This window comes from Mustela lutreola, chromosome 4, assembly GCF_030435805.1.
Source record: "Mustela lutreola isolate mMusLut2 chromosome 4, mMusLut2.pri, whole genome shotgun sequence".
Taxonomy (NCBI): domain Eukaryota; kingdom Metazoa; phylum Chordata; class Mammalia; order Carnivora; family Mustelidae; genus Mustela; species Mustela lutreola.
The window spans coordinates 76,631,559-76,702,208 of NC_081293.1; the positions used below are offsets into that span (position 1 = coordinate 76,631,559).

A 70,650-nucleotide genomic window follows, 5' to 3' on the forward strand; every position below is an offset into this window, starting at 1 on the left:
AAATGAGTTAGTCCTAATTTGGCTATCTCTGGAAGTGGTTATTTTTGAGAGAAGAATTATGTTTTAATAACCCACCTTTGTGGGTGCTAAATCCTAAAGTTGATTGTTTTCAAATGGTTGTTTACCTAAACTAGACAGCCTAAGGTAAACTTCAGGGACGTTACACAGTAACTCGTATAAACGATCTTGCTTTTGCCAGTCAGCCCCAGATATAAGGAGGAAACTTCAGAAAATTGAAAGATTTGAAAGGAAGCATCTGACTGAATTAGTGGGAATAGTAGAAATAGCCGCTGAGGACTATGGGTCATGCTTGTGGGGAGACAAGAGCTCTCTTACAGACTCTGCAGGGAAAAGAGTATCCGATGTCAGCAATGAAAACACAGCTCTGAGGGAGCCATGCCACTTATTTAGGTTTTGATCTCCATGAGGGAGTTTCTTGGGACGGTGGGCTACTGCAGGCTGTGGATACCGCAGTTCGTGGAGATGGCATGACCTCTATACGAACTGGCTAAGGGAGGACTCACTATGGTAGAGTGGATGGCTAAGGCAAAAGGAGCATTTCGGGAATTACAAACAGCCTTACTGAGTGCCCCAGCACTGGCCATCCCAGATGTTACCAAGCCCATCCACTTGTATGTGGATGGGAAGACAGGGGTAACTGAAGGAGTTTTGACTCAGACTCTGGGGCCTCAGCAAAGGCCAATAGCTTATCTTTGCAAGAAGCCAGATGCAGCAGTGGCTGGGTTCCCCCTTACCTTCGCATAATTGCTGCCACAGCCCTCCTGGTCAAAGATGCAAATTAGACTATTGGGGGATTGGGCTAAGACTAGAACAGGAAAGTTAATTCTTCCTCGAAGACTAGGAAGAAAATTAGTAAGCCAAATACATCAGGGCACTCATTTGGGGATACACAAGCTTAAAGAGCTTATGGGCAAGCAGGTCCAGGTCTCTAAATTAGGGTGTATGGCTCATGATATGGTTGATAGATGTACTCAATGTCAGGTGATAAAGGCAGAAAGAACTAAAATGGAAAGAGGGAAAAGAGATAGAGGTTTGGGTTACCTGTGGCGGTCAGGTCAGACAATGACTCTGCCTTTGTGAGTTCAGTCTCACAGGTATTGGTCAAAGCTATAGGCACTAATTGGAAACTACATTGTGCCTACCTGCCCCGGAGCTCTGGGCAAATAAAAAGAATGAAACAGACTCTCAAAGAGACCTTGGCAGAGTTAATTTTGGAGACTGGCGGTGGATGGGTAGATTTCCTTCCCTTCACCGTCCTCAGGGCATGATGTACACCCTACTTAAATAAGGTGAATGTTCTGGAGACCCCCACCACTTTGCCCTCGACTACAAGAGGTTGGTGTAGCAGAAATGACTGATCAGTCTGTACTCCAGTCCCTGCGGGCATTCAGTCTGTCTTAAAAAAGCCGATGGCAGGGATCCGGACTGCCCATACTGGGACGGAGACGGAGGTGGAGCCACATCCTTACCAACCCGGAGATTTGATTTGGATACCAAGTGGGAATCCTGGAGTCCCGCTGGAAGGGACTGTTTACTGTCATCCTGACCACCCCCATGGCAATAAAAGTAGAAGGTGTCAGGACCTGGATTCACGCGGGTCATGTCAAATGAGCCGAGGATGAGAACGCCCCCCAGAGGTGGATGCCACTGCTGATGGACCCTGCTGATCCTGGACTGAAACTAAGACTCAAAAAACAGTTAAGTTCATTAAATTCATTGTTCCCCTGTTGTTAAGATATAGGCGGGAAGTATAAGCAAGTGCGAAATAACAAAGGGGGGGGGCTTAACATACTGTTTCTGGGTAAATCACACTGGAGTCATTAAAACAGCCTAGCAGCCATTAAAACAGGGTACAGAACTGGCTGAAGAGTCTAAGATTTGACTAATGCCCAAAGAAAAGGGGGGAATGTAAGGACCTATTTTACTGTCCCTGCCCCCCCCCCCAGGGGACTTAAAAACAAGTCCCAGAAACCAGCTCCAGGTGTTAAGGCCACGAAAAACAAGGCTGTACCCACCTGGAGTCTAGCCCTGACAAAAGTACAGCCATCTTGGCAAAGCAAAAGCTGGCACCTTGCACTGTAAGAGTGGGTTAGTATAAGAATGGCCATCTTGAAGCCTGGGAAGCCATTTTACTGAGCGTCCCTAACCAGCCCACAGGGCACACATAACTTGAGATAAGAGAAAGTAGCTAAAACCTGAAAAACCAATTTTATCCTATACCACCAGGGAGGTTAGGTGATGGTGCCATAGGGACCAAATGTTAAAGAAAATAGTTAACTTGCAGAGACCACAATCCTGCAAGACAGGAGTCTCCCTTGGATTGCAAATGGTCTGGTGATTTACAACAAAAAGGGCTATCTCTTCAATGGCCCAGTTTCCAGAGACAAAGGGCTCAGTTCCTCAAGGCCTAAAGTCGCACCATAAAACGGAAGGAGACTGAGGCAGAAGGAAATGTAAATAAAGTTAAATTTCCTCTAAACTTAAATCTCCCTTAACCACCAGATGTCTCCAGTGTGGCAAAAAGTTAAACAAAGTTAAACTGTCAAAGTGGGGTACGTGATATGTATGTAGCCTTGAAAATGCTACATAAACCCTTGGCTTTGAGTGTCTGGGGTCCTTGTTGAAACCCGCTGCGCCCAGCTAGCTGGAAATAAACCTCGCTGTGTGACTTGCATTATCGAGAGTGCTCTCTGTCTAATTGAGGGGTGGTTGACTCCGTACCCTAACAACACATGTGCCATCACCAATTTCTTCTTATTACGAAGAAGCTGCTATGGTCACTTGTGCACAAATACTCTTCATTTCTCTTGGGTAAGCACTCAGAAGTACAGTAGTTGGGTCAGACGGGAAGCCTGTGTAGAGCCTTCTAAGAAGGTGTCAAACGGCTTCTAAAGTTGTACCATTTTTCATTCCCACCAGCAACGTGAGAGATTTTACTACTTCTCCCCATCATCAACACTTATTAATTTTAGCCACTGCTGGGTAGAATAGTGGTTTCTCATTGTGGGTTTAGTTAGCATTTCCCCAATGACTAATGATGGTGAACTTATTTTCATTCGCCATCTACTTCCTTTTGCCCTTTTTTGACTGGGTTTTGAGTCTTGTTATTAAATTGTAAGGTGTATACTTATCACTTTCATGAGATCTAAACAAACAGCCCATTGAGGTATATAATTCACATTCCAAACGATTCATTCATTTGCTGCGTGCAATTAAATGTGTTTCATTTTATCCACAGAGTTGTGCAATGAATACCACAATTAATTTGTAACCCTTCCATCAGGGCGAAAAGTAACCCACAACCTTTAGTGGTCAACTTACATTGTCCCAACCCCACCTCACTCCCATCCACAGGAAACCACTAATCTACTTTCGGTCTGTATAGATTTGCATATTCTGGACGTTTCATGTCTGTGGAATTATTTCCCTTTATTTTTTTGTGACTGGCTTTTATCACTTAGCTTGTGTTTAAGGCTTGTTCATATTGTAGCACGCATCAGTCCTTCATTTGTCTTTAATTATGCAATAATATTCACAATACAGACATACTGCATTTTATTTATTCAATTCATCAGCTCACATTGAGCTGTCTCTGCTTTTCAGGTCTTACAAATAATAACCCTGTGAACATTTGTGTACGAGTTGTTTTATGTGAATGTGAATTTTCATTTCTCTCAGGTGTATACACAGCAGGGGAGGTGCTGGGCCATATGGCAACTGTATGTTTCACCTTTTGAAGAACGGCAGACTGTCATCTAAAGCAGCTGTATCATCTCACGTCCCCCTAACCCCCACCCCCACCCCCTGGCCCCTGGGTTCCCTTCATGTCCCAACATTCTCATCCACATGTGCTAATATCCACCTTTTTAAATTATCATCACCCTTGGGGATATGAAATGGAATCTCATTACGGTTATAAAGTGCCTTTTGAAGGACGAATTTTTTTATTATTATTATTTTGACGAAGTCCAGTTTGTTAATCATTTTTCCTCTCATGGGCTGCACTTTTTATGTTCTGTTTAAGAAATCCTTTTGGCAAATCCATTATTTGCTCTTATTTCCACCCCCCCCACCCCCAAGAAAGTCCTATAGTTTTAGCTTTCAGATGCATGTCTATCTATGGTCCATTTTGAGTTAATTTTTGCATAAGGTTGAAGTTTACCATTTTGCATTTAACTAGCCAATCGCTCCAGCTCTGTTTGTTAAAAAGATTATTCTTTCCCCAAGGCATTGTCTTATGAAAATCAACTGGCAGTCTATTTTCAAAGACTACTTTGAAGTAGTCTTACTCAGGGATAATTTTGCTTCATGCTAAGGCAATAATATCCTTGTAAGTCTTCTACCTTGTGCCTTTTCTCTAACAAGGTTTTTCCATTCTGGCCCGTGCCACCTGAACTATTCCCAATCCTGTGTAAACTTGGGAGATTTTCCCATTTGCTCCTTTCAGGTGTTTTTTCTCCTGGTCTAGTATAGTTTCATCATATGCGAACTCCAGTTACTTCTCCATGCCAGACTTGAGGGGAACCCTCGGCAGACCCCGAGAGCTCTTTCTCTCTGCAACTCTTAACACCTCACTCCTCTGCCCTGCAAACTTGATTGCCTTAGCCTTCATGAATTCTCATCTGAGTCCACGCAGAGAAACTGCCAGATTTTTTTAAAAAAGATTTTATTTATTCATTTGAGAAAGAGAATGCCTGAGCAGAGGGAAGGGACAGAGGAAGACACAAACTCCCAGCCGAGCTGGGAGCCTGGTGTGGGGCTGGATCCCAGGCCCCGGGGCTTTTGACCTGAGCTGAAGGCAGATGTCCAACTGACTGAGCCACCTAGGTGTCCCAAAACTGCTGATTTTTTTTTTTAACCTACGTTCCCCTCTCCCTGAACTGCAGCCTTGAAATTCTCTCCAGACTGTTATCTGGGGCAACTGCACGGCTCACTTTATTTAGTTTCCTCTGTGTGTGTTCTTTGTTTCTTATGTTTCTTTCCAGGAGACTTTACCCAGTCTTGGGGCTTTGAGCTCTATCTCTGTCTCCAGGCTGGGATTTGACTTTGAACACTAGCTGTGTATGTGCCAGCGCTGATCTTTGCCATTTTGTCTCTAGATCCATTCCCTACCCATCCTCTGCTCTGTGTCATTGAGGGTGTAGGGGTCTGGGCCCTGTCGCTTGCATTTCTTAGGCTCCTCTGTTAGCCAGAGTCAGGTTGTAATTGACCCAGAGGAGGTACTGGTGGGACACGGGAGGGCAGGAGGCAGGAAAGGCCACAACATGTCTAATCCTCCTTTCTTGAAGCGTCTCTGGAAGAGGCTGCTCAACACAACACAACCACCTCTGGTGTCTGGTGACCCTCTCTTCCCCTAACACCACCTCTGCCCTTCCTACTGTTGCTGGTCTCTTTGGGGTTTGCCTACATCCTATTTGGCTTCCCAACAATTCTGCCACCTGTGCAACCATTCCCTGTTTGGAATACAGTGGGTTCTGTCTGCTGACAGGGCCTTAGCTAGACAGCTCCCTAACGAGTATCTCAAAATAAACACATCTAAAACCAACTCCTGATTCCCCTCCCAAGCTGCTCTTCTTGATGCTTTCTTCATTTGAATTCGAGTATTTGTCTTCACCTCCACTACTCTCACTGCCCCATTCTAAGCCATCATTAACTCTCGCTTGGACTATTGCAGTAGACTTGCAACTTGTCTCCCTGCTTCCCTAGTTGATCCTAGCAGACAGAATGATCTTTCTAAACTGTAAACCAGAGAATGTTGTCTTTCTGTTGAAAACCTCTCACCGGCTTCTTGGTCAGAAGAAAAAGCAAAGTCTGTACAATTGCCCCTCCAAAGCACCCAAGTACCTCCAGGATTTCATGTTCTAGTACTCTCCACCATCACATTCTGTTCTAGTGACACCAACCTCACTGGTCTTCCTAAAACCTACCAGGACATTACTGCTTTGGGGCCTTTGCACATGCTACTTTCTCACCCCAGAATGGTCTTTCTCCAGTATCCACGTGGTTCTCAATCAGCTTCCTGTTTGTGTTCATCAGAGTCCTTTTCTGATTACCTCACTCATAACACAACACCCTCCTTCATTGTCCCTTTACTGTTTCATCGTACTTCACAGCACTTTCTACGACTTTATGTTATATATTTGTTCATGGTGTGCCTGTTCTCACTGGAATGTAAGCAGAACAGGGACATTGGTTGGCTGCTATAGCCCCAGTCTCTTAATACTGGGTATTTTAGAAATAAAAATAAAATGTATATCAAGATCGCTTTGCATCAGGCACAACGCTAAGCGCTTTATACGAACACAGAATTTCTTTTCACTTACAGAGCCCAGAGCTCTATGCCAGGTGCAGAGGATGCGGATCATGCGGGACCTCGAGCAGGTGCCCCTGGGGATCAGCTCTGCAGGGAGAGGGAGCCTCAGCCCCGCCGGGGCCCGCCCACGGCGCATGCTCCGTGGAGGCGCTGGGTAGGGCGGGGTCTCGGCGACACTTCCCGGTGGCCCGCAGTGCCGATTGGCGGCGGCGCGCGTAGCCTGAGCCGGGAGGGGCACCTGCCCCCGCGTCCGACGGTCCCCGCCCCTGCAGGTGTCCAGCTCAAATAGCGGGCACTGCGGCTCTGCACAGTGGCCCGGGAGGACCGGTGCGGGTGAGTGTCGCCGGACTGAGCCGCTGGGTGCGGGTGCAACAGCTCGGCCCTCCGCGCCCCCCCCCCAGCCCCCCACGCCCGAGCCTCTGCGTCCGGGCGGGACCCCCTGCGCTCGGCTGCGCTCGGTTCCTGACGGAACCCGCCTGGAGCACCTGCGGGCGCCTCTCCTGCGGGCCGCGTGGTCCAGGTTTCGCGGGGCTCCCCGAAGTTGCCCTTCCTTCTGTGAGAGCTCTCTGATTTCCTGGACGGGAGCGGTCGCCGATCCGCGAAGCCGCCCAGAGCCCTTGGATCGCGGTGACCTCCGAGATTCCTAATTCCCAGCCACCTTCTTCCCCTGGTTAAGCTCCCCCTTACCAGTTGGCTTCCCGTGCTCGACCTGGGTGAGCTCAGCTTCGCGGAACAAGGCTTTAACGGTATTGCACCGGTATGCCACGGGAGTTAACATAGGTCGGAAGTGCTGCCGGGTGTCTGGAGCGTAGGAGAGTTTCCTGGGAGCCCCAATTATTGTTGGTGGTGTTGACACTCATTACTAGGAAGCAAAATGGGAGACTGCTTTGGGGCTTTGCTTTTCTTCAACCACCCAACTTTTGGACCGACTCCTGTCTCATTTTTCAAAATCTGTCCCGTGCATCTCCTAGGTGAGGGCTCCTCTAGAGATCCTTAAGGATGCAAAGCTGAGTCAGACTCCTGCTCTGCCCTCAGGCTGGGGCGAAAGGAGAGCCAGCGCAGCACCTTCTTGCATTGTTACACTGTAGGGAGAACTGAGCTAGAAGTGGCTAAGAGAGCCCAGAAAACCAGACTCCAGCCCGGAACGGGGCTTTTTCTCCGTGTACACTTCTCAGTCATCATCCTTCCGAGAATCACTTGACTAGTTGGTTGGAAGGAAACATGAACAGGGTGACATATGTGGGTAAGGATCTTCTGCTACTAGTCTCTTGGAGCTTCTCTGCAGACAGCTGGTCCAGGTGCTGTGGGATCCGTACCCAGTGGGAAGCATCTGCTGCCGGAAGATTCTTTGTTTTAAATTTGGGCACCACCTTTCTTTTTCCCTTGTCAATCCACTCCCTAGTAAAAAAGGACTCTGGGGTGGTTGAATTATGATAAAAGGCAGGCTGGGAGTATACAGCCCTCCCCAACCACCACGGAGAGATAAAAGCTTGTGAGCAAAGGCCAGGGGAGCTCGCTTTGACAGTGCAGGTCAAGGTTACATTCCTTTCTGCCGACATGTTCAGGGTTCCTCATGGCTTTGGAGAAGCCCAAAGGACTTGCACTGGCAGAATTCACTATGGTAATCTCCTGAGAACCTATCTCTTAAGATTTGTGGAATACTCAGTTAGGCACAAGTCTGAAAAGCAGCCGTATTGTATTGACATACAAGAACAAGACTTATATTAAATGAAAACTTGTATAAATTTTGATGTCATCGATACTTTCCATATAGTGAACCTGTCCATCACTCTCAAAAGATTCTTTGTGCATATCCTCTTGTAATCCTTTCCTCTTGCCCTTTTTCTTAGGCAGCCGGGGATCTGCTTACTGTCCATAGAGATTAGGTTGCATTTTCCAGAGTATTATATAAATGGAATCCTATATTTTATTCTTTTGTTGGGGGGTCTGGCTTTCATTCACTGTAATTATTTTAATATTCATCCATGTTATTGTGTGTTCATTCCTTTTTATTTCTGAGATATATATAGATATGTATATATCTATACATATTTGCCCACTTGGGGTATTCAGGTTTTTCCAGTTTTTGTTTATTACACACAAACCTGTTATAAACATTTTTATACAAGTCTTTGTATGGGTATACATGCATGTATCTTTTTTTAAGTGATTATATTTTTCAAGAATGCAGGATGCCTGTGCTGTAGCTCCAGTCTTGCCTCTAACCATCCAGATTCCTTGGGAGACTCACTTTGCTTTGCCTTTAACATTCAGCCCCAAGGTCTGTGCTGTGCTGTGATTTTGCACATCACTTGTGGAAGCTAGATCATCTTTGTTGGTGGTTGGAGGGTCTCAGAAGGGGAAATGGGTGGTCTTCTATCTTGTTTTTCTTTCAGTCTCTCTTTCATTTCACTCTTTTCCTTGGATGACATATTTATTTGTTTTATTTATTTAAAAAAATTTATTATTACTTTTTTAACTGAAATACAGTTGACACATGTTATGATAGTTTCAAGTGTGCAACATAGTGGTTCAACATCTTTGTGTATTATCTTGTGTTCCCCACAAGTGTAGCTACCCTCTGTTCCAACACCATTGACTCTATTCCCTATGCTGTGCCTTTCATCCCTGTGACTTACTCATTTCACAACTGGAAGCCTGTACCTCCCACTCCCCTTCACCCATTTTGCCCTTTCCCCTACTTACTTCCCTCTGGCAGCCATCAGTTGTCTGTATTTATGGGTTTGTTTCTGCTTTTTGTTTATGTATTAATTTTTAATTTTTTATTATTTTTTATTTTTAAAAAATATTTTATTTATTTATTTGACAGAGAGAGAGATCACAAGTAGGCAGAGAGGCAGGCAGAGAGAGAGGGGAAAGCAGGATCCTTGCTGAGCAGACAGCCTGATGCGCGGCTCAATCCCAGGACCCTGAGATCATGACCTGAGCAGAAGGCAGAGGCTTCACCCACTGAGCCACCCAGGCGCCCCTGTTTATTCATTTTTTAGATCGCACATACATATGGAATCATATGGCATTTGTCTTCTCAGTCTAGCTTACTTCACTTAGTCTAATATTTAGGTGACAAATATGAATCCTGATGTGTAATTCTGGACAAGAACAGAAATAGACAGTGGGAGGCAAGAACTAATACTCAGCTTAAAAATGAGAACTTAAAAGTGTTTAAATCGCAGTGAGAGGGGAAAAGGTGGGTGGCTCACAGGATCTGGAATTTTGTGGATCTTCCTCTTTTCTTCAGGCTATTGTCTTCTAAGTCCTCTTCTCCATTTTTTCTCCAGAACAGTTTGGTGAACCTCATGGTGAGAGGGTGAGTGGGTATGCTGGGCTCCAGAGGTCACATGAAAACTGGTGGTGGCAAGTGGGGGCATTTCCTAGTAAAAGAATAACTTTTTTGTTTGTTTGTTTCTGATGTGGCTGGAGTCCTCTGTTTCCTATTTGCCCATGACCTGAGGTTTACTTGCCCTAAACCTGGTTCAGAACTTTTTATGGGAGCATTCATATACCAACATCATCTGTGTAGTGAAATTCAGACCAAATAACACTAGGCTATTTTCTACAGAAGGAAAATGCAGCTCCTGGGATTGGTGGTCTGTTTGGTCCTTGGGACCCTGCGTTCTGAGGTGTCCGGAGACAGTCTGGATCTGGATCCGGAGACAAATATGAATGTGGTAAGTTTCTCAAAGTCTCAAGGATGCTTTTAAAATGCTTCTGTGATGGGGTGCCTGGGTGGCTCAGTGGGTTAAGGCCTCGGCCCTCGGCTCAGGTCATGATCTCAGGGTCCTGGGATCAAGCCCCGTGTGTGTGTCTTGGGCTCTCTTCTCAGTGGGGAGCCTGCTTCCTGTCCTTTCTCTCTGCCTGCTTCTTTGCCTACTTGTGATCTCTCTGTCTCTGTCAGATAAATAAATAAAGTCTTTAAAATGCTTCTGTGACAGATGTCGAGGATTTTTTGCAATTCTATTACGTGGGTTACATGAAACCACAAACTAATCTCTTTATATAGTATTGCACTTTTCACGTTCTCTGAATCTTAGATTCAGTTTGCTGACTTACCCCCAGGTAATGTGTATTTTTTAAATTTTTAAATTTTTTATTTTTTATAAACATATGATATATTTTTATCCCTAGGGGTACAGGTCTGTGAATCGCCAGGTGTATACATTTCACAGCACTCACCAAAGCACATACCCTCCCCAATGTCCATAACCCCACCCCCCTTCTCCCAACCCCCCTCCCCCCAGCAACTCTCAGTTTGTTTTGTGAGATTAAGAGTTACTTATGGTTTGTCTCCCTCCCAATCCCATCTTGTTTCATTTATTCTTCTCCTACCCCCTTAAGCCCCCATGTTGCATCACCACTTCCTCATATCAGGGAGATCATATGATAGTTGTCTTTCTCCACTTGACTTATTTTGCTAAGTATGATATGCTGTAGTTCCATCCACGTTGTTGCAAATGGCAAAATTTCATTTCTTTTGATGGCTGCATAGTATTCCATTGCAAGGATGCGGAGACTGGGGAACCCTCCTACACTGTTGGTGGGAATGCAAGCTGGTGCAACCACTCTGGAAAACAGCATGGAGGTTCCTCAAAATGTTGAAAATAGAACTGCCCTATGACCCAGCAATTGCACTACTGGGTATTTACCCTAAGGATACAAACGTAGTGATCCGAAGGGGCACGTGCACCTGAATGTTTATAGCAGCAATGTCCACAATAGCCAAACTATGGAAAGAACCTCGATGTCCATCAACAGATGAATGGATAAAGAAGATGTGGTATATATACACAATGGTAATGTGTTTTTTATGAACTGCACTTAACTGTTAAAACTACATATTTCTTAATGCAGGAAAAGAAAATTTTATAAGTTCATTTCATTTTTAAGTTAACTGAATTTGTTGAAAGAATGATAAAAATGTAGCAAGACTTGCCAAGAGTGTTACTACCAACTGCTGCTTTTATAATACCTTGAACAAGGAGTGTGATAGCAATGTCCAGGGAATACAGTTCGATACAAAAACCAAAATAATCTGAAATTTTTTTTTGTTAGAACCAATAAACAATATAATTTGTTGAGTAATTGTTGAGTAATTTCAAAGTTACTAATCGTAGGTAAACTATAAAACCAGGAAATAGGCATAAAATATTGGGAAAATGCAAATGACTAAAGAAAGTAACTATTTTTTAGAATTGTTACTTCCTTTAGAGAGAGAGTGAGAGAGTGAGCATGGTGGGGAGGAGCACAGGGAGAGGGAGAGAAAGAATCTTAAGCAGATTCCACGCCCGGTGAGGAGCCGGATGCTGGCCTTGATCTCCCCACCCTGAGGTCATGACCTGAACTGAAATCAAGAGTTGGGCACTTAACTGACTGAGCACCCAGATGCCCCCAAAATAGCTACTTTGAAGCAGATGATGGCAGTGGCCCCACTGAAGAATCAAGCCCCTCTTAGAGGCAGATAAATCCATAGTGAGTCGAGAATTTAATCAGGGTCTTAAGGTCAAGGTTTACTTCTCGTCCCCAATTTTTTTCTTTTATTCCTCCCCCTCCTTTGAAGTTTTTTTTTTTTAAACTATAAGAATGATACAATTAAATTCTTCCAAATACTTGGGCTAGAGAGGATAGTGAGCACTCAATTACATTAAATCTAGATAATCGAATTCTCCATATCCCACCGAGCTCCCGATTAACCCTTGCTCCTTGGACTGGAGAAGTGATTTTGATCATACTTTCCTGTTTCTCTTCTCTTCTCATTCTTCAGCTCTCCCTTGCCATTGTGCATTCTAGTAGTGTCCTCTGTTAGCATTTGCTTATTAGTTCATTGATGAAAATGGATTAGTGCTATGCTCTGTTTCCCAGGACAGGACCTCTTAAAATGAAGATAGTGGTAGATTGTGATATTAGCTGGCATATTTAGAAAAGAAAGAAAGAAAGAACTGTGTTTATTTGTGAAGCCAGGATGGAAACAGAGAGGCCCAAAGCAGTGGTGAAATCAGACACATTTGGTGTCTAACATGCTTGAATGTCGAAACCAAGGGTAAGCACACGCCTGTCAGTGGGACAGACGGATAAAACAGGTGGGGATTTATTCTTGGATGGAATGTGCTGCTTGACGGAGCACACTAAAATTTCAGTAACAACTTTTCTAAAAGCCTGGAGAATGTCTGCTGACATCTTGTCTTCTTTGCCTGCTAATGTGGGAAGAACTTGTCCCATTCTGTCCAGAGATTTTCCAATATTCTTTCTCTCCATAGAGTGAAATTATCGTTCACTGGGGTTTCCCTAGTGAGGAGCACTTCATCGAGACAGAAGACGGATATATTCTTTGCCTTCACCGTATCCCTCATGGGAGAAAGAACAATTCTGCCAAAGGTATGGGTGTTTCCGTGGTGAGGCAGGCACACTCGGAGAAGTACCGGTGTGGCTGGAATTTGGCTGGTTTTCATGTCTGTGACCAGGTTGAGATTTAACCTGGAAGCATTGAAATGGGGTTATTTTTTAGGCCAAAGTACTAAAAGTGTCACATGTACGCAAGGTCTATAAAAATACTTCTTAGAAAGAACCAAGGACGAGTTGTCTTAGTTCAGGTTTTGCTTAAGGATTCAGAGGTCAGTTTTATTTGAGGATATGCTGAAATCACTTTCTTTGTTGTAAGAAAGCATCTTATTCCTGAAATGTTTTGAGCACTAAGGAGATAGCTTTTGGTGGTTGAAAATTAATTGATTGAATAGGCAAGGTATTCACATGGTTCAAAACTTTAAAGGAAATAAAAAGCCATACGGTGAAATCTTCCCTCCTATCTCGCTGTTCACCTCCCCGGGTCTGTGTGCATCCTTCTAAAATCTCTTGAATTTCTTTAGAAACAAATATAAACATAGTGATTCTTTTCCCCTGCTTCTGTTTTAATGCAAAAGCTGGAGTATAATGCATATTCTTTTGTTCATTGAATTTTTTACTTAATATTTTGGAGATCTTTCCATATAGTACATAGAAGACTTCACCGTTCAGTTCTGCAGACACAGGGCGTTCTGTCACACAAGTTGTACCGTGACTTATTTAATAGAGATCCTAGGGATGGGCATTTGGGCTGTTTATAGTCTTCTGGTAGAAGACAGATCTTGCTGCTGAAAATTACCTTGTATGGGTACAAGTTTGTTTATAAGATCCACTTCCAGAAATGAAATTTTTGAGCCAGAGGATGTTGTTTACATTTGTGATTTTAATAGATACTGGTAAATTGCTTTCCACGCGGTCTTGTTCTAGTAGTTGCTCTCACCTCGCTAGCAATATATGAAAGTTCGTAAAGCTTTGGAGATGTGCATTTATCTTCCCATAGCAAAACTGCAGTTTCCAGTTCAGATTAATGAATTTCTAGACAGACTACTTGAAATTGTTAAACATATGTCCGAATAAGGATCTCATCCCCATTCAATCATCTTTCCAGACTTACCTTATTCTTTACCATTTGCTCTTTCTGGAGCTTTTCCTTGGAAAACTGAGATGGACATGAAGGAAATTTGATGACGAGCTGTTCTTCAACTAACATTGTATGTGAGCAGAAGGGCCTTTTTGCCTCAATTTCTTCTCTAATTATTATTCAAAGCAAACTAAAAGCCTATGGTTAACATGAGCTTTGTAGTGTTATTCTTTATTTTCTTTCTTTCTTTTTTTTTAAGATTTTATTTATTTATTTGACAGACAGAGATCACAAGTAGACAGAGAGGCAGGCAGAGAGAGAGGGAGAAGCAGGCTCCCCGCTGAAGCAGAAAGCACGACACAGGACTTGATCCAAGGAACCTGAGATCATGACCTGAGCTGAAGGCAGACACTTAACCCACTGAGTCACCCAGGGACCCCTATTCTTTTTTTTCTTAATATAGTCTGCTTTGTCTATTTTTTCTCCAAAAAATTCTGACTATAAGAAGGCATTTCATAATGCTGAAGAAGCTGAGATAACCAGTGCTCTTCTTGAAATTTCCTTCCTCATTCTTGAGATGTTTATGGTTTCACATATGTTATTAAGCTCCTTCTTGAGTGTTGTAAAAATGAGTAGTGAGCTGTAGTGAGGGCTTCTATCTTTTTTTCTTACTCAAACACATATAATGTATACTTTATTCCAGTGTGAACATCTGATCTTCCCTTTTTTTTAGTAAAAAAAAGGGGGGGGGGGAGATTATCTTTGATTTCAGATTCTATATATAGAAGAATATGTACAGATGTCATTTCTCTTAAAAGTGGTTCATTGGCTCATAGAATTAGTAACGTGAGTCACTGTTAAAAGAAGCCCTGCTTGTGTTCCCTCTCTTGCTGTGTCTCTCTCTGTCAAATAAATACATAAAATCTTAAAAAAAAAAAAGTTTGGTAAAAACATGCTTAGAGAACACCATCCCCATCCCAGTCCCCAGGCTTCTCTCTCCCAACGGTTAGAGCAGAGGATGCCGCCTGCCAAACGTACGTGGGGACAAACGTCCGTACTCCTGCAGGGGAAGCACTGTGCTCCCCAAGGTGGGGGAAGTGAGCCCGAGTCTGGATGTGCTCCCGGTGGCAGGAAGGAACCAAGAGGGCTCAACGTGAGATCTGTCTCCGCGGCCACGGACGCCCACGTGATTTCGCCTCTGTGTGTCTTGGGATCTTCACTTGTAGCAAGGTTGATTGGCTGGGATGATCCCCAAGGTCCCTTTTAGTCTTGGTCCCTCTGGTTTTATGGTTTCTAGTCCCTCCTCTGTTGTTGTCATTGGCAGGCATGCACGCTGCTGGGTCGGGGATACCCTTGGTCTCCAGAATGCGGAGCACAGGCAGAAAGCTCTCTGACTCTGGTGGCCACGAGAGGTCCCCACCTGCTCCCTGTGCCCTGCGGAGGTCTCCTTGTCAGCACTGTTACTTTGGCTCACGAAAGCTGAACAGACAAAAAGAATTCCCAAGAGTCCCTGACACCCAACGTGGAGCTCCTCCTCTCGTTCGTGCTCCTCCCCTGACTTCCTCCTTTCCTAAGAACACCGTAGTCCTCCCAGTGATCCTGCCCTGGACGCTGCAGAATCAGTCTCGCCTCGGGGCCTCGAGCAGCCCCCGGGTCCTCCCTCGGCCGCCGGGTCGTGGGTCACGTGGCCCCAGTGCCTCTCTGCGCACGCGCACTCGGCAGGGCCGCCACCCGGCTTGCGCACTCGGGACCATTTCACCAGACGCGCGGAGTCAGCTCACCACCCCGGAGAGGAGGCTTCAGCCACTTTCGTTTTGGAGGTTTGCCGTGTATCAGAAAAGGGAAGAATTTCAACACAAAAATTGTTCTTTAAGACACTAATGCTTTTGCTACACCCACATATGATGCCCTGCATCTCTGCTGGCTACAGGGCATTGCAGGGTACCTTGAACTGTTTCCTTATTTACTGGGGAGACTTACCCCTTTTCAGTAGTTTTCTCCATTTCTGTGCTCTCCGGCGATGCGGCACGACCTGAGTTGAAGCCCTGGGGTAGTGTCTTCGAGGCCGTCGCCCTGGTCCTCCGATCGTACTGAGTACCTCACTTAGAGATCACCTTTGGCCTTTATGGTCCCAGGGTTTGGCCACGTGGTTCCACCTCCTCTCCCCGGTCTCCTCAGTCTTCTGTAGTTTTGCAAGAGGAAGCTTCTTCGAGCCCAGAGGTCGTTATAGGGTAGGACCACTCAGCCATCCTCAGGGCCCTCACACACGAAGTGACCTTCCTTTACTGAACCTTCTGTTTCTCCGTTGTCTGGACCGTTTGCACCACAGAACCCTGAGGCTCCCCTGGGGATGGGCAGGGTCTGTGTCTGCTCGTGGCAGAGGAGACCTCAGGCCTGTCGGTGGCCAGCCGGGTGGACTCATTAGCGAAGGAGCCTTCATCACTTATGGTCTGTCCGGGTTTAAGCTGACACGTCAGCCCAGCTACGAGTACCTGAAGTCGTGTCTGCTGTAGGAGTGAGTCTCAAAGAGTGAGTCTCGGGCACTCGGAAATCCGAGTGAGGCGTTCCCGCTCTGCAGAGCCGCCTGGACTTCAGCGGACAACAGCTGCCTCTCGGATGCCGCGCACCCTGCCCACCACCTTCATAAAAACCGTTCTTTCCCTCCCACCAGGTCCACCCTAACTGGCGGCTCTCCTGGATTGCTTGAGCGGGAAGGAGACGTTGTTCCTCTGAACTCCCCAGACCCTCACTAACACCGCTCTGGACGCGCTTTCCTTCTTCTGCCTTGGGAGGGTCTCACTTCTGTCCTTCCTCTCAGTCTGTCATCTACGTGTCCCTCAGCACAGTTGGCAGCTCCGTGCCCTCTGCCTGACTAGGCTGACTGAGAGAGTTCAGAATCGGGGTTCTTAATGGCATGAAAGCAAGCACCATCTCTCGGGCGAAATGGCACCAAACCCTATGCACACACATGTATTCCCTACGTGTGTAGAGTGTGTATGGATCCGGTAAAGGATACGCTGATTTAGACGATCATTTGACTGTCTGGTCAGACCCCTGCCAACTGGTCAGCTTGGAACACCTCTTCAGAAAGCTCTTAGCGGCCCGTGGAACCTGTGTGTGTGCTTCTCGGGGTTACGCCAACGTCTGTCAAGTGTTGAGTTACCCCCGCTCTGTACTGACTCCAAAAGGGAATTGAAATTCAGAAATTCATCCTTAATAGGGAAGTGGTACTCTTTTCACATGCTCAGCCTTATTCCAGAAAGTCATGGGATGTTAGTGGCACTAGAAGGATTGCAAGGCCCCATGTGAGCCGAGGGTTCGGAGAGTTTTGCATTTTTAACATACCTCCTTATGCATTCCAAGGTATAGTCCTTGGGTTCTGGAGCCTGTGTGCTAAATGAACACCCTCATTTTACTGTGTGAGAGAGAAAAACTTTGGCTTTAAGGCAAAGAATAGTAGCCCAGCCAGTCTAACCCCAGAGCCAGTGTTCTTTGGACTAGAGGATGCGACCTTATGTAACAAGTATTGAGCAAGTTGATCCCATGATAATTAGATTTTTATTTTAGTTAAGTAAAACAAGGAAATGCATATTGTCTTGCCTAAAATAGAACAGCGACTACAACAAGGCAGACTTCTTGCCTAACTGGGAAATGTATTGTTCATAAAAATTGTCAAAGCATCTACAGTGGGTTATTTATATCATATTGTGGATATACATACATGCATGCATACATGCAGATATGATACATACGAAGTCTGATAGGATCTATGGTAGGTATCTGGTGGCCTAATGAGTGAAATGGTGTTCTGGGACATGAGTAATCATCTTCAGGCAGTTTGAACTTCACCTTGCAAAGACACCCCAAAGACGGTTTGCCCCTTGAGCTCTTTAGGTCATAACTGAAAATTCACGGTCTGGCTTATGAATTAGATCTTTGGACAGAAAGGCCATTGACTTGTATTCTCCTTTGATTGTTACAGGATTCTGACTATTTATGGATTTTCTGTTCTTCTCTTCTATGTAGTTCCTGAAGGAAACGTCTCTCTGAGTAAATACTGTGTTCCAACAGACTTCCCAGAGCCCTGGGTGGGCCGACACGTAATTCCTTGTCTCCCAGCAACACTGGCCAGATGTAGGGTCATGACTGGGTGCCCTGGCTTGTGGACTCTGACCAACTGAACTCCCATCGAGCTGTGCTTGGCTCTGATGGCTCGCCAGGTAGTGGATTCCGTTCATACCTTTGCCTCCCAGAGCGGCATGAGCCAGTGAGACCTCCAGCTATCTCCTCCCCTGTGCTGGTTGGGACAGGAGCAGAGGGTCAGGCTAGAAGGGGAAGAGAGTGTCCTTTTAGCATCTTGCTCTCCTGTACCCTCCCCGTCTTGCTCCCGGTTAACTAGTCTCACCTACCAGTTCTCAATCCCCACCCTCCTCAGCCTCTTGGTCACTTCTTCAGGGAGCACTCCCCAGGCACTCGTTCTCGTGGCTCCCTGGGTATGTCCTTCCCAGCACCGAGGGCAGGAAGACCATAGGTCATGACAGATTATGTAGGTGACGGTGTACGTGATTTCTACTTCACTAGTCTGGAAGCTCTTTGAGGCCGAAGCGGCTTCTGATGTTTGATCGTCACTGCAGCCAAGGCTTAGGTGTCTCCCAGAGCTCCTCTGGGGCCGGGCCCTCCTGGGACGCGGCAGAGCAGGGCATCCATGGCCAAGCCGTGCTGGTGGAGGACTCGGTCCTGCTAGCTCAGAGCCAGCCACAGGTGCAGGTGGGGGCATCCTGCACTGTGTGTGGAATCTGAGGCCGGACCCCTTGTGTGTGTGCAGACGGTGAGGGAGCGTGTTTGCGTCCCCGGCCTGGGGTTTATGTTCCTGCTCTACTACCATAACCAGGTGTGTGACCTTGGCAGTTTACATAATTAACCTCTTCATCTACTAACCAGGAAGAATAACACATATTTCATGGGGTCCTGTGAAAATTAGGTGCAAGGAGACCCATAAAACATCTTGTGTGGTACACTTGAAGCTCTAGTTTCTGTTTTTAATGGGAAAAGAAAAGACACTTGCCAGTCATCTCCTTTGTCTGCTTCCTCAGTAGCGAGCACCTCCGACAGGGAAGGTGTGATCATTGAATGTTTATATCCCCCTGAATTCCTGTGTTGAACTCTAGCACCCAATGTGGTGGGGTTCAGAGGTGGGGCCTCTGGGAAGTGACTCTGGGTGAATGGGATTCGTGCCCTTCTAGGAAAGAGACCCCAGGGAGCTCCCCTGCCCCTTTTGTGAGGACACAGTGAAAAGACAACTGTCTGTGAGCCAGGAGGGGGTCCCCAGAAGACACCAGATCAGCCAGAGCCTCCATCTTGGACTTCGCAGCCTCCGAAAGCATGGATAGAATTTCTCTTGTTCCGAAGCCGTGCGGCCTGTGGTTTTCTGTCGTAGCAGCCCGAATGTGTGGATGCGGAATGTAGTCTACACTGTAAGAAAAGGAGAAAGATGTCTGTGTCAGGATTTGTGGGCTGCGCACAGACGGCACTGAAGGGAGAGGGAGTGAGAGAGGAGTGACTGTGTCTGGGGCTGAGAGTCCCCGTGCCTGGCCACTGCCTCGTGGCGCACGTGCATCTCTGGGCCTCTCCATTCCTTCTGCTCACGGAGTGTTCGGATGTAGCTGGGTAATTCCCGGCATCCGACCAACGGTGAGACTGCGTGAACGCAAGGTACCACAGCACGAAGCCCCCCAGAGGCAGGCGGTGGCCTGGCGAGGGACAGACAGAGCCCAAAGGCAGCTTTGTGTGCACCTGAGTTTGGTTCCCAGCACCACGGCGTGCCGGCCGTGTGCGCGCTGGGGTGAGAGCTTCTCTCTGGGCTCGGAGTCTCCATCTGTCAGGCGGGGGGAGTGGGTCAGAGGCCCTGTGCCCTCTGAGTACACAGTAGGCTAATAAGGCGGCACCCCGGAGAGTGCGAACAGTGGGGTGTGCTTTCTTTCTTGACTTCACCCATTCCTTCGCTATGGCATTAGTTCCACAGTCTCCCTGAGCCAGCAGCACATGCCGGACTCCACATGGGGTGCTGGGGACGCTGCTGGGGTTCACTTGGCCCAGATCTCTGGCCTCACATTGTTCAGTGACCACGGAGGCTGTGGCTGGTTGGGGGAGGTTGGGTGGTTTTGCAGCCTGCCCTGAGATCTGAGCACGGTTGTGTCCCCTCCTGCAGAGGGTCACCCCTCTTCAGCAGGGTGACCTCAGAATGGGAGCGATCAGGCTTTCTGAGCACTTCCTGGGGAGGGGCCTTGGTGGGGAAGTGAGTTCACACACACCTCTATCCCTGTTACAGGTGAGGAAACCAGGGCTGTAGGGCGTGGTGAGCTTGCCGGTGCTAGGGCAGCGGGCTTAGGACCAGGCTCCTACCCACGCAGCCCTGGGGATGCTGGCAGTGCCCCAATAAAGCCACGGTGTGGGAGGTGCCCTGTGTAGGTGACCTGTGCATGGCTTCTGTTGTGGAAATTCCTGCCAACACCTGCTTTGGAGATGAGCTCCTCCTCCTCATTCTCTCCAGAGACTCTAAGCATTATGACCAAGGCTTCCCACTACTATTTGCTGATCGAGCTTGTGGCTGTGTTTGGAGGCCAACGCCTCAAGCCATCGTTAAGGGCAGGAATTCACTCCATTGTCCCTTGCTTTGAATAAACAGAGGTCTGCTCTTCATAATCCTGGAGAAGGAGCTCTGCAACAACCTCCAGGGCCTGTCCCATGTCAGCCAGGGATCTCCTGATCTGGCCTCTCTCTGGCCAATTTAGGCAGCGTGTTCTCGGGGCCAGGCTGGTGGAGCTGAGGGCGGCCGTGCTTCCCTTTGGATGAAGCCGCCTTGAACCCAGCTGTGCGTGGGCTGCCTCAGAAGAGCAGATGGAACCTGCCGAGAATACATCCTTGCCGGCTCTGCCCCTGGAGTTCCTGGTCCCCCTCGGGAGCTGGGCCAGAAACGTGTGGTGTTGAAGTGCTCCAGGTGAGTCTGGCAAGCAGCCAGTTCTAGAGAAGGGTGCTTGGCTTGCTTCGAAGTGGCTGGGTTCACACACAGAATACTTGTAAGCACACCTCTTTCCCCTGCCACGTTATTCTTTAACGACACGGGTGTTTTTTGGAGTAGGGGTTAAAGCAGTGACTTTGGGATGAGAAGAGCTTGGGTGAGTGTGTAGGTCACTTAAGCGCCCTCTCCCTGCAGGCATCGGTTCCCTTATGGGTAGCACAGGGGTGGGTGTTCGCGTCTCTGCTGTGACAGCATAATCCACGTGGAACGCAGCACCAGATCCGTGATCGGGAGCCATTGTGACAAATATCGGTAATCGCTGAAATTAACCCGATGCTAGAAGGCTGGCTGCAGTCTAGCGTGAGTAGCTGGGGAAGGTTCAGAAGTCTCTGGTGACCTGAATTCTGTCTCAGGGATGGTCGGTGCTGGCCCCGGACTTCGGGCTTGTGCACAGTTGGGGGCTGACTTTGCTGGGTCAGAAGCTCGCTCCAATTGTCCGGTCCCGTGGATGGTTGCAGGGGCTCTGAAACCAGGGGCGATTCTGACTCTGCATTCCTCCATGCGACACGGCAGCAGTGTGTGTGCGCTGTAAGCATGTCCTCGTGGCCCCTCTGTCTCTAATCTGCCGTGGCACAGGAGCAGGAGTAGGGGGAGCCCATAGGTGACTCGTAGCCTACCTTCTAGGCTATTCTGGAAGGTTTTAGGTCATGCAGGCTCCTTCCAAAGCAGCAAGGAGCCCAGCCTCTCTCTTCCTTAGGCCCGAAGACATACTCCCACCTGTCTGTTCTGGTTCGGAGTTGCTGTCTATAGGGAGATTCCTTAGCCATACTGTGGATCAAAACACTATAGCTCTATTGTCTTACAGTTCTGGAGGTCAGAGGTCCTAAGACAAAGACACTGGTAGGGCTGCATTCCCTCTGGAGGTTCTAGGGGAAAATCTTTTTCTTGCTTTTCCCAGCATCGTGAAGCTGCCCACACGCCTTGGCTTCTGACCCCATGCCCCACCTTCAAAGCCAGCAGCAAAGCATCTTCCACCAGTCTTTCTCTCTCTTGTTCTCTCTGGCTCTCCTGGCTCCCACTTAGAAGGACCCCTGCTAATCCAGGGTGCTCGCTCCGTCTCACAATCTTTAATCACATCTGCAAAGCCCCTTTTACAATGTAAGCTGATACAGTTACAGGTTCTGGGAATTAGGATGTGGACACATCTGGGGGTCCAGTATTTTAGCCCACCACCCAGTTGTTTGGTGATAATGCATGCAAGGTGCTTGGCATGGCGCCTAACACAGTCTGCACTTAGTATGTTCCTGCTGTAACTGTGAGTATGTTATCCTGGCTAAGGGATGCCCTTGATTGTATCTTTCTTCACAGTGCTTGTGTTCTGATAATATTTTATGACCTTTGTGTATTTATTATGATTATGAGCGACTATTATTCGTTGACCTTTACTGTGTATCAACTGTGGCACGATTCCTGCTTTGGAAAGTAGCACTTAGACTTTAAGAGGTTGAGTAAATTTTACAAGCGTTCACAACTAGTGAGAACCAAGGTTTGTTTTATGCCAACACCTGACCTTGGTGACCTCATTTTGTTGTCCTTATGCTTCTTGGACTCAGCTGATTTCACCCTGTTGGAGCACAGTGGATGCCTGACCACACAGCGCCCTGGTGGAGAAGGCCAGGGCCTTGGTAGGCAGGAGGGTCTTTCCCACGCACAGTCTGCTTCCTCCTGCGAGACTGTGGGCTCAGCACATCTGTTTTCAGAGCCTGAAATCCCCTCCTTGCTTCCACCTACATTTGGACCAAGTCATGCAGCACACTCCTCGCACCGGCTCTGAGCTATTGAGGTGACTTTTGGCCCTCTCTGGGGGGGTGGGCTTCTAGGCCCTCTCCTCAGCCCCCGGCTCTCCCAGAGCTAGAGACCAACAGGCCAGCTCGGGGCACAACCAAGGAGCCAGCCCTTGTTCCATTGTGTTAGTTTGTCACTCAGACAGAGCAGACCGTAGGTGCTGGAGTGTGTGGCCTGGGCCAGGGCTTAGGCACCCGCCCTGAGCCGGGGAGACTGGCTACCGCGTCCCTATCTCCTTCTCTGTGCCTCCATCCACCCGAGATTACTTTCTTCTGAGCACCCAGTCTAGCTGCCTCCCAGATAAGTTTCCCTCTTCAGCCTGTCCTTCTCCAGGGGCCTCTGTATGCTACAGAATGACTTCTCTCTTGGTAACCTTCTTTTTATGGCAAAGCGGTGAAGAGCATGGACCCTGGCATCAGACACTCCCCGTTCGAATCCCATCTCCCCCTTTTAGCAGCTCTCGCTCAACCTTGGGTACAGTACTTGACTTCTCTCAGGCGCTGGGCCCTGTTCTGTTTTCGGCATGGTCCTGAGAGCCTACGAGTGCACAGTAATGGCGAGTTGCTCCTAAGTCTGCTTCTCTCAGCCAGGTGAGAAGAAATTGAATATGACTAATTCACTGAAAGATATGGATGGCGGTAGGACTGAGACTTCTGGAGAGAAACTTCTTGTCCAGCAAGTGCTTAAGTTCTTGCCTGGTTGCGGGAAGGGAAGGAATGACTTGATACCTTCCTTCCTTTCCCCTGGTGGGAGCAGGTGAGGGAAGCCACAGGCGTGTGGGCAGACCTGTCTGCAGTGTCCTTCTGCAGTCACCGATCGTAAGAGGGAAGGCACTAACCTTCTCACACCACTTTGCCACCCCAGGCCGGGCTTTGTTAATGTTTTGTCTGTCTGATGGAATCATGGCTGCTGGAAGCCCAGTGGGGCTCTTTGGTTCTAGAAGGAAAGGAAGCTGGCCCAGACTGGAAGGGTGTGGTCTGCACAGCGTTCCTCACGTCTCCAGGTCAGACAAGGCCCTGACCTTTACCAGTGGTCCCTGACCCCACATGGTATCCAGCTGCTGCAGGGGGCTGTTGGTGTGTGCTTTGGGGTCCTGTCCATCTGTGCCCTGGGCAGCCTGTTTTGCCCAGATGTGGCCAGAGGGTTGCCTGGATTGGCCTGTCTTGCTGGTCTTTTGAGACCAAGTCTTATTCCTCCTGGCACGGCCCCAAAGCACAGTTGAGGAGAGACAGGGTCTTACCATGCCGAGGGGGTTTTGAACACCACCGTGGGGCTCCCCGGCGCCCTTCCCATGGCGTTGCCCAGTTACCCTGAGCCATCATGCCTCTAGTCACTGTCCCCACAGGACAGCTCTGCTGAGGGGCCCCCAATCCTTAAAACACATCTCATGAACTACGATTTCAAGATGAATTAATCTCAGTCACTGTTACTGCATCACTGAAGTGTACCTGAACTTTCTATGATGACTCTTATCCCCCCACTGGAGTACGGTCTTCGCTGAGCCAGTCTCAGATGCCGTGGGTCCCCCAGGGCCTCATCTGAGGAACTCTCTCACCAGGTGGTCCTGGTCACGTAGCACCAGAATGGGTACTGAAGACAACAGTGTGCTCACCAAGCTGCCCCAGTCTTGATTGATTTTGCTTTCTATTCTCTCTCCCCTGGGGGAAGGTGGAGACGTGGCCCGGCCGTGCAGGGGGCTGCTGGATGTCATTACAAAATCACGAGTCATGATTTTGCCTGGCAGGCTGTCCTGCTGCTCTATAGACACGGGGAGCAGCGTCCACACAGCATGACTGGGGGTGGTGTTCATGCTGTGAAGTGTTTGGACGGAGCCTCCTGGGGTTGTGGGGAGAGCCCACGGGCTTCAGAGGGACAGTCCCTTGAAAAGCAATCCATTGGTTACCAAATCCATCGTAGGACAGAAACAGGAGGAAACATGGGTCGGTTCACTTCCCATCTGTCCGCATGGATCTTTCTTCCCATTTCTCCGTGGTATTTCTACACCCCTTCTTGATTGTGCAACTCGTCGCTGTCCAGCTGCTGTCGAGAGTAGTCTGTTGCTTTGTGCTTTGCTTTTTTTCCCCTTCCAGGCTGGGTTATGAACTTTTCTGGGCTGCCACAGGCCTTGTTGTTGTCGATGGCTGAATTACTGCAGTGAATTATTTGACCACTCAGCAGTCAGCTTCCCCAGCCCCCAGCATCTCCCTGTCCTAACTAACGGGTGGAGGGCAAAGGGAGCTCTTACTTTGTGATCTGTGTGTCTGTCCCTTCATTACCTCATTTATTTCTGTTGACAGTCATTGATGGAACGGAGGAGACTCAGCTGGCTGGGTGACGATAACGAGCTAATGTATACTGAGTTCTTACTGTGTATCAGGCACTTAGCTAAGAACTTTTCATGTCGTATCTCCTAGCTTGTTACTCCTTATAAAGTGCGCATGACATTTCCCTGCTACAGCGGATGACCAGTCTCGGAGGGTGTTGAAGTGTTTTGCACGTGTCTAAAGTTGGAGAGGACAGGTTCACACCAGGTGTGTCTGTCTCTAACACTCGTGGTCAGTCTAACAGCTCCGGGACAGGGAATGGTTTTCTTCCTGTGTTTGTTCTAGGCCATGTCCCCAGTTCTGGAAATGCCTGGCACATAGTTGGTGTTTAGTAAATGCTTGTTTAACAAATGACTAAATGGTCTTAACATAATGTAAACAGGCAGAGGTCATGTCTCTGACCTCTGGTCAAGAGTCTCTGGCTCCTGATTCTTTTTGTTTTTCTACTACATCACCGTATAGGTGAGTAGAAGAATAAAAAGTAAAAAGTAAATAAAAGAATACATATGTAAATAAAAGAATATGTGATAATCTTTTTTAAAAAGATTTTTTTTTTATTGAGAGAGTGAGCATGAGTGGGGGGAGGGGCAGAGGGACAGGGAGAGGCAGACTCTAGGCTGAGCAGGGAGCTGGTGGTGAGACTGACTCCAGGACCCTAGGATCATGACCTGAGCTGAAGGCAGACGCTCATCCAACTGAGCCTCCCAAGTGCCCCTGTGTATAATCTTTTCCTGTCTTTTGATTTATTTCGTTAGGATACATGGTAAGAAATGTAATTTCTGGAGCAAATACATTATAGAAACATTTCATCAGGTTTTAAGAATATAGTAACAATTTTTTTTTAAAGATTTTATTTATTTATTTGAGAGAGAGAGAGTGAAAGAGCATGAGAAGGGAGGAGGGAGAAGGTCAGAGAGAGAAACGGACTCCCCAGGGAGCTGGGAGCCCAGTGCTCCCAATCTTGGGACTCCAGGATCATGACCTGAGCCAAAGGCAGTCGCTTAACCAACTGAGCCACCCAGGCGCCCTATGGTAACAATTTTCTAGGTTAAGTCAATGCTTCTGGTTATTAGTTATGCAGAATGGTCTGTTTTTGCTACTACTTTGCCAGCACTGTTTAGAAAGATACTCTTGACCGATGTTATATGAGAGTACATTGCTACCTCGACATTTTGATTTGTTTTTGTCTCATTATGTGCTTTGCGATCTTTTATGAATTATCTGCTCAGCAAGATCTCACTTACAGTGAGGTGCTGCATACATGGCTGTTTTCCAGGTCTTAAGCCAGTGGTGTTCCTGCAGCACGGCCTTCTGGCAGACTCTAGTAACTGGATCACAAACCTGCCCAACAGCAGCCTGGGCTTCATTCTGGCAGACGCTGGTTTTGACGTGTGGATGGGGAACAGCAGAGGGAACACTTGGTCTCGGAAACACAAGACTCTTTCAGCTTCCCAGACTGAATTCTGGGCTTTCAGGTACGTTTGAATTGATGATGACCAGGTCTGTTTCTTTAGCACCCTTAACACAGACACCTCCGGGGTTGGGGGCAGATCGATGGGCAACTCAAGATTGTAGGAGAGGAGAAGCTGATGGCTTGTGAAAGGTTTTAAACCTGGTGAGAAATTTAGTAAATTGCAGTCAGGTAAATTATCAGTAAATAATTGCATTTTAAGAATCAGATTCATTTATGGATTTTTAGTTATTTTGGCATTCCAGGTTGTGTGGGACCAGCTGGATAAATCATGTCCTAGGACCTTCTTCCTTCCTCCATCAACACGCACTGTTTTCGGTTTCCAGAAATTGTCCTCTCCTCTCTGTTGCTTCTGGCTCTGCCTCTTACTCCCCGAGTGACCTTGCACTTGTTGCACAAGCCTTCTGTGTGTCAGTATTCTTTTTTGTAAAAGGGGCAAACAAACACCTGTCTCATGAGGTCGGCGGGAGAATCAGAGGCAAGGGTGCAGGGAGAGAGCCTGGAGTGTTGCACGTGGCGGTAACAGTCTGCTCGCGCATCTCCTAATGACAAGCAGCCCCCAGTGCATGGGTGCAGGGTGGGGTCTTGGTACCTGGTATCAGAGAAAGTCAGAGCTGTGGACTCCTTCAGGCTTGTTTCCGAACCACAGCTTCCCTAAGGACAGGATATGCAAGAACAGGAGCTTTTCCCAAGGCATGTGCGACGACATGTGTGTTGTCTCACCATTTGTAATAGTGAAGGTCCGAAACTACCAAGTCCCATCAGCACTGAATGGACAGATGGAGTGCTGTGTGTTTACAGAATGAATGGCCAGTGGCCACACAACAGTGTGGGCATAGCCTACCGTTGGACCTCACTTACAGAAACGTTCGAGAATGGGTAAAACTAACTGATGCTTTTAAAGAGGAGGATGGTGGTGAGGGGTCTACACAGTCCTGTTAATGTCTCCTGTGCTCAGTGCTGCTTTTCCCCGTGGGGCCCCTCTTTCGGGCACTTGTCCCACCGCACCCTTCCCATTTGCGTACAGTTGTGTTTGTGTGTGACGTCTTAATGAAAGCCTTCCTTTTGTGGATTCCAGTTTTGATGAAATGGCAAATTATGACCTACCAGCTTCGATTAACTTCATTGTGAATAAAACTGGCCAAGAACAAGTATATTATGTGGGTCACTCTCAAGGCACCACGATAGGTATGTATGTGATAAAGACTAGAGCTTGACCGAATGTGTCAGTACGTAATACAGAGTCTGCGTCTGTTCTTAGAAGTAGAATGTGAAAAAGTAATGTTAGTTTGCATAGAGGTGTTTGAATACTGAATAGGGAAGGGCAGGGAATTTGGGGTAATAATTCACCTTCTCTGGAAATTCAGACTTTTGTATCAATGGCTGGATGACGTGTATGGTACTCTTGACACAGAAGGAATTGGTGGGAGTCACAACCTAGTACGAATTTTCCTGGGTTATCTGTGGGGATGTGAGAGGCCAGAAAACAAGGGGGTTCTAAGTGCAGAGATTTTTAAACAGAAAATAAGAAAATACACTGACTCTTAAGGGGAATCAGACTAACCGCAAACATGCCATGTTATGCTTCATTTCTAAATAGTTGCTAAAAGTCGTACGCATTTTTTATTTATACTGATTATAAAAGGAAAGTATGTTCGTTTTATGCAAAAATAAAAAATTTGGGAGCACCTGGGTGGCTCAGTCAGCTAGGCGTCCAGCTCAGTTTAGGTCTTGATGTCAGGGTCGTGAGTTCAAGCCCCGTGTTGGGCTCCATGCTTAGTGTGGCGCCTACTTAAAAATTTTTTTCCTCAAAGTTTAAAGAAAATAAAAATTACCTGTAATTCTAGTAAATAAGAGTTCCACTGATTAGGCCTAGGGACCTGTCCCATAATTTATTTAATTCCTTCTTTTAGTATGTGCTAAGATTAGTGTCTGTGTTTCTAGCACACAACCTCCATACATTCCTAAAAGCACAGTCAGTCAGTGAAAGGTAGGTGTGCTCCTAAGAGTCCTAATGTGTTTGGTTCCATGTCTGCACCCCTATTGCCTTGGAACACTTAGCCGGTTTGAGAGGCTACAGACAGAAGGCAACACCCATGGGTGTATCTTCCTTATGAGTGGAGTTAAGGATTTTTCTTCATTTGTAATCCTTGTCCCATGACTTGTCTACTTGTGGCCTTTGCCCCAATGCGTTCTACAGGGACACTCTAGGGCCAAGTTCAAGGCAAGGAGTGACCCAAGAGGAGGCTAAAAAATATTTTAGCACTAGAGCATTCTCAGTGTGTAAGTCCCTTTTGAGTCACTGGCAACTGATCTGAAGGCCTCTGACATTGTTCCTGGGGTGGTGGGGCTGGGTGGGCAGCCCCCTTAGGGAGAGACTTTCCTTCGCTCAGCTAACATGACTAAGGGAACAGGGACAGCTTCTGGCTCTTTTCCAGTGCACATGTAGGTTGAAGAGTGAAAGGAGCACTTAACAAGTACTTGATTTACTAGTTTAATCACACTCTGTGCAAACAAAGTTCAGAGGCCCCGGTGTGAGCTGTCTCCTGGTTGCGGGGACATTGCTTGCATGGTCCTTAGGCTGCCACTAGAGGGCAAAACGCACGACCGCCTTTCCTGAGAGAGTCCTACAGGAGGAAATTCCTATTATCTTCCTTTTGTTCCCACAGGTTTTATAGCATTTTCACAGATTCCCGAGCTGGCCAAGAAGGTTAAAATGTTTTTTGCCCTGGCTCCTGTGGCTTCAGTCGAGTTCTCTACGAGCCCACTAACTAAATTAGGAAAATTGCCAGAATTTCTCTTGAAGGTACTTGGACTCCCCCCCGCCCCGACCCCTCTCTTGCCCCACAAACTACCTTTTCAGATCTGAAGAATTGGCCTCTAGAGGGTTCTTCCTCCTCTATGGTTCACTATTGATGGCACGGTGGGGCTGCTTTTCCCCAGAGTGTATTTAAGCCCTTCATCCCTACTTCCAGGTCCTGGGGAGTCAGGGAAGGTGTATCACTAATTCTATAAGAGAGACCATCTCCTTGTTAACTTGGCAGCACTCTTCACCCACCATGCAAAGGGAGCACAAGGAAGTCCGGGAGAAGCGGCTTAAACTCCTGAAGTTGCCCTTTCTCACACAGTGAGCCGGCAGGTGGGAGCAAGCAGGGCATGGCGGAGGGAGGGCTTGCTGTTCCCGCATGCCTGACCCTGGCCACAGTGAAGGCTATCGGAAGACACTGTTCCTATTACATTTAATAACGTGGCCCCTAACACAAGCCGGTAACCTCCTTGAGACTCAACCCTAGAACGGCGTAGCCCCCAAGCTCTGCTGAAGGAGGAAGCAGTTTTCAGGAGGACGAGTTGAGAACCAGCTGAGGCCAGATGGTCCATCATGCACACACTCTCTGTGTTTGATGTATGGTACATTGATATGCACTCATGAATTCCCATACAGGAGCATCAACATATCGGCCATTTAAGACAAGTTCACAGGGAATACAGACCATCCTGTGACCTCAGTATCTGACCCTCCCATAAGGTGGGTTCTCCACACTGGGGTCCAGACACACAGATGAGATGTGGCCCTCTCTGACCGAACTTACCTTTAATGTCTCGGGTCATAGAAGCTTCAGCTTTCATTATAAACCATTCAGAGATTGCAAGTAACGTCCCCTTCCATTACCAGGGTCGCTCTCACTCCTTCCTCAGAGTTGAACACAGGGCTCAGGGTGGGTCTTTTCCTCTAGACCTTGCGTGTGAATTTAAACAGGTTCTGCAGATGCATTTTTCAGGGTGGGAGAGCTATCACGTTATTGCATAAAACACCATCACATTCTAGAAGGCCGTGTAGCGAGTACTTCATTAATTCGGGACTATCACTTCCCTAGGTCGTTGCTCCTTTGCCCTTGCCATGTCCCTGTGCCCTTCCTCCCGAAGACCTGCATGGCTGTGTCATAGGAGGGTTTCTGATGTAATTTAATCCTTGGAGATTGTGCTTTAGTAGCTGTGTAGTTCCAGACACACCCCCCCTCGCCGCCAACTCCCCACCTTTGAGATGGTAGCTCACTGAATCTGGAGATGGGCTCAACACCTGCATTTTCACAAAGCACAACACCGAATCCTAGTGTCCACAAACAGACTGGTCTTTGGGAGTCACTGTCCCCGATGGTGGTGTTTTCTAATATCCTAGGACAGTGACTGAGGGAAAAAGTAAATGCTCTGGGAAATCCACGTGGCCTCCACAAAAGCTTAGTGCCCTCACTCTTGGAAAACAAAGATTATAAATTAGAAAGGCATCAAGATTGATCTGAGCGGGCCTGTAAGTGCGTAAGGTGAATTTTACTTTCCCTGCATGTACTGTCCTGCTCACATGGAGTTCCCAGGAGAAGGTCACAGTGGCATTCAGGTCACTTTGGGGAAGCTCGAGGTCAACTTCACGTCCGTGGTCAGTCAGGAGGAAAGGGTGGCTTATTGCCCTCTAAGTCGGTGATGCAGTGTCCTCTTGTTTTTAGGAGAGAACCTCACAAATATCTGCATTTATCACATGTGACCGTTACCTAGACTCAAAGCCAGGAGTTTTAAATAACGATGCCGTTTCCCACAGTATGACCCTCTCTGCACTCGGTATTCCTCAGTTCTGCCCAGCTACCCATCCTGTGATTAGTTAGGAGAAGACAGTCAGGGGACCCAGGGTCTGTCTTCAGGTACTGGTTGGCTGTCTTGTAGTCGAAAGACTCGACAGAGGACAGGCTGTGTGTATGTGGACGGAATTTTCCCGAAGAAGTGCTGAATATGGCCCACACAGTGTTACAACTTCAGATTAGTCACACCCTTTATAAAGCATGTCTGGTGCTGAAAACTTGATGTTTATTTTGGGCGGGGTGGTGGGGATAAAGGACGCTGTGTACCACAAAGCAGTTGTGCCCTTAGGCTAGGCATGTGAGTTACAGTTCCTGTGGTTCTCAGCAGCTCCCGAAACCTCACTCTGGGCAGGAGGCCCGTTTTACACATTCACAGTTTCCTGCCTGCCCACGAGTCTGCTGGGGCTACAAGGAGGCGTCTGCCCCGCGCCTTGTCCCTGGCTTCTGGTGCCTGGGTTGGCATTCCTTGGCTTGTGAGAACATCACTCCCATTTCTGCCTTCATCTCCACGTGTGTGTGTGCCCCTGTGTGTGTCTGTCTCTGCCCAGATTTCTCCTTTCTTTAAGGACCCCCGCCCTACTGCGTGGGGCCCACCCTGATCACCACATCTTTCCGTGATGACCCCTGTAAAGACCCTGTCTCCAAATAAGGTCCCATGATGAGATACTGGGAATTAGGATCTCAATGGATCTTTGTTTTTTCCTGGGGTGGGGGGACACTGCCTTGGGAGGCATTTTAATTTTTCACTCCTGCTTGTCCCTCCACAGGGGAGGCATCAGCAGAAGTGCGACTTATAGGGGGACCCGTTTGGGTTCAATATACGGAAAATCTTTTTTTCTGTTTCCCATTGCACCAGTGTGTGAAGAACTTCGCAGGCATCGTGATTGCCTCAAAATACTGGAACACATTGGTCACGGCTTCACGTACCCCAGGAGTCAGCAGACTTCTTCCCTTAAAGGCCCGTAGAGTAAATACTCTTGGCTTTGTGGATCGTACGGTCTCTGTTGGAACTACTGAACTCTGCCACTGTCGTGTGAAAAGAGCCAGAGACAAAGCAGAGGAAAAGGAGTGTGTCTGTGTCAATAAAACTTTATAAGACTAGGCAATGCTGGTGGGGGAGGAATGAGGAGTTCTTGTTTAATGGGAACGGAGTCTCAGCTTGAGGTGTTGGAAGAGCTCTGGAGATGGGTAGTGATGCCGGTTGCACAGGAATTTGAGTGTCCTAATGCCCCTGAATAGAATACTTTAAAAAAGGGTCAAAAGGGTAAATTTTGTGTTATGCACGCACTAGCTCAAGAAAAAAAGTGTCAGAAGAAAAAGACAAGAGCAGGGGGCAGGACAGGCCGCATCTGCCTCATGCAGACACGTGGTGGAGCAGGCTTGGCTGTGACTCGTTCTTGGAAGTCACAACCCACCCAGCAGTCTGTGGCACTCTTTGGGGATGGCCCAGGACTGAGTGGTCTTTAATGCCCTTTCCCACAGTGGAAAGTCTGCTGTGAACGGATGTGACTTTCTGCCTCTTCTCACGGGAGACTTTCGACCACTGCTCTAACATCAGCTTTGGCCTGCGTGTCCTAGTGCAACGGTCTGCCTCACGTTGCCATTTCTTTTCTGGGGTCACATGTGGAGACGCTTGGCGTGTGTCTCTGCTTCAGGGGTGGGTCAGGGAAGCCTTCTGCCAGAATGAAGTGCTGAGATACTCTTGGGTTCCCTTTTATGTTTTAGGACTTGTTTGGGGTCAAAGAATTTCTTCCCCAGAGTACGCTTTTGAAGTGGCTGGGCACACACATTTGCAACCACGTCATTCTGAAGGAGCTCTGTGGAAATGCCTTTTTTGTTCTCTGTGGATTTAACGAGAAGAACTTAAACATGGTATGTTGAGACCTGCTCTCCTTTTCAGTGCGTTTGTCTGGGGAGCTGCTTGTTTGTGCTGGGCGGTGTGAGAGAGAAGCAGGGACGACCTCCTCAGACAGCTCACGGGTCTCTCATTGAGGAGGCACAGACGGATCTCCAGCAGGTACCCGGGGAGCTGTCTGCTGCTCTCCTCAGGCCTGCCGTTAGCAACTTCCTACTGAACGAAGAGACTGTCATAATTTAAGTCCTGGTATTTGTAATCGTTCTAGTGATCTGTTTCTTTTAAGAAATGACTATGAGTGTATTTAAATGTGTGTGCGTGTGTGTATGTGTGTATACTTTTATTTACCTTTTTTATAAAATGTAGACTCTCGGCCAGCAGTATGCCCGTGTTTCTAATGCTTCCCCCACCCCCCAAATCTTATTTGAGAGAGAGAGAGTGACCATGAGCAAGGGGGAGTGACCGAAGGAGAGGGAGAAACAGGCTCCCCGCTAAGCAGAGAGCCCATCTCGGGCTGGATCCCAGGACCCTGAGATCATGACCTGAGTGAAAGGCAGAGGCTTAACCTACTAAGCCACCCAGGCGTCCCTTTGCTGGAATCTCTAAATATATTTGTTGTTTGTCTGTTGCATTTTGAAAGCAGGCTTTAAAATTCTAGAATGAAGGCTCTAGGGAGTTTTTTACAGTAGTGTTAATTTTTCTGATTGTTACATGAAATGTTGGAAATTCAGAAAAGTTTGAAGAACAAAGTCAGAATGACCTGTCAGCTCAGCCCTACAGTCAGTTACCGTGTTGCTCTGCGTCCTTCGTCCGTGTTCTGTGTGTGTGCGGTTCTATGGGTTTTTATAGGGCGTATGTGTCATCAGAGAACTAGAACTCTTTCCCCTGCTTGTAGTCTCCTGTATTTGAGATTGTGGCTCTGAAGTGCAAAAGAGGTTTAGTGTCAATGCCTCCTTAATGCTGTGTCCATTCTTTATTTCACCGTGTTTCTTTTGCAGTCCAGAGTGCCTGTGTATGTAGCACACTCTCCTGCCGGAACCTCTGTGCAAAATATGCTTCACTGGGGCCAGGTAGGCGTACTTCTCTGCCAGCCCCTCCCAAGCCCTTCCTGTCCTGCACAAAGCCAGGCTGCTCACCCATGGGAGCTGGTTTCCTTCTCCAGAGTCCTGGGTTCCTCCCATTGTGCCCTTGCACTCTGGGCAAGTTCATCCAGCTTTGGGAGGGAGGCTGCGACGTCCTCACGAAGCCATGAACACGATAGGACTGAACCCATCGGGACACGCCAGAGCCAAACCAGCCGTGGGAGTAAATGGGAGCCACTTGCTTTTAAAATGATGTTTTGATTGTTTTCGTCACATCGCCACAAAAGCAATGCCTGCTTGTTCATTCTAGAAAATTTAGAAATTACATATAAGAAAAAGGTAATAATTCTCTCATTATGAAAAACAAGACTCGGCAACCAGACCCAGAGATAGAAAATGTGTACCCAGAACTGTGAAGTGTCTCTGCATCCCACTGTCTGCCTCTTGCTACAGATCATTTCAGAAAGAGCTCCTTGAACATGCAGGTAGAAAGAACTGTTGTAGAAATAGATTAAGTAAATTGTTTTCTTCTGATTATTCTAACTTGCTTTCCCCCACCTAACAGTGTATAAGGGACTTATTTCTACCTCAGGGCGTATTTTTACAGGAACTTCCTTCCTACAATTTTTTTTTCTTTCTTTAAGGTTCTATTTATTTGAGAGAGGGAGTGAGAGACAGCAAGAGAGAGCACAAGCAGGGGGAGTGGCAGAGGGAGAAGCAGACTCCCCACTGAGCAGAGAGCTTGATGGCGGCCTCAGTCCCAGGGCCCTGGGATCATGACCTGAGCTGAAGGCAGAGGCTTAACCAGTTGAGCCACCCTGGCGCCCCCTGACTTGTTTTGAAACATGAAATAACTCACCATTTAAGTTCCAAACCAAGATGCTGTGGGTGTCTTGGAGAACAGTTGCCAAATGAGGGACAGTCACTGTCTGCATCTGAATCAGGGGTTCCCTGTAAAATGACACCTTTTAAAAAATATTGTTTCAAAAAAGTAAGGGGAGTTGGGCTCACATTAGAGCTGTTGGGTTGGCTGGATGTGTGGATATGTGGAAACTGATGGGGATGATAAACAAATATATTAATTCACAGATTAACATAAGTATAATTTGGTGTTTTTGTTAGTCCATATACACATATTAATATATAATCAATATTTTTCATACAGACATCAATATATTAATTAATATAAATACATATTAATCCATGTCTTTTTTCAGCCACAGAGTTTATGAATTTTAATACTCTTTGTAGGACAGTATAAAAATATGAATATTTTTAAATCTAAATCCAATCAGTTAACATACAGAATGTTACTAGTTTCAGAGGTAGAACTTAGCGATTCTTCAGTTGTGTTCGACTCCCAGTGCTCCTGCCATCACAAGCCCTCCTACATCTAAGTCTTAGTCCGTACATCGTATGTAGTATGTATTTCTTTCCCAAATAAGATAGTTAACTCTTTGAAAAAGCTGAAGATTCAGATTTCAGTAAAAGTCAGCATGAAGTTGAACAAGTACAGTCATGTGTGTAGCTTCTTTATTGTGTCATATGGTAGCTACGTTCCAGTTGAAGTAAAATTCGTATTTATTTTCTTGCAGTCTGGTTGACACACTGTGTTACACTGGCTTCGGGTGTACAACACAGTGATTTCATGAGTCTTCACGTTACACGGTGCTTCCCGCAAGTGTGCCTACCCTCTGTCACCAGACATCACTATCACGATTGCAGTGCCATATAAAAAATTTATTTATTGATTTGAAGATTTTATTTTTCACTTATTGAGAGAGAGAGAGAGAGAGTGGGGAGAGGGAGAGAAGGAGAGAGGGAATCTCAAGCAGGCTCCCCACTGAGCACGGAGCCCAACGTGGGGCTCGATCTCAGGACCCTGAGATCATGACCCAAGCCGACGTCAAGCGTTGGATGCTTGACAGACTGAGCCGCCCAGGTGCTACCCACCCCCCCTAATGCCATTTTATTTTAAGTTACACTTTGGAAATAGTAAGTCTGGGTACAGTGTAAAATGGGCTTCTGAGGATACAGCTAACTAAGAAGCCCCTGAGAGGCTCTTTCAAACTTCTGTATCAGATAACATGTTCTCCCAAATTATCTTCTTTGTAGTTTATTAAATCCCTGAAGTTCCAAGCCTTTGACTGGGGAAGCGGCGCCAGGAATTATTTCCATTACAACCAGGTAAAGGCTTTGAAAGTCTTTAGAATGCAACTGCGTTCTGAAAAGCCATCAAGGAAGCCAGCTCAAGCCATAGGGCTGCTGGGGGGCTTGGGTGCTGCGGTAAATGCTGGGGAGGGTCAAACAGATGGTGTTGGTTTCCCTCTGTCTTCCAGAACAACCCAAGCTTTGTGGTTGGTGTTGAGGCCTGGGCCGTCCCTCTTGGTCCTTTTCCTTGACTCTGTAACAACTGTTACAGTCCCACGTCCTTCGTCATAGCTGGGAACACAGACCTGAGTCACACTAGCCTCGGTCTGCTCTCCAGCAGCTGGGGGGGCCGGGCCAGACTCCATCACCTTAAGCCTTGCCTTCCACGTACAAAGAAATGGACCATATTCTGAGTGCCTGGGTGCTCTCAAGTGTGAGGCAGTTTTTGTTTTGTTTCATCTCGTGACGCTCATGTGACCGGTGTAATGCTTATTGTCATTCTTACTGTTTCGGTTCTGGTTCACGGTAACTTGAAAGGTAAACTGAGAACGGTTTTCAAAACTTGGGTCTCCCGCTGTCACATTTAGGAACCAGCATCTAACGAGGGATTATTTGGCTGTGTTTCTGTAAATCAAAACACCAACGAAGCCATCTGTTGGTTTTATTACAGACTTATCCCCCGCTGTACAGCATGAAGGACATGCCGGTGCCCACGGCCGTCTGGAGCGGGGGCCAGGACTCGCTGGCGGACATCAAGGATATCAGCGTCTTACTGTTGCAGATCACCAACTTGGTGCACAACAAGTTCATCCCAGAGTGGGAGCACCTGGACTTTATCTGGGGCTTGGATGCCCCGTGGCGGCTCTATAATGACATAGTGGATCTGATGAGGAAATACCCGTGAGAGGCCACAGGAGGGGACTGTGCATTACAGTGCATGCGCTTCCCTTCTCGGAAAGGGCTGTCTGTCTTTCCCAGGCTGTCTGCTTTTTGTCTCTGATCAAATTATGATTGATGTTTTTCAAGTGCCTCCAGGATTAGAAATGCACGTTTTTGGTTTAATCATGGCCTCATCGAGGGTGGCCTCTTGAAGGCTTTTTAAAAATACCACTGACTTGTAAAAGGTCCTAACCCTTCTGGGGTTAGAATTTAACATACACAACGTTGCCTTTTTACCGTCACACAGGCCATGCTGGGCAGGTGTCGGAGTTTCCATTGTAAATGGAAACTGTGTTCCATTGGTAAATGACCTGACACTGATTTGAAAAAGCTCCCCGTGCACTCAGTTTTTACCTCTTTGCCATAAAGGGCTCTGCAGTCCACTGGCCTTGTGGTCACTAGGGAGCTACGTGACAAGTTCTCATGCTTTCATGTGCTAGGCATGGAGTCTAATCCTGTGACACCCTAGCTGGGCCAGTTGGAAAGATTCTAGAATGAATTTTATGAAACCTAACCATGATAAGTCATTTTTTAGCAAGTGTTTAAATTGTTCAGACGAAGCCAAGTAGTTTGCTGGAATCTTCAGAAAATAAATGACATTCATTTAGAAAAACCCCAAACCCTATATTTTAAATAGCTCAAAGACCAATTCAGGCAACCATCTAAATTCATAAACTTATAATTGGGTGGTGGGCTGTCAGTCCATGTGGGTGAGAACACAAGTACCCCTCTTTTCTGCAAAATCAGTGCATTCTCTTAGCAGCCGTAGCTCACTGCTGCCTTAGGTCGGTGCTCCCGTGGGGGAAGCAGAAGCCCAGGGGCTGTCTGGGAGGAGTGTCCTAACCATTTTCACATGGAAGAAATGTGAGTGTGAATGTTTTCAGACAAATGCTCAGGGATTCTTTCTGTTTTTTGGTTTTGTACGTGTCCATATTTTCAATACTGTTGATTCGCGTCCCAATTCAGGAAGCCCTTATTCATGAACCTGCTTTTCTTGATGCACGATTTCTTTGCAGTGCTGATGGATGGACAGAATGACAATTGATGTGATTCTGACAGAGCTCTTTTAGCTGCGGTAATAAACGATACTGGGGACTGGCTAATGTATGCAGACAGCGTGATACTACTTTGTAACATTTAAAGAGTCTTATTTGAGTAACTTTTCAATAAAACGCAGTAGCCTCCTAGGCCCGAAGGACTGTGTGTATGTTGTGTTCTCCTTTATTGCCCGTGACCCTTTGGTCCCCTCCTATAGTGAGGAGAGAGGGGTCACAAACTAAGGGGTTTGGGGGATCGGTTGGAAACACTGGTCCTAGGAGCTCGTGATGCTGCGTGGAAAGCAAGCAGAGACTGACCCATCCGCAGGTGGGACCATGGATTCAGAGACTGTCCCTCTAACCCCCTCCTTGAAGAAGGCAGAGACAAGTCATTCATGCCGCAGGGTCCCCAAAGCATAGATCTTGGTGGGCAGTGGGGCTTGTCCAATGAGATCTCTCCCACTACTCTCTGAGACTGAGGGGAGAAGATATACCTTCCTCCCTTTCTGTATGCCCCAAATTGAACACAAAGCCTGGAATGTAGTGAGTCAGTCAATACATGTGGACCCACAAGCTGTGTGAACAGTGAGAGACCTTCCCAGTTAGCTGAATGCAGTGAGATGCACGCGGAACATCCAGGAGGGTCCAAGGACTGAAGCAGAGTCTCTTTTCTCACGGCGCCCTCAGACAAGGGTCCGAGTGTGCTGGATGCAAAGGATGGGTATCCATGCCGGGAAGGTGCCACTCTCCTCACGGGCTTTAGGTCCTCCCACCGTACCCTGAAGCTGCCTTTCTTTGACCAAAGCAAACTGGGTTGGCCAACCAGGTAAAAGATTCTTGGGTAGGAGAAGACAGTGAGTAGGTGTTTTCGTTTGCTGTTTTCTGGCACTAGGGGAGAGAGCAGCCCCACCGAGAATGCCTTCAGCGCCTCAGGTGCCCTGCTGTCTCTAGCTTGGGCTGATGCCACAGTGGCACCCCCCAGACTCCCCTGAGAATGAGTCAGTCCATCTTTCACACACGAGGTGACACAGATGAGCAGTGGGACAGGGGTCCATTCTACAGAGTCCGCCTCTTATTGGCATATGTCTCTCTTCCCTCCTTTCTGGACTTTTCTCTGGGGAGTTTTCTTCAGTGTGATGCCAGTCTAGAGGTGAAGATGTTATGTGGCTGTTCCTGGTACAGTCCAGTTCCCTTGCGCATTTGCCTTTGTTGGTGGCCTCTTGTTCCTGACATTGCCACGTAGGTCCTTTAAATCCTTGTAACCCTAGGCTGTGTTAATATTTCATCATTGTTTTATTTCATTGTTTTTTTAAAGATTTTATTTATTAGCGAGAAAGAGCATGCATGCGAGAGAGAACACGAGCCGGGGTAGGAAGAAGGGCAGAGGGAGAGAGCAAGCTGACTCCTGCTGAGCGGGGAGCCCGATGCAGGGCTCGATCCCAGGACCCCGGGATCATGACCCGAGCCGAAGGCAGACGCTTAACCCACTGAACCACCCAGGCACCCGTTTTATTGTTTAACAAAACAATCTTGTTTTGTCTTTGCCTTAAGGAGCTTGTGCCTTTCATTAGAAGTCCGGTTGTGAGTTGGTAGGACTTCTGATTCTTCAGTTTGGTTTGATATAAATTCCTTTGAGCAGCCCACAAAGATGTCCACAGATCCCTAGGACAAAAAGACTAATTAATACACTGCCAACTTGGCACTCTAAGACCTTGCAGTCCCTGGGTTGGGGGGCGGGGCACAAAGCTGCCAAGTGAGGTTACAGTTGAGAACAAAGTCATTTCTCCATTCGCCACCAGAGGGCACTCTTGGCTTTGCCTCCAAAGCTTCTCTTTCTCTCTCTCTCTTTTTTTTAATTTGACAGACAGAGATTACAAGTAGGCAGAGAGGCAGACAGAGAGAGGGGAGGAAGCAGGCTCCCTGCTGAGCAAAGAGCCCGATGCGGAACTCGATCCCAGGACCCTGGGATCGTGACCTGAGCCAAAGGCAGAGGCTTTAACCCACTGAGCCACCCAGGCGCCCCCAAAGCTTCTCTTTCTCTAAGGAGGCTTTCTCTGGTCTCTTCTGGGAAAGACAGAGAATTTTGTTGATTCTTGAGTGTTGGATGGTAATTTGAGGACCAGTGAGGCCAATCATGTTTCTGGTCATTTCTATCCAGGATTATGACCAATTCTGGCCTAATTCATAATATCTAAAAAATGTCCTCAAAGAATAGCTGTGCCCCAGCTGTGACGTGAAGATAAAAATTTGCCTAATGGGTAAAAGGGTGGTCAGAACCTCAGCATGGAAGGGGCTGCAGGGGAGGCTTTAAATGAGGCCTCATGCTTATGAAGGACCAAAACTATTGATACTATCTCCAAATGATGAAAATTATTTTATGTTTTAATTATTTATGAAAATTATTTTAGAGGTGTTACTGTGTTATTAAATGTAAACTTTCAAAATATACTATAGGTTGTTTTTTTTTTTAACATTTTATTTATTTATTTGACAGAGAAATCACAAGTAGGCAGAGAGGCAGTCAGAAAGAGGGGGAGGGGAAGCCGGCTCCCTGCTGAGCAGAGAGCCTGATCTGGGGCTCAATTCATCCCAGGACCCTGAGACCATGACCGGAGCCAAAGGCAATGGCTTAACCCACTGAGCCACTCAGGCGCCCCGATATACTGTAGTTTTAACTTTTGTCATTTAGTTTTTAATATAGGAAGATATTTACAAAATGCGCCCCCCCCCGAAAGGCAGCATTAGATGACAATAATTCTGATTTTTACTTATTTTTATTAATTTATTTCTTAAAGATTTTATTTGTTTATTTGAGAGAGAACAAGGGCAAGCGCAGCTGGGGACAGGACAGAAGGAAAGGGAGATACAGACCACCGCTGATCCAGGAGCCCAACACAGGGCTTTTGTGCCTTTTCCCAGATTTTAATTATCCATTTGACAGACAGACAGCAAGAGAGGGAGTAGAAGCAGGGGGAGTGGGAGAGGGAGAAGCAGGCTTCCCGCTGAGCAGGGACCTCCACCCCCATGCGGGGCTCAGTCCTGAGATCGCAAAGAGCGAAAGGCAGACACTTAATAACTAAGCCACCCAGGTTCCCCTCTGATTTTTAAACAGCTTGTCAATAATTCATTCAAGAGTATTTATGATATCACATAGTGCTAGGTGCAGATTTTACGTTCAATTCCCAACTAAGCAAGCCAAATTCATTCTGCCGACTTGTTTTAGTGGTACTAAAATATATTGTGCATTTTACACTGTGCCTTCTGACTTTCAAAACCTTCTTACAAGGCCTGTTTTTTTTTGCAGCAAATCCTTTGGTGAGGTGCAGTATTTTCTCTTTACAGGCACTTGGGTGCCTTTTAGTGGAGATGATTTTTACCATCTCCACTGTTAAAGTCCACTCCGTGGGCCAGTGGCACAAAGCCCAGTGCAGCCAGACCCAGAAGCCTCTGCTGTCCCCTGCTCAGACCAGGCTCTCTCCTCCTGCTCACAGCACTCTGCAGAACAGCTATTGGCTTCCCTGCCTTGCTTGCCCGCCCATCAGCTGCCTCCGGGGGACAGAAGTCTGTGTCCCATATATGAATGCAACCATCTCGGGGAAAGTAGTGAAAAATCTTGTTGTCTGCTCCATGTCACAGGGAAGAAGCGTCGAGGAGTCTGCTGGGGCAGCTAACATCTCCCACATTCTTCACCAGCGTCTTCTGTTTTGGTATGGGTAAGGCATGTCTTCTGACTTTTTTGGAAACTTCCCTCTAAGTGAAACTTCAGTCCCTCACACCAGCACCAAAGTCCTCCACAGGTATCTACCTTGAAACTGACAAAAGCTTCTGCTTTCACCTTGGCTGTAACTTCCTATTCAACCCTAGTTAGTCCTGACTTTTCTGACAAGAAGGTTTCATTTTTACAAAAAGGCATTAAATATTTTTAGACATTTTATTTATTTATCTGACAGAGAGAGAGAGAGAGAGTACAAGCAGGGGGAGCAGCAGGCAGAGAGAGAGAGAGAGAGAGACAGGAGCAGATTCCCACTGAGCAGGAAGCCGATCCCAGGACCCTGGGGTCATGACCTGAGCAGAAGACAGACACCCAACCTACTGAACCACCCAGGCGCTCAAGGGATTCTGTTTCAGTCTTTGGAATTATTCTATCCTCTACCAGTCTTACGTGTTACAGCTGTAAGGCATCATAACACTTCTCATGTCTGTTATCTGGCAGTATCTGTTTCAGTTAGATAGCTCCAAGAACATCTTGCCTAATTTGGGAAAGAAAAAAACCATCAAGTTCACATCGGGAAAGAGAGGATATCCCTGGTAATGCAAATACATCAAGTACATGCTCTGTTGGTGGGTGCCGGGGTAGTATCCAGAGTCTTCAGTGCAGAGTCCCGAGTCACTGCAAGATGGTGTTAAAAGCGCGGACTCAATGGCTGCGCTCATAAAAACGGTCTCAACTCTGGGGTAGCTGGAGAAGCCAAGAATCCTGTCCTCCAGCCCTGTCAGAAAGCACGCCAGGTAAAAAGCATATACAGGAAGTCAAAGTCAACTGGAGAAGCACAAGAAATAGTCCTAGCACCACCAGAGCTCAGGAAATAACCTCGTCTGTGGAAAGCCATCCCCATGGGTAAGGAGCTAAACCAGCCAGGGCTCGGGGGTGGGGGGGGATTCTACTTTGTTAGCTTCAGTTTAGAGCTAGTATCTTCAGAAACAAGCATCGAGTCCACAGATACCTTTGATGCCCCCTCTCTTTTTTTTTTTTTTTAAGATTTTATTTACTTATTTGACAGAGGGACACACAGAGAGGGAGCACAAGCAGGGGGAGTGAGAGAGGGAGAAGCAGGCTTCCCACAGAGCAGGGAGTCCTATGCAGGGCTCAATCCCAGGACCCCTGGGATCATGACCTGAGCCGAAGGCAGACGCTTAACACACTGAGCCACCCAGGTGCCCCCCAGATATCTTTTGAACACTCACTACGTGCAAGGTATGATGGTTGGCACTGTGGGGAAAAAAATCCTAAAAGATAGTACCTGTGCCCTAAAAAGAACTCTTCATCTTGCAAGCTGTTAAACGTATGTTGTGTACATGAAGTGCTTAAAGGTGCACCTTTGCCAGTTCAGGAAATGATATCACTTTACTCAAGACTAAACAGGGTTCAGTCTCATTCAGGTCCACCAAGTGATGCTGTCTTTGTTCCATGTGACACTGTGTTTCCTTTTTCGGCTTCTTCCCTGTGACATGGAGCAGACAATAAGAGTTTAACTACTTTCCCTGAGATGGTTGTATTGGTACATGGGACACAGACTTCTGTCCCCCGGGGCAGCTGATGGGCGGGCAAGCAAGGCAGGGAAGCCAGTAGCTGTTCTGCAGAGTGCTGTGAGCAGGAGGAGAGAGCCTGGGCTGAGCAGGGGACAGCAGAGGCTTCTGGGTCTGGCTGCACTGGGCTTTGTGCCACCGGCCCACGGAGAGGACTTTAACAGGCTTTGTGATCGAGGATGCAAGAACCAAAGAAGGCAAAGAATGGGTTGGTTGGGGCTGGGGGCTCAAAGGGGGCGGTCCTGACAGCAACCTCAGAGCCAAATCCAAGTGCGGCAAGTCTGCCCGTGCCACCCACTTCAGAAATCCACACGAGTGTCCCAAGCACCCAAGCATGTAGCCGAGACCACAAGGGAGAGCACAGCGTGTGCTGAATGGAAATGTGAAGGTTGACTTCCTTTCTTTCGAGGGCAAACCTGAGTGATAACTTCACCTCTGAGCAGAGTTCATTTGTAAGTCCGAGAACGTGAGCTCTGACGGTCCCTTTGGAGCACTGAGGGGTCCAAGAGTGAAGGAGACCAAGCCCTTCCTCTTCTCTTAAAGCTGGGCAAAGTTCAAGGGCAGGCCTTGTGTACAAGGAATGGGAAAGGAGGCAGTTCCTGGATTGCCCTAAAGGTGAATTGGGAAGAGTCTTGGGGGAGGGCAAGGCTGAAGAAGAGCCTAGAACGCATAGGGTGTCTGTGTGCTAGAAACTCACGGCAAGGGAGGCTAGGGGCCTGCATCGTACCCAGCTCCATTACCATCTAGATGTCCAAGCAACTAGAAAATCTACTCTTTCCCTGCCTGCATTCCTGTCAAGAAACTCAGCTGTTTCTGCACCTCTGTCTCATCAGTACACAAACAAAATATCATAACATCCTTATAATCATAATATACTTAGCACACTTAGCGCTCTATTTCTGTCATATTTCTTCTCTCCTCCTAATATGTGGTGTTCCATCTTTTATTTCTCTTTACACGATTTCACTGGATTTTAGTTGTAAATTTACTTGGTTCTTTAGGTAAAATGTGGAGCACAAAGCTAAAATAATATGCGTCTTCCTTTGCAAGTTGGTGGTGTGCGGAGTACCGGGCTTCTGTTTCTTTGAGGCCACAGGGCTAACAGCTTGGGGTTCCCAACCCAGGAGGAAATCACTTCAAGTGAAACGCTTAGTTCATGCCTGGCAGACGTTGTTGTTATGTTCCCATTTTAATGCTTGAAATAACTTTCCGCGGTGGCTACTCTTCTTTTCCTTCGGCGGGGTAAGGGGTGAGGAGGGGTGGCAGTTGGGCGACAACATGCAAAGCCTCGGGGAGTGAGTGAACCCCAACCTCACAGACACAGGACGCAAAGCTAGAATTAGTTCCGCGTGGTCCCGCCTTCCAAGTGCTCGTCCCCAACTTTTATCCTCTAGGGGACTCATGAGTCGCGTATCAGCCACCCGGGTCAAGGGCGGAGGTGGTTTTCTACGCGGTCCCGGGTGGCCCCAGAGCTCGCGCAGTACCGACCTTCTCCGGCCCGGTGCCCCCGGAGAGCCGCTGAGGTGGGGCCGGCCGCGCAGTGCCACTCGGGGCGCCAGGGGCTGTCGGAGGTTCGCAGGTTGAGACCAGCGGCAGCCGGGTCCAGCGAAGCCGGCGGAGAGGAGCGCAGCGCAGCGCAGGCGCGCCCTCCTCCGCTCTTGGCCCAGCGTCCCTCCGGGCTGCAGGCGCGCACCGGGGCGCCGCCAAGGAACAAAGCGGGTGGTTTACTGCCTTCATCGCTTCCATTCCAAATGAGGACGCCGCGGCTTTGCAGCCAGATGTGGGCAGGCTCTAGATGGTAAAACCCAGCACTTTTTTTTCTTTCTTTTTTTTTTAATTGAAGCCTCCCAGCCGCGGTCCGCGGTTCCAGCTCTGTCGCCGTGCCTCCTCGTCGGGGTCGCTGCTCTGGGCCCCGCGGGCGCAGCAGACAAAGAAACGAGCGGCCGCCTTCGGGGGGAGTCCGCGCTCGGTGGGATCCCGAGCCGGCGGCGATCGGGCGGGGAGAGCTGCGCGCGGAGACGCTGGAACCGTGCGTGTAGCCGCGCGCGCCCGGGCGCCCCGAGGTTCCCCCTGCGGGATGTTACGTGTGCAGCCCGCAGCGCATTAGATCGAGAGAAGGTGTGCCGACAGAAAGGATCCGAGATACAGGAAGGTACGTCGCTTTAAAAAGTTTTTAAAAATGCAGTGATGGTTGCTTCTTTAGGAAAGCACATGGACGCAATTCTCCGTACGCACTTAAAAATACAAGCGATTGCGCCCTGATTGCCAAGGAGCTCTTCAGCGCGGTGGAGGGAATATTCTCTACCTTGTCTGGGGGTGATGATGACAGAGGAACTAAGTTGTCAAAATTGGTAGAAACTACACTGAAGATCTGCGTATTGTATCGAGTGTACCCGGCACGTCAGTTGAAAAAAAAAATCGCACATACATCTGCTCGCATAGAAAAAGCTAATAAGTAAGCCTGTTGCGCCCGGAAAAAGCCGCTGCAGCGCAGCTGTAGATACGCCTTTTGGCAACTGAGCGCGACTCCGTGGGGTTATTTTTGCAAGATGGGCCCGGCCGGGAAAGGGGAGCGAGAGGGCTGCTGACATCACTCGGGGCGGGGCGCAGCGCAGAGAAAAGTCGGAGGGACCCGAGCCGCCCCGGCACAGCCTCAGCATGAGCAGCCACAACGCGTCCGAGCTCCCCATCCTCTGCAGCTCCGGCCAGCTGCTCCTGCAGCCGCTCTGGGACCGAGTGCGGGCCCGGGAGGCGCTCACGCAGTCGCCCTTGTTCGCGGTCCTATTTTCCATCACCACGTACGTGGGCTTCTGCCTGCCCTTCGTGGTGCTGGACGTCCTGTGCCCCTGGGTGCCCGCGCTGCGGCGCTACAAGATCCACCCGGACTTCTCGCCGACGGCGCGGCAGCTGCTGCCCTGCTTGGGGCAGACCCTCTACCAGCACGTGGTGTTTGTGCTCCCCTTGACGCTGCTGTACTGGGCCCGCGGCCCGGCGCCCTGGCCCCGAGAAGCCCCAGAGCTGCTACAGCTGGCGCGCCACGTCGTGGGCTGCCTGCTGCTCTTCGATGCTGAGTTCTTCGCGTGGCACGTGCTGCACCACAAGGTGCCATGGCTCTACCGCACCTTCCACAAGATGCACCACCAGAACACAGCCTCGTTCGCGTTGGCCACGCAGTACATGAGCGCCTGGGAGCTCCTCTCCTTGGGCTTCTTCGACATGGTGAACGTCACGCTGCTCCAGTGCCACCCGCTTACCGTCCTGGTGTTCCACGTGTTCAACATCTGGCTGTCGGTGGAGGACCACTCCGGCTACGACTTCCCCTGGTCCACGCACAGACTCGTGCCTTTCGGTTGGTACGGTGGCGTGAGGCACCACGACCTACACCACTCGCAGTTCAACTGCAACTTTGCCCCTTACTTCACGCACTGGGACAAACTCCTGGGGACTCTGAGGTCAGCTCATGCCAAGTGACTCACAGCCTCCCTCCCAGCCTGCGGTGGGGTGGCGCAGGGGGTGCCTCCCCCCACTCGGACCCAGGACTGCCTCAGGGCACTTTACACTTGAATCAGAAGAAACACACCTGAGCTGTTGTGTCTTGTTTTGGTTTTGTAAGTAATTTATTACCTGCTGGAGATCTAAAGTCTGATGTATTTTTAGTCTGATTAAGTAATTTATATGGTTTCTGTATCTGGCAATTGTATTCTTAGAGTCAAAGTCTAGCTCACTTCAGTAGCCTTGGTTCCCAGATATGTTAGCCGCTCATCACTGGCATATTTAAATCATCTCAAAAAGGACTTGATTGTAGGACAAGGAAGGTCCTGTGTTTCAAAGTGTCATAGAAATGGGCTAAAATAACGTCTTCTTACAGAGTGTAGGATTTCTGACTCTATTAGCAACAAACATGTTCCTGCTGGACAGTGATCACAATTGTTATGCTTTTTTCTATTTTTTCATGTAACAATATATTTATATTGAAAGAAATTATTTTTACTTAAAAAAGAAAGAAAGAAAGAAAGAACAGAATGTAAACCAAACAAGTTCTGCCTGCTGTTTCCTGGGCGTTTAGACTGATCAGTACTAAAATGGAAAGAGGGAGCTGGGGCGGCAGGTGACCTCCATCTTCTGTGGCTACAGAAGAAGAGGAGTCTGGTGGTGGGGTGTTTTGTGGGGCCTTTGTAGGAGAGACAAGACAGAGGCGGCAGAAGGGGTCAGTTAGTTTGTCTGTTTGGGTCTAGCCATTGCACAGAGGGAGAATCACTATTGTTCTGAATGGTTTTCAGCTGATTTCTGCATAACAAGCAACTCAAAGAATTACCTTCTAAAGTTTTAGAGAGATTAACCCTGCTCTAAAGTTTTAGAGAGATTAACCCTGCTCCACCATTTGATTAACTGGAGGGCAGTGGTGTTGGGGGAGGACTAGAATTAGCGGAGTGCCTTGCTTGGCAAAGCCAGCGAGTCCAGGGTGTGCATGAGAAGGGCTGATAGATACAGAAAGAGATTCTGAGTCAGCTCTGGTTTCTTACGTATCCATGTAGTGACCATCATGCACACAGCTCTGCAATTGGGGATTTTGGGGTTTTCACTTTTCTTAAGCAAAGACATACATGCAAATTGCATACCCCTTTGTTAAATGGAGAAAAAGTGACATTTGGCCCCAGGTCCCTGGTTCCTCATTTGTAAAAGGAGACTGTGTTCCAGATGTTCTCCCAGATTACTTAGTGCCCTCAATGTCCCTATGACCCACCACACACCTGTCACCTGTCACGTACCCCATCCTAAGCGGCTGCTGCCTGTTTGTTTTCACTTTATCTTTGGAACAGAGCTATATAGGGTAAAATAAAACATCAAGACAATTTAGGCAGACAAGTATGAAGAAGGGCAACTTTGCATGTAGTTTTAGGCTCATATGTGAACCGAATTATCCTGTTTAAAGGTGAAGCATTTGCCTAAGGACCAGGGTTTCTGCCCCGTGAGATTCCTGGGAAGGGTATCCAGCTCTCCCAATCTCTGACAAGTTGCAGTCACAATGCCCAGCTCCTCTGCAGATGGTCTCCCGTTCCCTCCCAAATCATGTGCTCCTTGGGTTTATTCACAAAGGCCCCTGCCTCCTCGGTGGGCAGAGGCACCAAGCAGGGTCTTATGGATTACACTGACCTGACTTGCGAATGTGCAAAATGGCCATCAGAGGCAAGTGGAACTTGCTGCCTTGGAGTGGACGGGTGACATACTGCGCAGAAGAAGGACAGGAGAAGTGACGGGCGGGGACGGACAGGTATGAAGTACGGGGTGCAAGTGTTACTTGTCCTGAGCAGCTCTGGGCTGCCGACAGATCTGCCACAATGACCGTTTGTCACAGCTCGCTCTCAGAGATGTTGTAAAATGTCTCTCGTGGCCTCAGTGTGTAAGGGAATTTTGCATTTTGGCCAATTGTACTCATGGAAATTATTTGGGCCCAGAAACCCTTTCTCTCAGTTGATGTTTGATTACTTTTTAATACCTTGGCAGCCGAGGGTAGGGGAGTGGAGAGGAAGAGAGGTTTTTCAGAAGAGCTCGAAACAATGAGAGTGAAATACTTCACTTTTGCATGCAGTCTGATGCTTTTATACATTGTTCCTCTTGCTCCTTAAGCTCAAAGGGAGGTCGGGTGGTTGCTATTATTACCATTACGATGACCATCCTGTATTACAGAGGGAGAATTGGTACCCATACAGGTGAGGTGACTTGCTCTCCATTATTAGAATGTTAGAAGGAGGAGCCAGTTCTTGAACTCAGGTCTTTGGATGCTTTTGAAACTCTCCACAATTGCTGGAGATTTGGCTTCTGTCTGCTCCTCCTCCCCAGCCACTGCTGCTGCCCTCAGGCACCGACCGAGGCTACCCCCCACCCCCACCTGTCATTACCTGGATGTGAACTTTCCTGGATTCAAAGGCAGGCTGCAGGAAAGCACAACCCAGGTCAAGATCTCTGTTTTCCGTCTCCCTCACTGGACACTGGCGGGGACATATAGCCAGACTGCCCTGGGGGGAAGCTTGACTCTGGGCCTTACCTAGTTGAGTGACTCTGGAAAAGTGACTTAGTCTCTCTGCCTTGGCATCCTCTCTGTGAATGTGGATCATCCCAGACCCCAGGTCCCAGAGTCCCCGTGGGAGAGTCTGCGTGACCACAGTTGGCTGCGGCGAGTGCTTTGGGCTTCAGGATGTCCCAGGGGGACCTGAGCCTCCCGTCTACACTCTTGAGCTCTCCCACCTCCCCAGGGACCCAAATATAGCCCCGGTTTTGAATTTTTGATCCTGCCTGACCTGGAACGCTGCTTCCTTGTCCTTTCAAGGCTAAGGTGTTGGAAAGAGAGAAGTCTGTGTTTGTTGGGCTCTCCCTCTTCACCCCGAGACATCCTACCCCTGCCTCTTCCTGAAGCTGAACCTCTGTGAACCTCTCCTGGTTCACTGCTCTCCTCCCAATGATCAATTCCAGTGATTTCCCTCCGCCCGGATTTTTTCTTTTTAAAGGGTAATCATTTTTGCTAACCAGTCTCTTCACTCTTGTTTGATCTTAGTGCTTTTTCTCCAAACTGCTTTCCTTCCTAAGTCTCCAGCTTCTTTCCCAGGGCGCCCCCCCACCCCCACTTTGCCCAGCAGGGAGCCCAGCCTCAGGGTATTTCTCTTGTTACAAAGTGTCTATGCTGTGTGCTAGGAGTGACCTTTGTAGCAGCAAATCCTGAGATCTCTGCTTGCATGGCATTCCGGCACACACACAGGGCATGATGTATACGTCCACACACACTCTGTGTGAATACACATTATGTGGCCACACACAAATCTGCACACTATTATATGTCCACAGGCATACATTTACACACATACTATATACATACACACAAAGACACATATGCATACACATACATATATATTACACACACATATACACACACAGAGTATAGATCTATTCCTCTTCTGTCTGTCTCTACACACACACACACACAACCATTTCCTTTTTGAAAAATATTTATTTATGTATTTATTTATTTAAGAGAGTGAGAGGGGTGAGGGGCAGAGGGAGAGAATCTTCCAGTAAACTCCCCACCCGGCACAGAGCTGGACACGGGGCTCCATCCCATGACCCATGAGATCACGCCCAGAGCCTGAACCAAGAGTTGGACACTTACCCTATTGAGCCACTCAGTGCCCCCCCGCACCCCCCACCACCACACACTACCGTTTCTGCCCTGCTCACCGTTTCTCTTTGCCCTTACTCATACTGTAGTCGTTCTTGGTGAAGGCTGGTTCAGTGTTGCATGAATCCTGGGAGCACAGAAACACAGCTTTGCCCTGAATCCCGTCTTTCTTCAGCGGTCCCATCATCCATCACTAGTCCATCCTGGCTTCCTAACTAAGGTCACATAATCTCACAACACATAATCTCTGCTCTAGAGGAGGTCCTAGTCTGCCGAGAAAGATCATCCGGCCAGCAAATCCATCTAACAATGTAGTCAGTTCTCCAGTGGTGGGTATTTTCAGGTCGTTAAGGGAGGCCCAGGAAAGGTGGGTCATTTGAGTAATAGAAACCACAAAGTGTTTGGATGCCTGGGTGGCTCAGTCGGTTAAGTGCCTGCCTTCGGCTCAGGTCATGATCCCGGGGTCCTGGGATCAAGTCCCCCATCAGGCTCCCTGCTCAGTGGGGAGTTGGTTTCTCCCTCTGCCCCTGCTCATGCTCTCTCTTTCAAATAAATCTCTGACAGACAGAGATCTCAAGTAGGCAGAGAGGCAGGCAGAGAGAGAGAGAGAGAGGAGGAAGCAGGCTTCCTGCCGAGAAGAGAGCCCGATGCAGGGCTCGACCCCAGGACCCTGGGATCATGACCCGAGCCGAAGGCAGAGGCTTTAACCCACTGAGCCACCGAGGACCCCCAAGGAATAAAATCTTAAAAAAAGAAAGAAAGAAAGGAACCCAGAAGGGTTTGGATATGTTCCCCAGGCAGGGTAAGGGGTGTCCCTGGGAGAAGCAACAGCAGGGCCAGGCGGAGAGGAATGAAGGAACCTGGCAGCTCCCGAGGAGGAAGGAAGCATGGAGTTCTCGAGAACAAGGGAGGAATGTCTGGCCACTTGACAAACCTCGGTCCCTGCTTAACCCTGTTTGCTCACCTGCCGCTGCTCAGGGCTTTTGGGAGATGGTATGTAAAAGTGCTTCCAAGCCAATGTCAGGGCTTGCTATTATTTGTTGATTTATAATGACTACACAGATGAATGAATAGAAAACTCGATGGGAAACGATATTCTGAGAAGCTCGGCTCGTATTCTCCAGGAAGCCTGTCCCTTAGGGTGAGGGGAGAGCACCACAGACTTTAGGCAAAGGAGTGATGCTATTAGAAACCATGGAAGAAGGTAATTGGTAGCAGAGAGCGGTGGTCCTGGTTCCAATGAGGGACCAATCCAGGTTCTCCTCAACTTCCATCCGGCTCCCTGGCATAGCAACACTGTGAATGTAAACCAGTTACTTAACCTACGACTCAGTTTTCTCATCTGGAAAACCAGGGTGGTAGAATTGTGAGCCATAAGAAAGATGTTTGGAGAATTTAGCACTCCGCTTCCCGCAGAGCAGGAACATGTGAGTAGTAGCACTTTTGTTACAAGTGGTTCGAAAAGCATTGTGATTGCAGACGGGATATAAGCTCGCTCCAAAACAAGTGTGGGTGAAGGTGGACAGGAAGAAATGGGCCTCTCTTTTGTCAGAAAAGCAACACAGGCCCTTCTCCATTGCAGAGATCATCAGAGTTAACCCTTTCCTGGGCTACCAGACCAAAAAGTCAGTCATTCAGACTCTCTCCGTCTCTCACTAGGATGCATTAAATGGTGTTTGAAAGTTTAAAAAAAAAAAAAAAAGCAAAGTTAGTGTGAACAGAAATTTTTAGACAAAAGCCCAAGGGCATTTCCTCCCTCTAAATATCTTTTGCTTATTTCCTTTTTCTGTACTTTTTGATCATGACTCAAAACAAGAAGAGAAACTTAAGCTGTCTGTCTTACCCAGCTTTCAAGGGCGGCTTGCTCGGTGGGGTGGCAGGAAGGGCAGCACCAAGGAAAAGCGAGTTTCTCCCCACTCTCTGCAGCTGGGAGCCTCCTTGCTCCTCTTCTCATGCCTACAGCCCTTCCTCGACCCCTCTCTTGGAAACACCACTCTACTCCTTTGCTACGGTACAGAGGTCCCTGAAGAAGAGGCCACGTCTTGCAGATCTTTGACTCCTTTAAAAGTGCTCAATCAGTGTCTCTGGCATGCAGGCTTTGGGGTTTGGAGCCCAAACGGGCTCTGGTTGAGCTCCCTGATTTTCCATTTTGCGGGAAACCATCCACTCCCTTGGGACATCAGTTTCCCTCTCTGTGAAATGAGTGGGGGTTGGGGGTTGCTGTGGTCCTCAGGCTGCTGGGGAGACCTAAGGAAGCAGATCAGCAGGATGCTGAGTGGATGTTCTGTGTGCAGAGTGTGATGACAGGGACCTTGGGTGTGTCAGGAAGGTACTGGGGTGACGTGGCTCCTGTCTCCCTCCATCTCCACACAGCAATTCTGCCTCACCGTTTCCTCCATCAGCCCTGCCGCAGGGCTCGTGCTGACCTCCTTTCCTGGGAATCCTCCCCTATCCTGGGAATCCTTTCCTCTTCATTCCCTGGTTTTTGCCTCCCTGCTAAGTCTCGGGAGAATACAGGAGGAGAGGGCCGTCAGAGTGCCCAGAGACGGAGGAAGCTGGCCCCCAGACAGCGAGTTTGCAGAAGGAGCCTGGGCAGGCGTGTTTGTGCCAGCCAGAAGCAATGTAGATCTGAGATGCTCTTCCTTTCCTCCGTGCCAAGGACGAATGCCAAGCCCAGAGCTACAGCTGGCTACACAAGCCGAATTTGGCAGCACAGGGCTTTTGAAAGAAGAAGCCTGGTGTAATTGGACACTAAGTGGAAAAAAACGCACCCCCTACCAGGCATGTTGAGTTCCCAGTGAAATGGACAAGAGTGGCTCCACCTTGGCCTTGGGTTGATCTGCCTGGGATGCAGCAGAGCCCAGGGAAGGGAGCTCACGTGCCGACACTGTCAAGCCAAGGAGATTCCACAACTGCTAAGGCTGAGACAGCATTGTCCAGTTTCCCTATTTGGTGAATAAGGAAACTGAGGCTCAGGCATGGGAAGTCACTTCTCCTGGGTCACACAGCTGGGTGAAAACTAAGACCAGTGCTCCCACCCCCACCCCCGCCTTCCCGCAGATTCCCTCCCACCCTCGGGTTTTCAGAGCCTCCTGCTGAATAGCCTAGAAATCATTCAAACCACAGTCTTCGTTAATCACTCACATAAACGCAACATAATCAGCTCTGCTGATTTTTAGCAACTTGAGTGAAGCCTTTATTCCACACTTGGCTCAGATCTATCTTGCCACATACCCTTGCCGGTAATCAGTGTAAACTTTTATTGTATCCCTGTGAACCCTGACAGTCTCCGTGTTGAGAATGTTGAAGAAAGGCTTAACATCATGGGGTACAATGAACCCAACAACAAGGAATGGGGCTCTTTGTACATCAACAACGAGGACGAATCTAACAATTGTGATAAATGGGGAAGCCAGACAAAAATGTGGTTCTATTTACACAAAACTTCAGAAAATGCAAGTGAATCCATTGTGACAGAAAGTGGATCAGTAGTTGTTTAAGGGAGGGAGTGGGCCTCAAAGATGCGTCTCCAGGGGGCGCAAGGAAACTTCTAGGGAAGATGGATATGTTCGCCATCTTGATTGTAGTACTGGTTTCATATATATATATATATATATATCAAACTGTATACTCTAAATGCCTGTAGTTTATTGTACATCAGTTATGCTGAGTAATGATGATGATCGTGTCAATGATGATTAATCATTTATGAATTTTAGCTTTAGAGCCAACTTACCGTGAGAAAAATATGGCAGGAGGGAACGTCACAATAACATCATAAGGACACACATCTACACAGAATCCAAGATCTATCCTTTGTACATTTGTACCCCTGACCTATCGGACATCACTTTCACAGAGGAATACATAGACCCTCACTCAGGAATTTACGATATGTAGACAAGGGGGTCGAGATGACCATGTTGGCCTACCATCTTGTGCCATGTGAATAGAGAGGCATGGAAGCTGGTCTACGGAATAAAGGAAGGATGAGCAGATTTTCAGCGAGGAGAGGTGAATGGAAAGAGAGTGAGGGGAGGGAGAGAGAAAAAGAGAGGTGTCAGCTGATTTGGATCCTGAGGGATATGCGCACCAGGTTCCACGTGTTAAGCCTGCTATCGTTCCTGCCTTTGCATTTCATGACTTTCCATTAAATGTCTCTTATTGGCTGTTGAGATGCCACTGTGGTTCTTATATGCAAAGAGAACATGGTTAAAACACAAGGGTTCTGGGGCGCCTGGGTGGCTCAGTCGGTTAAGTGTCTGGCTTCAGCTCAGGTCATGATCCCAGGGTCCTGGAATCGAGCCCCACATCAGGCTCGCTGCTCAGTGGGGAGCCTGCTTCTCCCTCTCCTCCGTGCTCATGCTCTCTCTTGCTACCTCTGTCTCTCTCTCTTTCAAACAAATCTTAAAAAACAACAACAACAACTAATAAAACAAAACCACAAGTGTTCTGTGATACCTTTCTACCTTTAGGTGGAAGAAGGAAATCCCTTTGATGCCAACCAGTCTAGGAGTTACGAGTGGTTGTCACCACCGGACATCCAATAAACATATCTTAGGTGGTTGCCACAGGCTATGTGGGTGTAACCGCACAATGTGTAGCTTTTTTCAACTGGCTTTTTTCAAGTAAAATAACATGTCCAAGGTTCATCTATGTTGTAGCACGGATCAGTACCTGTTTCTTTTTATTGTCAAATAATATTTCATTGCATGGGATATACTACGTTTTGTTTATCCACTTACCAGTTGGTGGACACTTGCACCGATTCACCCTTTTGGCTGCTGTTGTGAATAATGCTGCTATAAACATTCATGTAGATTTTTTCGTGGGGACATATTTTCTCATTTCTCTTGGGTATAAATGGGAATGGGATTACTGGGCCATACCGTAACATTTGAACTATTGAGAAATCGCCATAGTGTTCCAAAATATTATTTCTCATTCCCACCAGAAATGCATGGGTGTTCCAATTTCTTCACATTCTCCCATTATCTGTTGTTTTCATTTCTAAAAAATTATAGCCATTATTGTGGGTGTAAAGTGGTCTTTTACTGTGGTTTGATTTGTATTTCCTTAATGACTAAAGATGTCAAGCATTTGCTCCTGTGCTTACTGGTCATTTATATATCTTCTTTGAAGAAATGCCTATTTACGCCCTTTGCCTACAGAATGGAAGGAAATCAGAGAGGGAGACAGATCATGAGAGACTCTGGACTCTGGGAAATGAACTGAGGGTTACAGAAGGGAATGGGGGGGTTAGGTAATGGGGTTATGGGTACTAAGGGGGCCATGAATGGTGATAGCCTGGAGCCTGGAGTATTATACACAACTAATGAATTGTTGAACACTGTATCAAAAACTAGTGATGTACTATATGTTGGCTAACTGAACATAATAATAAAAAATTTTAAAAAATGAATTAAGATTTTCCACTGGAAAAAAATAATAAAATGTTTTTGCTCAAAAAAAAAAAAAAAAAAACAAAGCCAAAACCAAAATAAAGTCCTTTGCCATTTTATTTGTGGTCTTTGTTATTGAGTTGTAAGAGTTCTTTATATATTCTGGACACTAAACCCTTAACCAGACATGTGATATACAAATATTTAAGCATATTAAAGATGGTTGACTTAAAGTTTTTATTGGGACATCTGGGTGGCTCAGTCAGTTAAGCATCTGACTCTTGGTTTCCGCTCGAGTCACAATCTCAGGGTCGTGAGATTGAGCCCCATGCAGGGCTCCGTGCTCAGCTCGGAGTCTACTTGGGATTCTCTCTCCCCCTCTCCCTCTGTGCTCCACACCCTGCTTGCTCTCTTTCTCCCTCAAATAAATAAGTAAATCTTTAAAAAATAAATAAAGTCTCTGTCTCCTCAGTCCACAGACTGTGTTGCCTTAGGAAGAGCATCTTTTTGTTGTTTTTGCTGCCTGTGAATGAGCCATGCTTGATTGTTCCTTTGCCTGGCTCGTAATTTTTGTGAAAAGCAGCCATTTAGCATATTATAGGATGACAGCTCCGTCAAGGAGCCTCCCTGTCCTCCCCAGATCTTGTTGTTCCTGCTGACTCTCGTTGTTGAGTTTGTTTCATGGCTCTTCCAAAGCCCAAAATGCCTGGAAGTAGACAAACGCCTGGGGCATTGGAGCAGACCCTGTGAGGACACCCCGAGAGCCTCGAGCCTACAACCCAGCCTTCACCTTCATTTCCCACTTGCCCGGAGCCTGAAGGTGAGTCAGAGGTGAATGCTTAGGGCCTCCTCCCAAGCTTCTTGAGCACACACCCAGCCCTGGGCTGCTTCTGCATGACCTTTAGGTTCCCGGGAAAATTTCAGAACTTTTCAGAGCCTTTATTCCCTAGAGCATCTATTCCCCAGAGCATCTTTCTTTTCTGACCGTTCCTAATTCTAGTGAGCTGACGTCCATGCTTTTGGTTAGTCGATGGCTTGCTGGACTCCGTGAGCAGCAGTGACAGATACATGTACCTTAAACGTGAGCGACAAATCCCACCCCTCACTCACCCAAGGGCCATTGGCTCAGTGCTGCCATGAGCTCTGAGTTAGGCTAGAAAAAGGCCAGTCTGTGGGGCCCATCCTCAAGGCTGGCCGAAACAAAATAACAGTGATCTTTGTGAGTGAAGTCCATTCTTTGTCTGGACCTGGATTCCCTGCACCAGGGACCTGGGCTATTCCTTCCAAGGCCACTGCCATGCTCGGGAGTAGGTGTTGGCACTAAGGTCGGTTAAAATGGCATAAATTCTCTGTTCTGCCCTCTATCGTTCTTCTTCCTTCCGCTTGTTCTATTAATTACTGAAAATGGGTTTTGAAATCTCTGCTTATAATTGCAGATGTGTCTCTTCTCTTGCTTCTATCAGGTTTTGCCTCGTGTGTTTGAACTCTGCTGCATGAAGTATAGTAGAGAAACATCTAGGATTATTACACACTCCTAATTTATGGACAACCTACTCTGTGGCAAACGTTCTCCTACTTGCTTTCTCTATGCAACCTCCTTCCCTTGTTAAAAGCATATCAGAGGGTACCTGGGTAGCTCAGGTGGTTTAAAAAAAAAAAAAGAAAAAGGTGTGCAGTCACCACAATCTCAATTTTAGGCAGGAAAGGAAAATCAACATACAAAGCTTTACACAGCAGGAGAAAAACCCAAGCACTTAGATGTCCGAGTCCTTGGTTTCCACAAGCGTGTTATTTTCGGTGTGGAGTGGTAATTCCAGCTCTGGCCAGGCCAGGGGGAAGGGATCGTAACCTCCCTGGGAAATCTGGCTTTTTGTTTGTAATTGAACTGGTTCCAGTTTTGGCACATCACCCACACCTCTCATCGAGAGGAGAAAACAACACAAGTTTCCTGGCAAAATAGAATGAAGGCTGGAGCCAACTTTTGGATTCCACATTTCTGTTCTTCTCTTCTTGTAATGTCCACATGGCCTGGGAGAGCTGAGCTCTGTCTTCTTGTCCCCAGGTTGCACAAAAGCAGTCCCAAGGTGGCGGATGGAAAAAGGAGGCATCTGAAATAGCTCTCTGTCAGTGAGTTCATAAAACCCGCTGCCTAACCAACTCAGGGGCTAACCCTACTCTGCTCACGGAGCCTCCTTCAAAATGCTCCCCCCCCGCCCCCCGCCCCAGCCCATTTGTTTCTTGCTGAATCACTTGGAGACGGGGGTGTTGACTTTTTAGTTAAAAAAAAAAAAGAAAAAAAAAAAAGAAAAAAAAAAAGAAGTTTTGTCTTTTCACTTCCTGACTTGGTGACTTTGGGAAAGTGACTTACAGTGATCTATAAAGTGGATCTATTCATAGTGCCTACAAAAAAAAAAAAAAAGGCTATTTTGATAGTAATATGTCAAACACTACTTAAATACTCAGTGCTGTTATTATAATTATCTCTCCTTAAAACAGAGGGTATCTGTTTCCTTCAATGTCTGCTTGGCGGTCGGGGACAATACTGATAATTGTCATTTCTGAGTCCCTTCCATGGGACAGGCACTTTTATCTACATGGTCCTCATTTAACCCATCAACCTTGTAGGATCCTTTTATTGTCACTTTTTTACAGAGGAAATCAAGACTCAGAGTGGTTATGTGACTCACCCGTCCGTAATCGTGCCAAGTGAGGGGCACCTGGGTGGCTCCATCGGTTGGGCATCTGCCTTTAGCTCAGGTCATGGTCCCAGGGTCTTGGAATTAAGCCCAACTCAGGGAGCCTGCTTCTCCTCCCTCTGCTGCTGCTGCTGCTTGTGCCCGCTCACTTTCTCTGTGTCAAATGAATAAATAAAATCTTAAAAAAAAAAAAAAGTACCCAGAGTGTATACAGGAACCAAGATATAAAGTCAATTTTAAGCAAAGCCTCTGTCTTCCTCACACCTCCCTTCTACTCCATCCCTGAAATGATGGAGAGGCTCTTCTGAGCCTGCTCCGCACCACCATGCAGGCTCCTACACTGAACAGCTCCAGGGAGTGTCCTTTTCATCAGCATCAATGTGAACGGTGCCCCCTGGATGTGTGCAGTGCACAACCTGCGGACATGTACGGGGAGACTCAGGAGCAGTTAATGGGTTTTGTTCGAGCAGAGATTTGCTGCCACCATATCTTCAACCCTGCTGCATTCCTTCTTTTAATTGTTCTTGGAGGTACTTTCCACACTTTCAAAATTCTGAGTAAATGACCTGAAGGGGCCTGACCACAATACATCTTAGGGTGTGGTGTGGTTTTCTCAATGTGATGGTGAAGGACGTACCTGTGTTTGTACTATTCTTTGGGTGTTTACCTTCCACGTGTGCCTACATGCCTGCCACCGTCCAGGGACTGTGAAAGAACTACCTCGCTGCACGGGACAGTCTGATGTCAGAACACAGACAAACACGGCTTATCTTCTTGGAGGTCATCTTCGAAGATTTCTTTCATGTCCTTGTGTGTACGTAAACCACTCCCGAGTCTTAGAGGCAATCTTCTGTGAAATATATCCTTCCTGTCTCATTTCCAGAAAACGCAGTGCAGCGCTGCTCTATGCCTTTGGCTGAGGGAGGAGCCTTTATTCGGACAGGAGAGGAAATGTGAGCTTAGGCATCAAATAGAGGACGTGAGCAGTTTCCACTGGGGCGTGTTTCCTTTTTTCTCCAGCCGCACTTCCTAGATGCCCTGGTTTACCGAGGTCTTTCCTGAGGAGCCAACCTCTAATAATGCTGTTACTAACTTTCAGGAGATCTGAGCAAGTTCTGCAGTCTGGGCTAGGCACACTTAGTGGTTTTATTTAATGATCTCAGGAATGGTAACAAGATGATTATTGTACTCTCCTCACATGTATTGGAGTTGTAGAGAATGTCTTCGCAATCGGGAACTTGGATCTATATTACAACCTTGTTGGATGGACAGATAGTTCTATGTCTTGCAAAAGACAGATCTGGAACACGAGGCTGGCGATGTCCAACACAATGTCTGAGGGCACAAAGCAGACGAGAGTCTGGGCCTTGTTTGAGCTTTCCTTTCTGGGATTCCCATAGTGACCGCTGTATCCATTTGGAGGTCATGGAGACTGAAAACCTTTGCTTTTTTCAACTCCTAAGTGAAAGATTCCCCTATGGCAATGTGGGGAACACTTAAAGCCTCTCCAAATTATCGCAGAGATGTTGGCTAAGTCCAGAGAGAATTCTGGAAGGATAAATCCATGTCTCTGTAAACTGCCTCATCCAGAAATAGCCCTTTCTGTAATTCTCTACCCCGTTTGCCTCATTTACAAGAGGAGACGTAAATAATAGAGGCAGATCTCCAACTGTTATCTGCTAAGAATTACATCAACAGGAACTACTCCAAGACCAAGCAGGTGTTCATAACCTGCTGTGACCTACAGAGCATTGCAGGGGTGGAGCACAAACAGGGCCAGCTAGATTATTATTATTTTTTAAGATTTTATTGATTTAGTTGGCAGAGAGAAAGAGAGCCCAAGCAGGGGGAGCAGCAGGATGAGGGAAAGGGAGAAGAAGACTCCTCACTGAGCAGAGAGCCCGATGTGGGGCTCGATCCCAGGACCCTGGGATCCTGACCTGAACCGAAGGCAGACACTTAACCAACTGAGCCACCCAGGCGCCCCACTCAGCCAGATTATGATGCTATACTGTTTCTCAGGGATGTGGAAATCACTTTATCCCCTCAGAAAACTGTGCTTCCATCCCCACATGGTTCCCTCTCCTATTTCTGTCTTAAAATGTGGTCTTCAGGGGGGCTTGAGTCTTTTGCCTCTAAATGTGTACGTTGATAGAACCATATGCATTAAAGCCCATCCTGAATGGATGACAAAGAGGGATGTCTTGTTCTCTTTCAACCTCTAAGTGGTTGTGAATAATCGGATGAACTTGAAGTAGGCTGCACTTGATGGGGAAGGTAAATAGTATCGTTGAAAACAGATACGTCTTTTAATTCAGGGGAAGCTGGTGCGGACCCGCAGCTCGAGGAATTGTTGAGCACAGACATCAGCCTGGGATAGGTTGAAATGAAAGAGAGAATTCAGGAGGTGGAGAGTTAAGTTTTGAGGTTTTCAAGTAAGTTCCTTGTTTGACTTGACATGGTTCCAAAATTGTCTTCCAAGTGAAATACAAAGGCAGTAGTTCTGCTGAATATTAGTGTTTCTGACTGCCTCTGGGTCCCTTGAGGGCATTTGCCTTTAATCAAGTCTTAGCTAGTGGGGAGAGAGTTTATAATACGAAAGCACCATGGGAGGTGTTCCCTCTGATTAACCAGAAATGCCAAACAAGACAAGACGGATGAGTGGCATATATGGCATCGGAAAGTCTTTGCTGGAGACGAAGACTTGAAATACTTGGGAATGTTCTAGGGTGATGGTTTGCCACTTTTCTTTCTTGTCTTAATGGAAATTCCGTGGGGCCATGATATAAAACATAGGTAGAGAGAGTCGGAGCTGTTATGGTTGAATGGGAGGTGGTCACACAGAGCCTACTTGATCTGTCACCCATATATCCTCTGGGGGAACATCTGAGGCACTTCAAGAGCTTGAGTGAACACAGAGAAAACCCAGCGGACTAGGGAGTCTCTAGAATTTCACTGTGGGGAATGAGGTGTTTGTTCTTGAGCAATTGCCAGAGGAAGTGAGGAAGAGGGGATTCAAGTGTGAACCCTTGATGGGAAGGTTTCTAACTTACTATTGTTGACCAGAGACCAGGCTCAGGATAGGTGCTAATTAATTCAGCCATCTGTTAAGTGGCTGCATTTTCAAAATCTGCATTTGAGTGACAAGAGTACCTAAAACCAAGGGAGCACAGGAAAGTAAGCATCTTAAGGAGAAGGCATGCGAACCTTATGGGACCTGAGGTCCTCATGGGTTGCCTGCCTCCCTGGAGAAAATGAGTCCTACCGAGGAAGAGAATAGGTTAACACTAATCAATTTTCCAGCTTAATGAAGCTGTACTTGGATCTATTGTCAGGCTGAGTTCATACTTTTCCTTGAAGTTGGCTGTAAGAACCTGTAAAGCATGTTTTTCAAATTTTAGTGATAAATTTCTGATGGTATAACCAGGTGGTGGGTACTAGGGAGGGCACGGATTGCATGGAACACTGGGCGTGGTGCAAAAACAATGAATACTGTTACGCTGAAAAGAAATTAAAAAAAAAAAAAATTCGGGTGGTATATTAGAGGGTCAGATCCAGCAGGTCCCCGGGAGGAAGCAGGAGCCCTTTTCCAAAAGGCTCACGGGCCCTGATAGCCGAGGGCGGAAGGTGCAGGAGATGGGAGGGAACTGTGTGTTCTTGGAGCTGAGAGCTCTCCTAGATTTCCTGAATTCTGGGCAAAGTAAGAATCCCTGCAGCAACTTGGAAGGCAGCCCCAGTGCATTCGAGTTGTCCAGAGGTTCCCACGGTGGGAAGTTCCACCTTGCAAGCTTTCTAGCCCATCCTCTGCTTGGGGGCTCGCTCGGCGGAGGCCTTGGGAAGGTGACCCCAACTAAAGCCATTGCCTGATTTGCTGTCTTGACACAATTCTATTCAAACCCAGGGATTGCCCCAAAAGTTGTAGCTGGAATGTGTTCAGAAGAACGTAGGGAGAGAGCAGCAGAGCAATGCAGTTATAGGTTACAGGATCTCTGCAACCGCATTCTCTCCAGAAAGCCATTTCCTTGGGAGACTATTGAAATCTACCAGCAGGACAGGAGGAAAAATCAAATTCCTCTGTGATTTATGATATTTTCCTAGGAGCTAAGAATTATGACTATAAAGGTGTGCTCTTTAGATGGCAATAACAACTGATATTTGTATGATAAATATTTATGAACGGCTATTCTAATCAATTAGTTGGCAGAGCCGCCTTGAGAGGTAGATATAACATTACATTTGATTTAAGAATATTAATTTTATTTTATTTTATTTCCAGTATAGTTAACATACGATGTTATGTTAGTTTCAGGTGTGCAGTACAGTGTTCCAACAATTCCATACCTTACCCTGTGCTCATCACAGCACGTGCCCTCCTTCAACCCCATCACCTGTTTCACCCAGCCCCCCTCCATCCTCCCCTCCCCAACCCCAGGTTACGGCCAGTTTATTCTCCGTAGTTAAGAGTCTGTTTTTGTTTGTTTGTTTGTTTGTTTCTTTGGTTGCTGGTTTCGTTTCTTAAATTTCACATATGACTGAAATCTAGAATATTAAGTAATTTTTGAAACAAAGAAATATCTGAAATGATGCGGGTTCCATCTTCAGTTTCAATGTAAAAAAAAAAAAAATTAAGACCTTAAAGCATGGTTGAAATAGTATGTAGCAGACAAAAGCCTCTTGAGGCAGGTTACAAAGGGAACTACCTTCCCCAGCACCCCTAACTCCAGAATATTCTGAGCAACTCTGGTTTCTTTATAGGAGGTGTGAATTAGTCACATTGTGTCTCATTGGAATGCATCAGTGATGGTATCTTTTGTTTCAAGCAAATACTGAATAGCCTTTTTACAGCCCAAACATCCCCAGATTACTGATGAGGTCTCTCATCCCTCAATCATCCCTCAATCTTGTCAGCTCTTACTCATAGCTAAGTGGGAAACACCACACCAAAATTCACTGACCTTATAAACATAACACACATGCACCTGAAGATTCCTGCCAAGAATCTTTTTGATACTTAGAGTTCTCTTACAAAAACAATGTTTTTCAGTCTTTTGGAACATATGTCTCCTTTTTTTTTTTTTAAGGTTTTATTTATTTATTTGTCAGAGAGAGAGAGAGAGAGAGAGACCACAAGGGGGGGAAGGGCAGGTTCAGGGAGAGGAAGAAGCAGGCTCTCTGCTGAGCAGGGGAACCTGATGGGGGACTTGAACCCAGGACCCCGGGATCATGACCTGAGCTGAAGGCAGACACTTAACCGAATGAGTCACCCAGGCTTCCTCATAGGTCTCCCTTTTAATTAACATTAGAAATCTCAAATTCTGTCTTGTCCCAATTCAATATTTTGACACTTCTTCCTTTGAGAATCACTAAATTTCATGGATGGGATTTTCTGTGAACAGGGATTTTTTTTTTTCAAAGCTTTTATTTATATTTATTTATTTGAGAGAGAGAGAGAGAGAATGACAGAGAGAGAGCATGAGAAGAGGGAGGGTCAGAGGGGGAAGCAGACTCCCTGCTGAGCAGAGAGCAGATGTGGGACACGATCCCAGGACTCCAAGATCATGGCCTGAGCTGAAGGCAGTCACTTAACCAACTGGGCCACCCAGGTGTCCTGAACAGGGATTCTTTTAAAAATAATCTTCTGCAAGTACAGAATAGAATAAAGATCTCGAGAGTAGAAGTTTAAAAAAAAAAAAAAAGATGAGTTTTATTCACGTATATGACCTTACTTCATGAAATATAGCCTTGTACAACTCACCTCCTTCTTTAGTCTTTGGTATGTGTTCTGACATTTTTCACTTATGAACCTCAATCTTTAACTTCTTTCCAGCTCTGATACGTTCTATTACACCATCAGAGATAAAACGGTTATAAATTGTCATGACGACTGATGGGAAATGTAAAGTAGCTGGCTTGTTTCCCAGGCAGATAATTTTCTCAGAGGGGACCCTGGAGAGCAAGTCACTGTATGGGAAGGAGCAGGAAACAAGTATCAAGAGTCCGATCAGTGCTTGCTCGTTATCTAGAAAAGATCAGGTACGGGAACATGGATGCTCGCATAGTTAGGTAAATACAGAACCATGTCAGTCCAAGAAGAAAGCGCTCTTTCCCTGCCTAGAAAGCTGAGCTCTACTCAAAGCACTGCTGTGAAAAATTTCACCCATGATGGAAGCTCTGCTATCATGGGAAGGGCGGGGAAGTGTTTTCTTCCCTTGGCACATAGGTCCTAGACAGTTTGCAGCAGTTCTCTGGGCCAAAAGCAAAGCTGCAGTGTTCTGACAAGGGTTGAGTGGTCCTTTCCCTTTCGGGAATGCTCCCTAGACCAGCCATCCTGCAGCTATCTGATAAGTTAGAATCAAGCAATGACAGTATATAAACTCAGGGCTCTGTGGAGACAGACCCATGGCAGGAAGAGTCACGGGGCTAGAACTTCCTTCTAGATAATTGTTGGCATTTCTGTGAAATTTGCACTTGACGGATACCTGCCTTCCGATTCTCAAATTCTCTGCAGATGAACAACACTTCAGATCTTTACTCCAGGAAATCGCTGGGAGACCAATTATTTTCCTCATGAAAGAATTGCAATGTGTGCTTTTTAACCCTCCAATTACATATGAAGTGTCTACGACATTTGTAGATATTGTTTGTAATAATATACCTGGTCTAAAAAATGTACACCTAAATTTTTAAAGAGATCATCTGGATGATAAGATTACAATTGCTGGGACACTTGGGCAGCTCAGTCGGTTAAGCTGCTGCCTTCGGGTCATGATCCGAGGGTCCTGGGATCGAGTCTCTCACTGGGCTCCTTGCTCAGTGGGGAGCCTGGTTCTCTCTCTGCCTCTGCCTGCTGCTCTGCCTGCTTGTGCTCTCTCTCTATCTGACAAGTAAATAAATAAAATCTTTTTTTTTTTAAAGGTTACAATTGCTTTCTTTCCTATTTTTTTAATACATAGAGAAAGAGATTTATTTTAAGGAAGTAAGTCATGTGATTATGACTTTAGAAGAAAACTGAAGACCTGAAAGACCAGGCTGTATTTCCAATATGCTCTTTGATTTCCAATTTTCAAAACATAAGCAGATGTTATTTGCATGTTATGGGAAATGGAATGAAATGATACTTGTTAATGATCTTGGAGGCCTTTCTCTGTGCCTGGTTTTGGGCTCGGTACTCTGCCTGCCTTGTTTGTTTTCATTCCCCGATCCCCTTTGAGAGTGGAACGTGCATTATTCACATTTAACCAACTTAGGAGGAGGCTTATCAAGGTTTGGTGACTGACCCAAGGTCATTGTGGTCAGTATATGGCAAAGCCAGGATTTGAACACAGGTGTTTTGAGACTCTGGTGCCTTAGGAATCAACTCATTAATAAAATCAGGACACTTCTTCAATGTTCCATTGCTACAAAACCTTAATTCTCTCAGTGGCATCTAACCCCTAAAATAATCCTAATGTGGCAAATTCTGGAGTCTCATCTCAATAATCAGATTTTTTCTTCACCTCTGAGCACTTTGCCTTTTCTCTCTCTTTTAACTTGGAACCCTGGGAACTTAAGAATTCTGAAACTCAGTCTCGTTTGTCAGGACCCTAGATGTCCTAGGACATTGGCTGAAAATTCATGGATGTCAGGGTATTCGGTGTTTTAACAAAATTGTTCTTTTTTTCTAGAGTTGTCTCTCCTCTGTCACACATGCGCTCGTTGAGAGGAAAGCACGCACACAACTTTTACTGAATAAAAGTTCATTTGGTGAGTTGTGGATCATGGGGGACTTTATTTCCTGGAGGGAAGCACGGACATCAACCAGTCGTTTTGGTAGACTGCCATGTTGTAGAGGCAAATTACTACCTCTTTTGCCCCTTTTTACCCTTTTCCTAGGGGTGTTTCCCATTCTGTGAGCCTGTCAAATATTCAACCTCTTCCAAAAGGTTACTTTGATAAGCTAAGGTAATATTAGCCTCTATCCTCCCTCCCCACAACAAAGGAATCCCACTTGTTGGTGAGACCTTGCTTCTTAACCCTGGGGCTCTTTCTTCTACAACCACATAAGGGTTACTCAACCGAGTGGCCTTTTTGGGACTGGTCTGTCCCCTTCGTGTCTCTCCTTCCCCTCCCCATATTAAATATGCTTTCACAAAGTTTAATAAACTGATTTTCATCCAGTCATGGAATGCAAAAGCTCTTAAGGACCACTGGATTAAAAGCTATGCACCTAGATGAAAATATCCTTTGCTTGACTTAGCTTAAAATGTTGACCCTGAGGTCATATTCTTAACAGATCCTCCATTCAGTTTCACTACAGACCACATACCAACTTCAAGATCTGAAATGGGAGGTTGTTTGAAGTTGCTACATTTTTGTTTATTTATTTTCTGATTCTCTTTTTTTATTGAATAAATCTAACAGGTAATGTTGTATAAGTTTAAGATGTATAGCATGTAACTTTGCTTTGTTTATATTGTACAATATGACTGCAAGTGTAGCAATATTTGTTCCATGTTATGATCAGAGCACAATATTGTTATCTACTTTCACTATACTGTGCATAGATCTCTGTGGCTTACTTAATACTCATTATAAGTTTGTACCCCTACATACCATCACCCTTACCCCCCAACATCACCTGGTAACCACCATTTTACTCTCCTCTGTGTTTTGCAGGTTTGACTTTATTACATATAAGTGATATCATACAACACTTTTTTCCCTCTCTCTGGCTTACCTCACTTAGCATAATGTACTCAAGGCCCAAATGGGAGGATAGCCTTCCTTCTCATGGCCAGATAATATTCCATTGTGTAAATGCATCACATTTTTAATCCATTCATCCACTGGCAGGCGTTTGGCTTGCTATCACATGTTGGCTATTGTGAATAATGCGCAATGAACATGGGAGTGCTTCTATCTCAGATCAGTTCAGCCTTGATTAATCAAATCCAAGCTTCCTCGACACAAAGAGGCTGTTCACCCCATATTCTTAGCCTTCTCAACCTGCCTTGGGATTCCTCCAAAAGAGAGAAGAATGAATCGAAGAGGAGTGGGTAGAGACATAGGAAGAGGGCCAGGTGCATGACACATCTTCGAAGCCAAGCGAAGAGAAATTAGCTCGTAGGAGGAAGGGAGCTCCTGTGTCAGATGCCCCCAGTGGTTCGAGAGAGGAGACAAGTGAGCATTGCCTACTGGATTTTGCAATGTAGAAATACGTGGCGATCTCAACAAGAGACGTTTTGGTTGAGTGGTCAGAGCGAAAGTCTGATTAGAGTGTGGTCAAGAGATAATGGGAAGAGAAAAATTAGAAGCAGTGAATTTGGAAAATTCTCATAGAACTTTACTATGAAGAAAAGAGAGAATGCGGAAGGTGGAGTTGAGAATTCTTCAAAGATAAGTGACAGAACAGCAGAGTCTATGGCCGCCAGGATTCATGATGCAGGGAGGTGGAGAGCTGTGTGGGCAAGCATCCCTGAGGATGGGAGAGTCCTCCTCAGGGAGGTGCCGGCTTTCACCGGAAGCATGGGAAGTTCTTCTCCACACCAACCGGGGGGAGGGCAAGGCAGCCATGTGGGTGGTCACGCCAACAAGTAGACACAGTAGGACCAACCGGTGGAAGTGTCCTTATGCTGGCTTCTATTTTGTCAGTGAGGTACGAGTCAAGATTATCAGCTGAGAGAGAAGATGAGGGAGAGGGGTTGGAAGTTTGAGGAAAGAGGGCAGGGAGTAAAACAACCATCTCAGGGAGCGAAAAAGTGAACAGACTAGGGGAGAACAGTGTGATTGCCAAGCAACGTTAAGTTTCCATTTGGAGTTAGTGGTTAGGAATTGAACGTGACCATCAACATGATTGTGTCTTTTCCCTCTACTCCAAGTGGCTGTGTGGGAGCAGGTACAAAGTAGGTGGAGATCTCGACTGAACAAAGCTTAAAATTTTGCCAAGCCAGTCTGTCAAACAGAATGTAAAGAAAAGGAGGAGAAAGCAAGAGAATGGTTATAATGAATGATTGTGACATCTAGCCTGGGGAAGGAGAAGAGTAAAGACATGACTGAGCAGGACTCCTGAAACCTGAGAAGAATCTATGCATTGTAGGCCTTGGTTGGGGGTCAAAGGACTCACAGAGGTGCGTTTTTAAGGAGAGTCAGGTGCAGAGGTAGGCAGTGGGGTGGTTGGAAAAAATGGGATGGTTGACATTAGATTCTAGTAGGAATGAAGCTATAGGTCATGACAAGGTCTAGGTCATGACTATGAAAGTGAGTGACTAAGGTAGTGTTGTGGACAAGATCATTGTAGGACAGAAGGTCATGAAACTCAGGAATCAGGGAATTGGAAAGGTGAGTTTTTTAAAATAGAGATTTGGAGAAAGTGACAGTGAGCCAGGAGTTAAATATGGAATGAGGAGGAGTATCCCAGGGGTCCTTAGATGACTGTGACAGCTGAATAGAGGATGGTATGGTTGTCATCTGGTCATGTGGAAATCAAAGCTAGGTGATTTGGGGAGGAATGAGGGAGAATAGTTGCAAGTTGTAAGGAAGGGCAAGAAAGACATCTGTTCAACCATCTTCAGATCCAGTCTATGGGGTTGGGAGGGCGATATTTAAGAGAGTCGTGGGGAGGGGGGCACCTGGGTGGCTCAGTGGGTTAAGCCTCTGCCTTCAGCTCAGGTCATGGTCTCAGGGTTCTGAGATCGAACTCTAAATCAGGATCCCTGCTCAGCGGGGAGCCTGATTTCCCCCCCTCTCTCTGCCTGCCTTTCTGACTACTTGTGATCTATCAAATAAATAAATAAAATATATATATTTAAAAAAGAGAGAGCTGTTGGGGAAGAAGTATTCTAAGGAGACATCCAGGTTTCAGTGGTGAATGGAATCCTCACAAAGAAAGGATAGAGATAATGGTGATTTTGCGGACCATAAGTGATAAGTCCAAGAGCTGATTTCATTTCAGTGTACAGGGAATGGGGAGGGGTAGGAGACAGAGTGAGACTAGGTGGCGGGATTAGAGTACAACATCTTGAAGACGAGTCTCTTGTGTCTTTCTGGAATATCCCTTAAGTTCTCCTTCTTACGACAAATCATTTGGTCCTGTTTTATTCAAAGTCTCTGCTCCCTCTCGAGCACACAATGCTAGAATGGCATTTTCCACATTAATAACTTAGCCAGAACCAGCATGAGGGATTTGAGATCCAGCAGTTCTATCATGAGTGGGAGAAGAAAAGAATTTGTGGAGGTTGTATATGCTTGTCAAATGCAAACCTCACTTTCTCTGGAAAAACTGTGTTTGAGACAACAATCAGACACTGAAATTTCTGGAAAATGTTGCACTTCCAGAAGGTGAATCATGGATTACAGAGCAAATTTTAAAAAGCGGTTTTCTAACAAAGTTTTGTCAGAGTTACAGAAATGCCAGAGAAGATTGGCCTGGCACCAAATCTTCTGCTATGTGTTGTGAAATGTGACCAATACTTTAAAAAGTTTTCCCCAAAAACGGAGGCTAGATTGCAGACAGCGCCCAGGGGCGACTGAAAGTCCTTGCACTGTCTCCTTCCTTTCTCCCTGTGTGGTCAAGCGTCTAGTGTTTGGGTCTTCCCAGCTCCCTGTTTGTGCCCTCTCCTTATCTCTTCCTGCTCACGCTCTCTCTGTGGGTCTCCTTTGGTGTATGTTGTTCCCGGAACAACTTAGTTGGACCTAGGTTACCTGAGCCAGGCTCTCCGTCCCCATCAACAGGGCCTTCTGTAGAGGAATTTAGATATGTCCCAGGCCAAGGCCAGTTGGGGAAGGCGTCATGAAACCCTGGCATGAGATCCGATTCTAACTGCCCTCGACACACTTCCCTGTGCTCTGATCTGAAGTTTCCCCTCTGAGATTGGAGGTTACTTCTTCTGACTGTTCAGATTCACTCTCTTGTTTCTACTGGTCTTGGAGTGGGTATGCATGTGCATGTGCAGGGCCCTTATCCAGCCTAGAGGTTGG

The 70,650-nt window shown here is 47.1% G+C and overlaps 2 protein-coding genes and 1 long non-coding RNA gene across 4 annotated transcripts; all 3 read left to right on the plus strand.

Moving 5' to 3' along the window:
* Positions 1 to 6,507: 6,507 nt before the first annotated feature.
* Positions 6,508 to 38,277, plus strand: LIPA (lipase A, lysosomal acid type). Of its 2 annotated transcripts, XM_059172466.1 has the most exons (11): positions 6,508 to 6,667; positions 9,915 to 10,023; positions 12,607 to 12,724; positions 26,233 to 26,431; positions 27,506 to 27,615; positions 29,097 to 29,233; positions 31,912 to 32,013; positions 32,781 to 32,927; positions 33,909 to 33,980; positions 36,108 to 36,179; positions 36,814 to 38,277. In XM_059172466.1, the coding sequence occupies exons 2-11, from the start codon at positions 9,922 to 9,924 to the stop codon at positions 37,045 to 37,047; spliced, it is 1,293 nt and encodes a 430-aa protein (XP_059028449.1). In that variant the 5' UTR covers positions 6,508 to 6,667; positions 9,915 to 9,921; the 3' UTR covers positions 37,048 to 38,277. The 2 variants fall into 2 exon arrangements, with proteins under 2 accessions (XP_059028449.1, XP_059028450.1); XM_059172467.1 differs by lacking the exon at positions 31,912 to 32,013.
* Positions 12,735 to 18,784, plus strand: LOC131830081 (uncharacterized). The gene is made up of 2 exons (XR_009353072.1): positions 12,735 to 16,298; positions 17,796 to 18,784. It is a non-coding gene; the product is annotated as an uncharacterized LOC131830081 (long non-coding RNA).
* A 6,577-nt stretch (positions 38,278 to 44,854) lies between the features above and the next one.
* On the plus strand, positions 44,855 to 54,436 carry CH25H (cholesterol 25-hydroxylase). The gene has a single exon (XM_059172475.1). It carries the CDS (start codon positions 46,085 to 46,087, stop codon positions 46,895 to 46,897), a length of 813 nt encoding a protein of 270 aa, XP_059028458.1. The 5' UTR covers positions 44,855 to 46,084; the 3' UTR covers positions 46,898 to 54,436.
* The last annotated feature ends 16,214 nt before the right edge of the window (positions 54,437 to 70,650 follow it).

Excerpts from the sequence above, each read along its gene's own strand:
- LIPA (XM_059172466.1), top strand. The coding sequence starts at position 9,922 with ATGCAGCTCCTGGGATTGGTGGTCTGTTTGGTCCTTGGGACCCTGCGT. Across the intron at positions 27,616-29,096 it reads CTCTCAAGGCACCACGATAG|GTTTTATAGCATTTTCACAG; the intron begins GTATGTATGTGA and ends TTGTTCCCACAG. Across the intron at positions 32,014-32,780 it reads GCAGACTTCTTCCCTTAAAG|GACTTGTTTGGGGTCAAAGA; the intron begins GCCCGTAGAGTA and ends TTTATGTTTTAG.
- CH25H (XM_059172475.1), top strand. The coding sequence starts at position 46,085 with ATGAGCAGCCACAACGCGTCCGAGCTCCCCATCCTCTGCAGCTCCGGC.